Source organism: Anomaloglossus baeobatrachus, chromosome 1 (assembly GCF_048569485.1).
Source record: "Anomaloglossus baeobatrachus isolate aAnoBae1 chromosome 1, aAnoBae1.hap1, whole genome shotgun sequence".
NCBI classification, from domain to species: domain Eukaryota; kingdom Metazoa; phylum Chordata; class Amphibia; order Anura; family Aromobatidae; genus Anomaloglossus; species Anomaloglossus baeobatrachus.
The window spans coordinates 124,343,101-124,415,189 of NC_134353.1; the positions used below are offsets into that span (position 1 = coordinate 124,343,101).

Here is a 72,089-nt window from a genome sequence, read left to right on the forward strand (position 1 = left end):
TGTCCTCATTATCATTGTGCTGCTTTTTGATGTGCACACTGGGGTTCGTCCCACGCTGACACACGTTGTCACTTCCCTAAGCGGCCTTGCGTTTTGGCATGGAATGCATCGGTTTCCTTTTTAGGCAATATTATTTCAGCCACGTATACATGGTTATGGGCTCATACTGTCTAGGTTGCCAGGGTTTCCCTTCATCTCCTTCAGTGATTCCTCATCTTATATTATATTATACTAGCTGTAGTACCCGGCATAAAAACTAAATGTCTGTCTCTGCAACTCTGTGTATCCATTTCTGTCTGCCTGTCTCTGTCTGCCTCTCTCCTTGTCTGCCTGTCTGTCACTGTCTCTTTGTCGGTCTCTCTATTTCTGTGTTGTCTCTCTGTCAATCATTCTGTGTCTGTCTCTCTGTATCCGTCTCTCCACAGAAATCTTATTACCTCACACAGAAGCTTCTTATACTAAAAATGTCCTTCGTTGCCTATAGCAACCAATCACATCTCCTATTAATGACCTGTCGCTCCTAGCTCCATTGACTTTAATGTAAGCAGGTTATTTGGCGAATAACTAAAATGCAGGGTTACATTTTCCCCTCACAACATAGTCTATGACGTTCCCTGAGTCAAATGCTTCATCTGTGCAAAATTTTTATGATTGTAATTGCGATGGTGCAGATTCCTTTAGCGGACATACACACCCCCATGCGTACATACACTCAGCTTTATATATTACTAGCTGTAGTACACGGACGTTGCCCGGGATAGTAACTGTCTCTCTCCCAGTCTCTGTCTGTGTGTCGCTGTCTGTCTGTCTCGCTGTGTCTCTTTCCTTGTCTGTCTGTTTCTATCTCTCTGTCTGTATTTGCATCAATCTGTCTCAATCTCTGTATCTCTCTGTCTCTTTGCCCGTCTGTCTCTTTACCCGTCTGTCTCTTTGCCTGGCTTTCTCTTTCCCGGTTTGTCCCTTTCCCGGGCTGTCCCTTTCCAGGGCTGTCTCTTTGCCGGGCTCTCTCTTTCCCAGTCTGTCTCTTTGCCCGTCTGTCTCTGTCTCTCTCTATCCATCTCACCACCGACATCTTTTTACCTCACACATAAGCTTCTTATACTAACAGTTTATTTTGTTCCTATAGCAACCACTGACAGTTGCTATTTAAAGCCTGCAGCTCCCAGCTCCATTCAGTTTAATGGCTGCAGGATTTTTGTAGAGTAACTGGAAAGCACAGGGTTAAATTTTCCCACCCAAACATAGTCTATGACGTTCCCTGAGTCACATGGAGTGTCTGCGCAAAATTTCGTGATTGTACATGCGACGGTGCGGATTCCTTTAGCGGACATACACACACACACACACACACTGAGCTTTATATATTAGATATATACTCCCTGCGCCATCTCTTGTTGAGCACTAGGTCATGCGTTCCAGGCTGACACCTATGACCACTTCCGCGACTCATTCTTTCAAGCTCAGACTGCATCATGCATCATTTCTGGTCACGTCATTTCAGGTTTATACATTTTTGCCTATATTGTATGCTATACATTTACCTTACACGGAGTGTTATTTATTTTTTGCACATCATGTTTTGCCTGAATTCTAGCAACCCATTTATTTGATGTCTTATTCAGCCATACATTATCCGGCTATGTGCGAGATTGTTTGTGCCTCTATATTTATGTTTTAGAGACTCTCATTCCGCAAAAAATATTTCCCTTACAATTTGTTTTTTTAAAGGGAACCTATCACATGGAAAAAGGCAATTAACCTGCAGATATTGGGTTAATCTGCATGTTAATAGCATTTTGAATCTGTCCGGTGCCTGCATATTAAACCCGACTGCCGGGAGTAAATTAACTTTAATCCTTCCTGGTGCATTCCAGTTTCAGTCATGGAGGCGCCGCCGATTCAGTCACCTCTCTTTGTATTGAGATCAGCCAATATAACCAAACCCCTAGCGCTGACAGATCACCTCCTCTAATGATGAGCTGCTGTCAGTCAGTGGGGGGTGCACAATTACAGCGGACACGTTCAATACGCAAAGTTATGACTGAATCCGCGCCGCCGCCCCCATGACTGAAAACCGAACATTACCAGGAGGATTAAAGTTAATTTCCTCCCAACAGCGGGGTTTGATGTGCAGTCGCCGATTAGGTTCAGAATACTATTCACCTGCAGATTAACAACGCCATACCTACAGGTTAATAGTTTTCCACGTCGGAGATTCCATTTATATGTTTTAATGCTCCCTGTGTGTGCGCGCATCTAGATTAATAATTTCTTTTCTACTTTATTATTTTAATGCCTGCCATATTACTGCCGATAGGGTTACTGGTGCCATTCATACACCTCGCCTTTCTTCTTTTCCAAAAATCCTGGATAACCCTATTGATCACAAACTCACAAAACATGAAATAAAATATCTTAAGTGTTTTCACTGGAGCCTATAATAAATGGTATGCCCATTTTTTAGAATTATTTTTTTTTTTTTAAGAAAAGAAAAAAAAAGGAATTCCCCTTTAACTAGGAAGGTACAGCATATGCGGGGATTGAGTGGAGAGGAGGGTGTTGGACCAGGTTTTTTGGTTGATACTTCTGTTTCCTAGCAATTCAGCTAGCTATTCTCAAACAGCTGAGATCAGTCAGTTGGTGTATTGGGCGTTGAAATTACACTATTCAGATGTTTGTGTGACAGTTACCATTTGACTGAGCAATAGAAATGAAGTCAACAGTAAAAAGAAAAATAAAGCAATAGATTTGAGAATATAAAACAAATACATCAAGATAGCAAAACAGACAGGTCGCATTATAGGTACGATGATGTAACTGTAGATGGTACTTCCAATGGATATTAAGAGAATGGCACTGGTAAGCCTTTTGTACAGGTGCAAAATTCTACCATTATACTAAGTGCCATGACTGCAATGTTTTAGAACCCGTACCCAGATATTTTAAAACCAAACCATTCATCCCAAACAATATGCTAGTGTCACGCAGTGGCTATTAGGGATCTGCCAGGTACACTGGAACCCCCGGCAAGCCCCGCAACTCACAGGGTACGCCGGGAACACAATACAACGGTGGGTCCTGGTATTAGGGAAAGGGTAGCAGGGTCACCTCCTAAACTCACCTGAGGCTGATCCCTGTTCTCCTTAATGTTTCCATATGGGTTCTTTCACCCCATTGCCAATCATGTACTTATCCTCATCTTTCCCAGAACTCAGCCATGACTAGTGAGCAGGACAGTAGGAACGTAGGTCCCGCTCTAGGTTAAAGACACAGAGAGGATTACAACGACAGGGGTAAAATAAACAGCAATCATACAAAGCACTCTAAACGATAGGAAGAAGAAATGCGGAATGGACCAGTGAAGTAAAACCAAAAAGGAACAGGGAAGGGAAACTCAACTCAGCTTTCAATCAGCAAATTCCAGGAATGGATCTCTGAATGACTTCCTGGTCTACTCCCTTTGATGCTTCACAGAACTTTTTAAAATGTGGATGTGAAAATGAAACTTGCTTCTTTTTTTTTCATTAAAATGTTGTCTTAGGCCCAAATTTGTAATTTGCTATATGGATAATAGGAGAAAACGGACACCAAAATTTGTTACGCAATTTATCCTGGCTAATACTCCATATATGGTCAAAAACTGCTGTTTGGACACACGTCAGGGCTCAGAAATGAAGTCACTATTTGATTTTTGGAGCACAGATTTTGCTAGAATAGTTTGTGGTCCACATTTGCAGCGCCCCTAAAGGTGCCAGAACAGCAGAAAACCTCCTAAAATGAGCACTTGTAGAATTTGCCCCTCCTAATGAATTCGTCTATGGCAGCAGTGACTATTTTGTAATATCCACGCCATGATTTTTTTTTTTTGGACAATTACGAGTACAATCATGCCAGCCTAATACCCATTCATTGTGACCAGCTTGTACTTCTGTACCTGTAAATTGTTAAGTGCACTCTTCCCATTACAATAATGCCACACATGTGGCTGCTTACTGTGGTTTAGGCAAAGGTTGGCTCAGAAGGATGAGGGTATTTGGGAGCACAGGCATTTATTTGGGGGGGTGGAAGCTCTCTCTCTTCAAGAGTCTTTATAACAGAAAGTGAACGGGAAACGGGTTGTAAATCCGCGCCAAGGACCCAGAAGATTCAAAGAAGATTTATGCTTCTTTTATTGGCATCCACATGTCTACGCGTTTCAGGAGTCACATCTCCCTTCATCAGGACAGCAGGCAAGGAACATCAAATCCTAGGATTTGATGTTCCTTGCCTGCTGTCCTGACGAAGGGAGCTGTGACTCCTGAAACGCGTAGGATTTGATGTTCCTTGCCTTCTGTCCTGACGAAGGGAGCTGTGACTCCTGAACGCGTAGGATTTGATGTTCCTTGCCTGCTGTCCTGACGAAGGGAGCTGTGACTCCTGAACACGTAGGATTTGATGTTCCTTGCCTGCTGTCCTGACGAAGGGAGCTGTGACTCCTGAAACGCGTAGGATTTGATGTTCCTTGCCTGCTGTCCTGACGAAGGGAACTGTGACTCCTGAAACGCGTAGACATGTGCATGCCAATAAAAGAAGCATAAATCTCCTTTGAATCTTCTGAGTCCTTGGCGCGGATTTACAACCCGTTTCCCGTTCACTTTCTGTCATCAGCCAAATTTGGGACTGCTGCCGGACTTGGATTCCTATATGCGTGCATAGTGGTTGTGACTGGCACAACCACTATAGGTGAGTGTAATACTTGATTTCACCCTTTCCATCACCTGGGTAAGACCCTATTGCGCTTTCTTTTCCACAGCTTTTTATCTTTTCCAGAATCTTTGTTCTAGTAAGGTGGGAACTCCTGATATTTCCAGTGACAGATGACTGACAGACTGCTTTTCTGGTGGCCTGTTAGGGCTTTTATTGGTAACATTTTTGGGAAACATAACATTTTTTGATCGCTTTAACTATCAGGCTGGGATCACGTTCTTGTGTTCTACGTTGAGCACTTACATTGCGGTTTTCGTATAAATCACAAAATAAAAGCAATTCTGGTGAAACCTCATAGAACCATTCACTCTATTGGAAGAAGATGGAGACACTTTGGACTCCATTTGGCGTCTCTTCCTATGGTAGCCATATTTTCAGGCATGCATAGAACTGTGGCCATCCACATTTGTACGCTAAAAAGACACCTAAAATGAAGGGACATTGCCAGAATCGAGTTCAATAGTTCTGTTGAGGTTTTAGCTGAATTGCAGGTTTTGGGATTACACAGAATTCCCGATGTAAGTACTCAACGAAAAGCACAGGATAAAGTGAACCGAGCCTTTTTCCAATTTTTGGGTGGCAGAATGAAGAAAGCAGTACAGGAATAGTTTTTTTTTATTTTTGCGCTGTTCAAAATGCAGTATTAGTGATAGGACAGATTAATTCTGTGGGTCGATGTGATTACAGTGATACCAGATTTGTATTGCTTTTATGTTCTTCTATCACACAGTAAAAATGCTTTTTATAATGAATAGTTTTTTTTCATCGCCACGTTAAGTTTTATTTTTTGGCAAACAGGACTGTATGGGGACTTATTTTTTTCAGCGACTAGTTGGAGATTTTTTTGGTACCATTTTGCAGTATAAACATTTTCTGATCACTTTGTGTTCAGATTTTTGAGATGAGGAATAAACAAACAACAGCAGTTGATTTATTTTTTTGGGCGGTTCATAGTGCGGTAAAAGTGATAAGACAGATTTATTCTTTGGATCAGTACAGTTACAGCCATACAAGACTTCTATCGCTTTTTTATGTTTTGCTACTTTTACACATTAAAAATCTATATTTTACTAACATGAATTTGTTTATTTTGCATATTCTGAGAACTGTAACTTTTTTTTTTTTTTTTTTTTTCAAATGAGCCGTATTAGGGCTTGTCTTTTTCTACAAAGGTTTGGAGTTTGTCAAACCATTTTTTTTATTTTTTTTTAATTAATTTTTGTTTTAACATGTTTTTAGTGGTGAAAATAGGTTTCCCTGATTTTTGTGCACTTCTTGTGGGTATTTTTTACATTTTGTTTAGCTTTTTCTTACTTTTTCACATAGCCTGGGGCCACACGAGCGTATAGCATCCAATGCGAGTGCATATGTGACTCTCTGCTCCCGCTGTGCTGCGAGTGTATGCAGAGTGTCATGCCACAGTGATCTGATCCAGCAATCGCATCACAGCTGTGGAGGAGAAGGCAAGCGTTGCAGAGGAGAGGGATTAATCTCCCCATCTCCTCAATTGCCAGCTGATGAGATTATTGCACTGCACTCCGGTGTCATCCGAGTGCAATGCGATGTATCTCTCGCACACATAAGGCTGCAAGTGAAACTGGATCTGATTCCATCCGCAGCATGCTGCGACTGTTTTCTCAATCCGATTAGGGCTGAGAAAATAATTGCAGATGGGAATGGCCCCATAGAGTAACATGGGTCCGGAAGAATGTGATTTTTTTCATTGCATTCCACTTGGACCATTTTACTTGCAGTGTGTCCTAGCCCACTGCGAGACATGAATATTTTTTACATTGATCACTGGTCTCATGCACTTCTGTACTCCTGGCGAGCAGCACAGTTCTTCTCTTGCTGACTGTGCCTGTAAGACCCTAACCTCTTCGATACCGATGTCGCAATTATCAAAAGGTATATCAGGGGTTAATTGACCCCGATTGGTTCCAAAACTGGTCGTGGCCAATGCCCGCGGGTCTCAGCTGTCACCCACGGGATTCTCATTCATGGGGTGATGCTATTCTTTTATTCCTTACTGCCATTTTAAAACGTAATGGCAGTCAATAAGTTAATAAATATCTATTTTCAATACTTTCGAAGTTCAAAAAAACAAAAAAAAAAAACATTTAAAAATAATTTCTCCCTAGTGGTTTTGTCTTACAAGAACGGATAGAAAGGGCTCTTTGTGTTTTAGGGGTGTTGTTATCCTTGAAGTGTCTTGTGAATGTTTAGCTTTGGGGGGGAGAAGAAATCACAGCCAGAGACATGGTTTGACAGTGCTAATGACTAATATCCCAGTGAATATTTTTCTGAATTTGATAGGCATTTTACACACAATGACATTTGAGTTAATTTAGCATTTATTGAACATATGCTATACACTTAGCCATTTAATCATTCAATTTAATAGTTCTGACACATTTATAATTGGAACGCTATTAGACGAAACACAAAGACTGAACTCAATTTTCCATTGTAGTAACCCTGGTGGCATTTTACATTTTGTCTGTAACAGCTGCAGGTAACAGCCATCCATTTTCTGCATTTAGTAACCTGCAACATTAGAATATTCTGCTTGGATAAAAAAAAAAAGTCAGGTCGTAGAATCGTGATCTCTGTCAGAAGAAAGGTGAAAATTGGAGATCACCCTCTACCCATCTATTTAGAGCAGGGGTCTCAAACTTGGCTGTGTATATGGGCCACACATACTAAAAAAATGTAATTTGGGGGGCCACATTCATTACAGGACAAAGTAACATTTATTTATTTTTTTTTTAGTGAGGCCATATTTTTTTTTTCTAAACACATTTGGATCATTTTCCACTCGTTTATATTATTTTGTAAAATGGCATTCATCATATGGGTTATGATAAAGTTTTATAGCTCGGGTTGTTACTGATGTGGCGTAACAAAAAAAAAAACAAAAAACAAAAACAATATTTTTAATAATAAAAAAAAAATGTTTTGCATTTTATTTTTACATTTTAGCCCTTTCATATAAGGAATATTGTCTTACAACTAGAACCATATGGTTATTTTGGCCAACATCCTGTAGTATTGTGCCCATCCTTGTCCCCACCTTGTAGTAATGTGCCCCATCCTAGTGCCCATCTTGTAGTAATGTGCCCCATCCTAGTGCCCATCTTGTAGTAATGTGTCCCATCCTTGTGGTAATGTGCTCCACCACCCTGTGGTAATGTGCCATCCTAGTTCCCATCCTGTAGTAATGTGCACGTCACGGTCCCCATCCTGTAGTAATGTGCACGTCACTGTCCCCATCCTGTAGTAATGTGCCCATTCTTGTCCAAATAATGTAGTAATGTGCCCATTCTTGAAGTAATGTGCCTATCGTTATCCTCTTCTTGCAATGTGTCCATCCTTGTCTCCATTCTGTAGTAATTGTAGTAATCTGCCCATGCCGGTCTTCTTCTTATAGCAATGTCCCATCCTGTAGTAATGTCCAATATTGTGCCATTCTTCATAAATACACACAACACAAAAAAAATTCTTCTCACTTGTCCTCCATTCCCGCAGTGTCTTTTTCTGCTTCTTGTGGCCCGCAGGCATGCAGACCTCTTGACAATCATAGTTCGATGCAGGAAATGGCAATGTATAACCCCAGCACTCAAATAAAATTAAGTGGTCAAAAATGTTTGATGCAAGTGAATTTATTAATATTAGACTGCAAAGTGAACCTCAACAAGAACAACACCAGCGGTGTATGATGTCAGAGGCAAGCAGCTGACATCATACACTGACGTCAGTCCAGGGATACCTGGACTGCTAAAATGATGCCCTAAAATGAGAGGTTTCTTCCTGAGACAAAAACACTGGCTAGAAGTTGAAGTGTATAGAAGAGCTTCAAGGCCACCAAATCAAAAGTGCTTTGCTAATAGGTCAGAGTCACCTAAGATGAGATCAGAGACCTGTTCTTCACCCTCATCCTAGGTGCGTCTGAATTTAGCTAGACAGACGCACCTAGGATGAGGCTAAACTAACCCCTGGTTCGTGTATGCAAACGAATTACAAAAGTGGTGTTCACTAAACAGCGACTGGTCCAGGTGCCAAATTGCCTGCATGACCAGCCATACAAAGGTCTCTATTGTGGTGATAAAACCAGTTGTAGAGACAGTCCACTCACAACTGTTTTTTTCGGCTCCAAACAGGAGTCTTTGTCAGGTGATTACCTTGTCTGTGGTGATGACCTGCTGAGAAGAAAATAAATAAATAAATGGTCAGCACAATGCCTATGCAACATGCCAAACTGACTGTGTTAGCCTGACTGACTACTCTCAGAAGAGGCACCTGCCCTGGGAAGTGATTGGAGTCCCTCAGGACTGGTTACATGCTGCCTTCAACAGAATTTGATGGTCTGACTCATCAGGGGAGATCAGACTACTGACTGGTCCGCTATTGCGATACACCCTGCAAGGGATCTCGCTTAGGCTGCTTTCACGCTACGTTTATTTAACATACGTCCTGAACGTTTTTTTGCTGCAAAAGCGGATCCTGCTTTTACAGCAAAAAACGCATGTCTTACTTTGCAGGATCCTGTCACTGGATGTTTAGGGGCGGGCATTGGAGTCACGTGATCGGGAGTGATGGGAACTGAACATGACAGACTGGGAGCCGGCTTCTGACAGCTGCAGACGCTCGTAACCAAGGTAAACATCGGGCTTGGATACCCGATATTTATCTTGGTTACGAGTGTCTGCAGCTGCTAGGAGCAGGGCTGTCTGCACACGTAACCAACGTAAACATCGGGTAACTAAGAGAAGTGGTTACCCGATATTTACCTTGGTTACGAGTGTCCGCAGCTCTCAGGTGGGGGAGAGGGAGAAGAGGAAGGGGGAAAGACAGAGATAGAGAGGGTGAGGGAGGGAGGAGGAGAGAGAGACAGATCACGCGAGACTGGTTCTGGGCATGCTCAGTACTTTCTGGACATGCTCAGTACAAAAGCAGGATCCTGTTACAACGCAACTCAACGCATTCTGCTAGGCAAGATCCAGCGCTCATTGAAATGCATTGCAGCTCGCGGCGCAATGTGAAGGATCCTGTGAGATGCGTTATTTTGACAAAGGTAAAAAACGCTACAAGTAGCATTTTTGAAACATGTTAAAATAACGCAAAAGTACGGATCCTGTGTCTAACGCACGCAAACGCATGCGAACGCAGGTGGACGCGAGTCCATTGCAAATGCATTGAAGTGAAAACGCATTTGCACTGGATCCGTTTTTCCGCTAAAAAAACGTTATGGACGGATGTTAAATAAACATAGTGTGAAACCAGCCTTAGTTGAACCTGTTAAGCTAAGGTTATGAATGCACGCTACGTATTTTACCGCGGATTTGCTGCAGAACATGTGTCTAACATTGCTGTAGTCCTTCCCCAGCAAAACCTATGGGTAAAAAAAAAAAAGTTGTGCACACACTGCATTTTTTTTTTTTTTATACCTGCGGAACTTCTGCTGCGGAATTAATGTGCATGTCACTTCTTTTCTGCAGGTGTGTCGCCCCAGGGTCTTCTTCTGTATGGCAAACAGGTATGTTAGATTTTTGTATATGTGTCGTGACGCCACTCACGGCTTGCGGTCAGAAATATGGATGACCGCCACTGCAGATTTTATGAGCGTCTGGGGCTGATTGGGTCTGCAGTCAGATGGTGTGGCCTCCCGTGAGTGAGGCAGGCGCCAAGGGCTCAGGTGTGTAGAATAGCGGGTCAGGAATAACTCAGGCAGAGTCCAAAAGTCTTTCAACTGCTTTTTACTCACTTCAGTTGTTGTTGTGGTGAGCTGACCCGGGAAGATGCTGAGATAAACCAGGTTGAACCAAGGCTCCTTCGGACCAGTCTGAGGGTAAGTAGTTGGCTCACCTTCCTAGCACTTCTATGTTCGGATAACCCCTGACTTGAAGTACCGTGGGGTCTATCCAGGGAGTCGCAACTGCCTTTTCTCCCCTGTGCTTGGCCCGTTTGCTGGAAGTGTGGACCAGGTGAGACGGCTTCAAGCTCTGTCCCCTTATGGGTCCCTCCCTGCGTTGCTGCTGAGGCACTTGTAGTTCCCTTCACCGGCAGGTTTAGCAGGTAGTTAAAACTGAAATCTGCTCTAGGGACCTGCTCCCCGTAGGTGTCTAGTCACCGGCAACCTTGTACTGACTGTCTCACTGACTACGTGACCGTTCTCCCCCGCCAACTGTCACTACACTGCGCAGGGTCTGACTAGTGTGAGCGCGCGTATCCCTTAGCAACCGCCACTCACCACTACCAGGCTGGCTCGCTCCACTCCTTTCCTGACAGCCCCTCCACTCCACTCCACCACTTGAAAAGATTTGAAAGCTAGTCCTCTCCAGAGACTACCCAAGGGTCCCCTCTAAAGGTGTGGGAGACCTGGTTGCTATGTGTCTGCGCGTAAACGCCTCATTCTGGCCCTTAGGATTACCTGGAAGCATTGTCCCAGCATGGGTGCAGTACTCAGTGGTGCCTGACGGTGTCAGGGGCGGCACACAGGTACCGGTGTTTTTTGCCATAGATAATGGTATAAAAAAAAAAAAAAACACAGGGACCAAGCCACGGCAAAAACACGGGTGCAGTTTTTGCAGAGGGTGCGGATTTTTCTTAAGAAAAGTCAATTTTCTAGTGCGCTCATAGCCTAAGTGGAAAGAGCACCGCCTGGCAGGGCTGTAGAGCCAGAGTCGTGGAGTCGGTGTCCATTTCGGTGGAGTCAGTATAAAATGGACCGACTCTTAAATATACAGTAGTAAATTGGGTAGAGTAGTTCAATGCAGTAGGTGAACTTTTTTTCATACAAATTTGGGAAAGTTATGGAATGTCCTATAAATTATTATTAATTGTAAGGATATAGAGTTTAATATGAAACTATTTTTTAGACTCTCTTTACAATTAAATAATTTATTCTGTACCATAATTTTTATGCATTTTAAAGAAATGTTAGTGTCAATTTGTTATGGATATTATTGTATATTTATGCAGTTAGTTTTAATCTAATATCCACAATTTATTGAATGGTTTTACAGTTTATAAATTATACTAGGTAATGAATGTTTTTACTGGTATTAATGAACTATTGAATTGAGTATACGAAAGGCAGACTAAGCACTGCCTGTTCAGCACCTGATGATGGAGACGAACCGTTCCTGAAACGTGTCGTGCGATTAAAGGGATAAACCTCCAACTTCGGTGTGGCTTTGAATACTGCCCTTCTTGCTTTGAATCCTTGATTGGTTTCAATGCTGAGAACAGTGGTCACCTGGCCATGAATGTTCGATAAGGATTGAGAGAGGTCACCCCCCTCTTGTCGGACTCTAGCATGGAGTATGCATATCGCATACTCGTGGCCACATGACCCCTGATCCTGGCTCTGACAAAAGAAAATCCTCGAAGAGTGAAAGCAGACATGTCATTTTAGACATCAAAACCCCCTTAAAATATCGTCTTCGCATTATTTGGGTATGGCAAAGTATTAAGGGTTTACCAGACCCAAAATATGTAATTTGCATTAAACAGATTCTACTATGTTTAAGATTTATTGAATATATTATTGTCATTATTAAACACCATGTATAGCTTCAATAATATATGTAGAAGCTCTTTTTCTTCCCCTGCAGGTATATTTGTGATACAACCTAATAAAGTCAAAAAAGAAGCTGTCAAATACTACATAACCCCCGATTTATAGCCCCAGGATGCAACATGAGGAAATAAAATAAAAATAAAAAATAACCCCCCCCCCCCCCCCCAGTATGCCTACCTGCAACACCAGCACCATTTCATAATCTCCGTGCTAAGTCCCGTCAGTCACATCCCATGTCCTGTGACCGCTGCAGTCAATCATATCATGCCAATTGGCTACAGTGGGCAACCCCTTTGCCATTAGCCAAAGGGTTTTTGGTACAATTTAGCCAAAGGGTTTTTTGATTTGTTTTTTTTCTTGGGGGGGGGGGGGGGGTGTGTGTGTTTCATTATTTATTTATTTAATTTTTTTAACCTTTAAAGTAAAAAGCATCGATTCGTTGTGGGAAATATACTTTAAATAATTTTACCGACATGTTTATACCATGGAATACATATAAAATAAGAAGATGTACATACAAAAACAAACAAATGTCAATTTTTTTTAAGAATAAAAGAAAATAATGCAAGAAGGCTGTGTACACTTCTGCAATACTACAGATGCCAGCAAAAAAAACAGAGCAAAGCTGACTTGAAAGGTGGGACCAAAGTTCTGTCTTAAAGTGTATGGGGCCTCTAATGTCTTTCCAAAAGATGTCCGGGGGGGCGGAAAGAAAAAAAAAAAGAAAAGGAAAAAAGCTGCTTGATATCAACAGTCTGCTCCTTTTGTTGTTAGAGAAAATGAGTTTCTGCAGACCTGAGCTGAATGTGCATGTATTGTGGTGAGGGTCTGGGCTGGGAGGAAAAGAAGTCAGCAGAATGAGCGTTGTATGTGTGCGGTCAGCTTACAGGAGGTCCATCCTTTCTTCTAAAGGGAGAATTCTGGGGCACCGGTGACCGTACAGCATATTCCTACAGACGCAATTAATACAGGCCCTCTAAGGCCAATCTGGTGATGATGTGGATATGTTGTCTCAATGGTTCACCACACTCATCCATAATCAGGAATACAGCAACATTGTGTGGAGAAGGTAAATCTTCCAATTCTTCATCATTTCAGTTGAAGGACGACCTGCCGACATGAAGAAAATGTGAACACATGGAAAGAAACTATACACTGCAAACAAACATATGGTAAAAAAAATAAAATATCTAAGTTGAATCTAGTTAATTGGTCACTAGCAACTAATAATATAGTAATTTGCCACTGTAAAGGGAAATGTAGAAATTAAAATATTTATATGTGTATATATAGATTTTATAGTATATACGTCGCTATGTATTTGCCTGCATGTCCTTGCTCTCAACTTTTCACCCCACCTGGAAGAAGTCAGTTTGGTTCTCACTGGTCCACCAAACCTTAAAGGGAATCTGTCACCAGGATTTTGCAGTATAAGCCTGAGGACAGCATGCTGCGAGGATTAAAAAAGAAAAAAACATCTGTGTTTCTCTTATGTGCTAGCTATTGTTTATGCATACTAAAGAGATTATTGCTTTGTGATTAACATTGGTGTGACTCCTCTGCAGAGCAGACTGGCATGCCCCCTGCTGTTATTGACACCTCACAGTCAATCCACAATCTCTATAGAGAGCCTGGTGTGGGCAGGACAGCTCCAGGCTCTGCTACACTCAATTCTGAGATAAAGTCAGAACTGCTGCACTCAGTGATCTAAGATGAACATGGTAAGTTTCAGAACCTCTTTGACTACAGCATGCTGCTCTCAGATGAAGTAGCAAAAACCTGGTGACAGATTCACTTTAAGGAATTTCAGTCACAATCCCACACTTGCCTCAGGAAGATTGGTCAGGTAATACTGGTATGCTACATCTAGTAAGGAATTTTTACATACCAGGACCATGGTAAAACTGTCAGGCAGTTGTGATGGAATATACAGGGAGATGTTTGTCATCATTCACAAAACCAGATATTTTATGTATCATAAATGTTAGAATACAATGATGGAATATTACAATTTTAATCATTTAGAAATATGCAATTGCATTCCATCAAAACTAGGTGACGAGACCAATCCGGACAGGACATAGTCCTACACTGAAATGTAGATAAAAAAAAACAAATAGGCAGTAGATTAGGACAAAAACAGAGCTGAAGAAGAGACCCAAGAGAAAAAGGAAGGCAGAAGAGACCCAAGAGAAAAAGGAAGGCAGAAGAGACCCAAGAGAAAAAGGAAGGCAGAAGAGGCCCAAGAGAAAAAGGAAGGCAGAAGAGGCCCAAGAGAAAAAGGAAGGCAGAAGAGGCCCAAGAGAAAAAGGAAGGCAGAAGAGGCCCAAGAGAAAAAGGAAGGCAGAAGAGGCCCAAGAGAAAAAGGAAGGCAGAAGAGGCCCAAGAGAAAAAGGAAGGCAGAAGAGGCCCAAGAGAAAAAGGAAGGCAGAAGAGGCCCAAGAGAAAAAGGAAGGCAGAAGAGGCCCAAGAGAAAAAGGAAGGCAGAAGAGGCCCAAGAGAAAAAGGAAGGCAGAAGAGGCCCAAGAGAAAAAGGAAGGCAGAAGAGGCCCAAGAGAAAAAGGAAGGCAGAAGAGACCCAAGAGAAAAAGGAAGGAAGAAGAGACCCAAGAGAAAGGAAGAGACCCAAGAGAAAGGAAGAGACCCAAGAGAAAGGAAGAGACCCAAGAGAAAGGAAGAGACCCAAGAGAAAGGAAGAGACCCAAGAGAAAGGAAGAGACCCAAGAGAAAGGAAGAGACCCAAGAGAAAGGAAGAGACCCAAGAGAAAGGAAGAGACCCAAGAGAAAGGAAGAGACCCAAGAGAAAGGAAGAGACCCAAGAGAAAGGAAGAGACCTAACAGAAGGGAAGATAATCCCACCTGAACCACAAGCAGAACCAGAGCCACGTATCAAATACTCTTCCTCTACTTATACCCAAACACTTTTTTTATATTCCTAAACCGTGTGTGTTATATCCCTTAGTCCCCTTAGGAGCAGGGACAGTTAGTATTGTCATGTGTGTGTGGGGGGGGTGGGGGGTGGAAAAGGCTCCTTACGTTTAATAATGTGTGTCTGTATAAGTGGGTGGGTGAAGGTACTGATGTTTTCATGTACTGTTATGGTGTATAATTTAGTATATGGATTTCATATTAACTTGTATATGTATTAACGTGAGCTAGTATTATATTGGAATTTAGGCATAGTTTTGTTACCAGATAAACTTGTTACATTTTATTATAACAAAGTGTCGAAACTTTGTGTATGCAGATGACATAGCAGAAAGTGGAAAGTAACAGATTTTAATACAGGGAAACTAATTAACCCTCCCTCAAGGACTCAAATTATATTATAATAAACTCTTGGTGTTATGTTTCCTTTTACAGTCACTTGCACAATATACTGTGGATACAGACAGAGCTCACTGGGCACCACTGATTAGAGAAGAGCCACAGAATGTAAGAGGCCACCTGAGTGCATGAATATGCTGGACTACCTGCAGCACGCCAAGTAATCCTGTAATGATAATCTCCTGCTCATTAAACAGTGATTTTATTAGAACTACACTAAGCAGCCCAGTAAGTGACACATTGCTGGAATCAGGATCTCTGCCCCTACGTTATGCTGCTCTCAGATCAGATTAGATTAGGTGGCAAAATCCTGGTGGCGGAGTCAGTTTATTAAATATTCTACAGTAGCTATTTTCCATAGATCCATAAATCACTACAAAACTATCAGTTACAGAGCAGATTTTTTTATTTACTTATATTCACCATTGTGGCCAATATCGGATGTATGCGATTGAATGGCTGAACAGTAGTTGACGTATGTTGAGGGAAAATGCCCAACATATACCAATAATGAGGTGTGGACATAGTTATTACATGAGCTAAACTAGAACGAAGAATTTGATGTTGCGGGGCCGACAAAGGAAGAAGTGCCCAAGGTGACAGCAGGTAGATGGAAGTTCTCAAGGCACTGAGCCGGCTACCATGGATCTCGAAAGTGGTTGCTGGACCATGGTCCTGCTAATCATTTTGCTCAACTCTACGGTAGTAGGAACACACAAGGTAACAAAGACGTGGGGCCACAATGCTACTGAATCACTACATGACCAAGTATACTGATCCAGTTTTCTAATGATCACTCTAAATCAGTGGTTCCCAAACTCAAGTCCTCACAACCCCCAACAGGTCATGTTTTGAGGATTTCCTTAAAATAGCACAGGTGATTGATAATGATTCCCTCACCTGTTCAATAGTAAGGAAATCCTGAAAACATGACTTGTTGGGAGCCACGAGGACTGGAGTTTGGGCAACCCTGCTCTAAATGAATGGCTGCAATGGTATTTGGTCACGTCGTGACCAACTGTGTTCCTACCCCAAGATATGTCAATACTGGACCAGTTGGCCAAAGCACACAAATTACACTAAGGAAAAAAATCCATAAAATATGAAAATTATAAAAATGTTTGATTTATATTGCCCAAGTTAATGAAAGCCGGAGAACTTCCCATCCATCCTACTTTAAAATTATAATGAAGTTCTGTATGTGGAGAACTCAAAACAGAAAAATGTCTAATACCATGGAAAAGTAATTTCCTAATGGATTAAATATGTAGCCCCTATAAATCATGCAGGCGAGCCGTGCCGGCCCTCACAGGTAAGATTGTGCTGTACTCTGCTGTATAAGATGGGAAGATGCTCCATTTATCACGTCTAATTTCCAGCATTACATTTGTAGAAGGTAGCACTTTCAGGAAATCCAGTCCAAATAAATCACGTAGATGACATCTCAATGCATTCAGCAGAATCTAGAGACAGCAGATATTCTGGAGGAAGGAAGGTGATCTGGGATAATGGGGCAGATAAAAGGCCAGCACGTACCTTGTTAGCCGCCTCTAGAGAGTTGATAAGATTCTGCAACTCTTCTTTATTCATCTCAATGGAGACCGGTGAAATTGCTCCGTTCTCTACAATATCCAGGTCGAGATTCACAAGTGGCATTTGCAATGTAGAAAGCTTATCACTGGACATAGCGAGCTAGAGGGCAAAACCAGAAAAACAAACATTCAGACACAAGCACAGTGCGTGCGACGCATTAAAGTGGAACATGACAGATTGCTCCGGCTCGAAACAAAGCAACCTTGTAATACCCAACTGTTAGCCACGCTCTGGGCAGGTTCACATGTGGCTTTTCTTACTGCAGATTTTACGCACAGTATTTATGTTAAATAAGCAGCGTTTTCACAGCATAAATCAATAAGATTTCCGAAATCTCATGCGTGCACTGGGTGAGTGTCTGCGTCTCTGGAATTTCAGCTCATATTTTAAGACCTGCTGTAGTTTTTTTTTCCAAGACGCAGCATGTCTATTCGTTGAGGGGCTTTTCACCTATTCAAATAAATGGGTGAAAAATACACGTAAAAATGCTGAAAAAAGAAAAAAAAAAAAAAAAAGCAGCATGATAACAAACCCTTACTTACAGAGGGGTTCTCAGGAAACTCAAAACCGATTACCGTATATGCCGGCGTATAAGACGACTGGGCGTATAAGACGACCCCCAACTTCTGCCCTAAAAATATAGAATTTGGGATATACTCACTGTATAAATAACCCTCTTCTTTTCTTCACTGATGCACTGCATAGCAGCCAATCAGATTGCAGCTTGTTAGTTTTCTACTGCAGGTTAGAAAATAGAAGCTGGATCCTTATTGGCTATTACTAAGAAGCGCTCCACGCCTGTATTTAATGTACCGTATATGACTGTGTGCGTAGACGTCCATGCATCCCCGGGCTCGTTATCAGCAGCCGCGTATCTCCGTTCCCTGTGCCCTGTCTCCGTCCGTGCCCCCAGTGACAGCTCGTCGCCCCCTCCCAGCAGCGGCTCTGCCCTGTATCTCCCCCTCGCCTCCAGCAGGAGGAGGGGGAGGGGAGCTCCTCTGTCATCCTGTGAGGAGGGAGAGACTTCTAGTACACAGTGCGAGCCGGAGAGAGACACAGGCGTATATCCGGCTGTATATCCGGCGTATAAGACGACCCCCCACTGTAGCCATTATTTTAAGGGGGTAAAAAGTCGTCTTATACGCCAGTATATACGGTACTCCCAGCATGTTAAAGGGAACCTGTCAGGTGTAATATGCATAGAACCACGAGCAGTTCTAGGTGCATATTGCTAATCCCTGCCTAACTGTCCCTGTATCTAGTAGCATAGATGAAGGGATCTTTAGGAAAACCATTTCTAAAGATCCTTTATGATATGCTAATGAGGCCAGGGACGAGTCGTAAGGGCGTTAATTAATGCGCTCATTCCCCCTCTTAGCATGGTAGTACGCCCACAGGGATGTGCTAACATGCTATTCAATGCAGCATCACCAGCAGTGTCGCGCGTACCTGTGTCTACTGTCACCGCTGATCCAAGGTCCTGGAACTTCTGGTCATGTACAGTAGAGCTCTCTAAAACCGGGACACGTACACCCGGCTTCATACTGCGAATGACTAGAAGAAGTGCTGGGCATTCAGATCAGCAGTCACAGGTACTCCTGTGCTAGTGATGCTGAATTGAATAGCATGTTAGCACACCCCATTGGATATGCTAACATGCTAAGACGAAGAAATGAGCGCAGGAACTAAATGTCCTTGTGATTAGTCCCTGCTCTCATTAGCATATCATAAAGGATCTTTAGAAATACTTTTTCTAAAGATCTCTTTATCTATGCTGCTATACACAGGGACAGTTAGGTCCAATATGCACACAGAACCACGAGCAGTTCTGGGTACATATTGCTAATCCCTGCCTGACAGGTTCCCTTTAACACGATGTCAATGATGTGAGTGAGGGGATCTCAGGAAACTTAAAACCTCTCAGTAAGTAAGGGTTTGTTAGCATGGTACGATTGGACCTGATAGTGATGTTTTAAAGTGAGCCTAAGTGAAGAGTAATCCCATTCTAAAACACCAATAAGCCCCGCAGACCCAGACCTGACTGCTTAAATATATGTCGGGGGGGAAAAATTAATATTAAAAAAATTGTTCAGGAAGGTGACAAAAGTGATGGATTGATGGATCTGACCTCCAGATTTCCTAGATCTCAATTCAATTGAGCATCAGTGCTAGAAAAACTAAAGTCCCATCCATCCACCTCCCAATTATAGGACTTAAATGTGCATAGGTGTAATTAGTCTTTTTTATCTTGTATTATTGCTCATTTGTTTCTTACAGTATATCATAAGATTACACACCTCTTTTCTGTAAATATTTTATTCATATTTTTCATAGGACACCACCGAGGATCTGACACTGATATATATATATATATATATATATATATATATATATATATATATATATATATATATATATATATATATACACATATATACATACATATATATATACACATATACATACATACATACATACATACATACCACACACACTATACACACACTATACACAGACATATATTAGTGTGGGGCCCCCCAAAATGAGGATCCGTGACGTGGATTGTGCGCTTCCATACTGTGGCCATAATACCAACCAATACCTCATATTTATATATTCTTTTGCACAGAAAATTTTATACAGGATGCAGCCAGGCCTCTTTTGTTGGGCCTTGCATACTATAGTCGCTGTCCCTCCATGGTGCACATATATAGTATTGGCGCAGCCCGCTGGCATCTAATAGGATGGGTGTAACTAATAGGCTGCTTACCAGATAATGTGCATGTGTGAACAGTGCCCTATGCAAGCCACAAGTGTGCAATTTTACCATCACGCAATCGCTCCCTTCCATCATTGGAAATGGTAGAGCGATTTGCTCCTCTTGCACCTGTGATGCCTCCATTTATTGGCGGTCTTGCTGCATCCTGGTAGTTCCTTATTTATTTTTTTTTTTGGCCTTGGCAGTTAACATAGACTGCCATCTTTCTTTGAGCAATTACAATGTAAAGTAGTCAGTGTGCAGCTTTATAACAGTGTAAATTTGGTGTCCTTTATGTAACTCAACACACAGCCATTAATATATAAACTGCTGGCAACAAAAGTGAGTACACCAAGTGAAAATGGACAAGTTGTATCCAAATAGCCATTCTCCCTCCCTGGTGTCATGTGACTCATTACTGTTACAAGGTCTCAGGCGTGAATGTGGAGCAGGTATGTTACATTCGGTGTTATCGGTCACACACTCTCTCATACAGGTCACTGAAAGTGCAACATGGCAAAGAATTCTCTGATGATCTGGAGGGGGAGAAAAGGGGGCGGGGGGGACAAAAAAAAAAAAAAAAACAAACATTCTACATAAAGATTGTCTAGGCTATAAGAAGATTGCCAGCACCTGAAACTGAGGACAGCACAGTGGCCAAAACCATATAGCGGTTTAACAAGACAGGTTTACTTAGAAAAGGCCTCACCATGGTCGACCAAAGAGGTGGAGTGCACGTGCTCAGTGTCAGATCCAGAGGTTGTCTTTTCAAAGGAGATTTATAAATACTGACAGCATTGCTGCACAGGTCAAAGGGTTGTGCGGTTGGCCCGTAAGTGCTCAGACCATACGCTGCACACTGCATCAAATGGGTCTGCATGGCTGTCGTCCCAAAAGGAAGCCTCTTCTAAAAAGGTGATGCACAATAAAGCCCACAAACAGTTTGCTGAAGACAGATGGTGTCAAGCGTGTGTGATGGTAACCAGGTGAGGTATACAAAGACAAAAAGTAATGTCACGCTGTACTCTAAGATGTACAATAGCAGTACAGCGCAGTAATGTGGGACTGAGAGGATTCCTGAAACTATCTGAGAAGGTAGTTAGCTGGTAAACCACTAGGGGGCGTAAAAGTGGAGGAAACGTATGAGCAGGGAATTCCCTAGCAGAGGTAACACTAGTCAAGCCCACCAGATGGCAGTAGAATCGTCAGAAAGCCGTGTCACAACATGAGGTCTTGTAAGTACACAAGGGTAAAGTCTAAACGTAGTCAGAGGGAAGCAAATAGTCAGTAGCCGGGAAATCAGAGCCTAGAAGCGAGGGGGAGTGGGAAGACAAGACAGAATTAAGGTAAACAGATAAGGAACGAACAGGGAGACAGCGGGAGAGACACTGATGGAAACAGACAACAGAGGAGGTTAACAGGTCAGGTGAACACGGAGGTCAGGAGGGGGCAGGGCAGACAACAGGTCACTCAAGAGCAGAACACAGCAGAGCCAGAAGTATCACTGGCGAAGTCCAAGAGAAACAGTGCCCTAATAAAGCAGCCTGACCTCCAGAACGAGGCAGAAAGGATTAACCCCTAACGTGACCTGCATCAGAAGTGAAACTAAAAAGGCTCAGCTCCAGCTGAGCCAGGAGTCAATCATGACAAGTGTCTTGCCTACAGTCAAGCATAGCGGTGGGAGTGTCATGGTTTGGGGCTGCCGGCTGTGAAGGGCTACAGTTCATTGAGGGACCCATGAATGCCAAAATGTGCTGTCTCATACTGAAGCAGAGCATGATCCCCCTTCCCTTAGGAAACTAGGCCGCAAAATAATAACGATCCCAAATACACCTCCATGATGACCACTGCCTTGCTAAAAGAAATTAAAGGGTAAAAGTGCTGGACTGGCTAAACAGGTCTCCAGATCTAAAACCTATTGAGCATCTGTGCGGCATCATCAAAAATGGAAAGTGGAGGAGCGCAATGCCTAACATCCACCACCTCTGTGATGTCATGGAGGATGGAAGAGGAGTCCAGTGGCTCCTGTGAAGCTCTAGTGAAGTCCATGCCCAAATGAGATAAGGCAATGCTGAAAAATAATGGTGGCCACACAAAACTGACACTTTGGGCACAATTTGTCCATTTTCACTTAGGGGTGTACTCACCTTTGTTGCCAGCGGTTTAGACATTGTCTGCGTGTTTAGTTATTTAGAGGACATACATTTACGCTCTTACGGCTCGTGCTGGCAGTACAGCAGAGCCGAGTCTCATGCTTGTGTCCTTGCAACTGAGGTCCGTTCGTGCGAGCAGACCTCAGCTGCGGGGGGCGGGCCGGCACTCAGGAGGGGAGGGAGGGATTTCTCTCCCTCTCGCCTGTGTAGCCGGCTATAGACATTCTCGCATTGCACTAGCAGTACACCGGTGTACCGCGAGTGCAGTGCGATTTTTCTCTCGCCCCATTCACTTGAATGGGTGCGAGAGAAAGAGTCTCGGATTACAATCGCAGCATGCTGCGATTGTTTTCTCGGTCCGATTAGGGCTGAGAAAATAATCGCTCATGTGTGCTGTCACACAGGCTAGAATTGGTCCGAGGGGAATGCGATGTTTTATCGCACTCCACTCGCACCGATTTTCTCGCCGTGTGGCTTAGGCCTTATACAAAAGCTGGACACTAACAACTGTACATTGTATCAAAGTGTCATATCTTCAGTGTTGTCCCATGAAAAGAAAATATTTACAAACATGTGAGGGGAGTACTCACGTTTTGTGACACTATAAATGCAAAGTTGAGTGCTGCAAAAATTCTTAGAAATTAGTCAGAGCTCGTGGTAGAGGGTTCATTGGTTTTGCAACTCTTCTTTGAAGAACCATGCAGACATTCATGCCAATCACTCTGAGCACGGACTGGCTGCTGCTCTCCCGAACAGAGCATGATAGCATCATGTATTTCTATGAAGCAGTGGCGCTCGGGAGAGCAGCACCTAGTCTGTGCATTGTGGTCCAAGACAACAGCATGAGAGGTAAAGTGAAGAGCTGGGAGGGAGAGGCACTGGAACACAACTCTGTAAGGACGGTTTCAGACGTCCGTGTTTAATCAGGTACCAGTCACACACGTGGTTATGGTCATACATGTGTCACACGTGTGACATCAGTGTTTGCATACGTGTGACAGGTACCGGAGAAAATACAGATGTGTGAAATAAAAAGATTTTTCATATTTACCTGCTGCCTCCCGCTCATTATATTCATCGAATATTCAACACACTCAGGACTTGGAAGCCGGAGCAGCGCGAGCACAGCGCTGGGTACAGAACAGCCGAGGACATCACCGCAGGGACAGGTGAGTATTCTGCAAACACAGTGACATCCAGGAGGTCATCGGAGTTACCAATGAACTCTGATGACACCTGCGATACAGCTTCACGGGTTCATCAGAGTTCATTGGAAACTGTGATGAGTCCCCGATGCTGTCCCCCGCAATGTTGCGGCTTCCAGGTCCTCACCACACACACACACACACACACACACACACACACACACACACACACACACACACACACACTGCTGTATACTCACCCAGCGATGCGGTCCCCGGCACTGAAGTCCCCAGCGCTGTCCCCGCTTCCGTCTCCACAGGGCACTGAATAGTCAGGGAGTATAATGAGCGGGGGTCAGGAGCGGGAGGCAGCAGAGCCGGAGACAGCACCGCTGGAGAGAGGTAAATCTAGAAAATATTTTTATTTAAAAGACCTGTGTTTTCTCTGGTATGTGTCACACTGGTGTCACACGGATCACATCAGTGTGCGATCCATGTGACACCCGTGCTACCGGCGAAGAAACAGGCATGACTGCGTGTGTGCGTGAGAGGCTGGGGAATGGGGGGGTAAAGGGGAGAAACAGGTGGATTAGTCGGAAAGCAAAATTTAGGATAGATTGGTAGTGAAATAAGTGTTACAAGGGAGGCCACAGAGAAGTAGGTTGCAGTAGTCCAAGCGGGAGATTATATACCATAGAATGTAGCAATTTTCAAAAAAGACCAGAAATCACACTGTAGGTTAATTAAATTATGCCATGATCATTATACAACTGCTGTATAGACATCAGGGCTACAATCGTCGCTACACATATGGACCAATATTAGAATCATCTGCTACTGACATTTCTCTTTGTGCAGAATGAAATGTGTATATTTCACTTCTGTAATTCAGTTGAAATGTGGCAAAATCCATATAATTACTGTAGGAGAGGATGATGTAAGGCTCTATTCAGTCCAGGGCTACGTGTCACTGACAATCAATGAATAAATGTATGAAATCAGCAAGACTCTTAAACACCGCTCCCTAATGAGAGGAATGTTCTCCGTTTCTCACATTCTCAGTTTTACATTCAGACCACCACTACAATTCAATCAAGGAGATGAATCGATATCAAGCGGCAGATGGGCTCAGAACAACATGATGCTGGCTGTTATTTCTGTGTGAGCTATTCCAGGTCAGAAATTCACTTTAAATTCATCATCCTTCAAGGCTCCATTTGTTCAAAAACCAATTCTCAGAAAAATAAAATGGGGATAAAGAACCTCTACTTGGCCAAACGTGAAAAATGCAAGTAGCGCAAGCCTAAAAACCCAGAGAGGCAACTATTACATTTGCAATTCACTCTTCGAAATGTGCAACAAATAAAAGATGATGAAGAGACGGTATATTCTACTGGGACCCGAAGCCTCGTTACCAGGAGGTCAGAAGACCAAAGAGAACCACTGCAACCAGCCGTGCACAATGAGGGAAGGTGGTCTGCAAATTAAAACACTCCACGCTTCGGGTTCATAGTACGGCTCATGTACAAACCAATAACCATCGCAAAACGCTCAAAACCGGAGGATAGTTTTGATACTAAAAATTGTCAATTGGAAGTTTCCTTTATTGTTCACTTGTTTTTTTAAAATTGCAAGTGTCTGGGCGCTAATGAAAATACAGCATTGTGAGATTGAATGTTAGCTTGGAGAAAATAGGGTCACTGGGGTCAGAAGGGGCATGGGGGCCATCCAGCTCCATTTCCATTTCTTCCTTTCAGACGGGGAGGACTCAGCTCCTAGTAGCCGATGCCAGTGGTGAAATTATAGAGCTTATTACAGAAGAAAACTGATTGATTTACTCTGGGCTTTTACAATTATTTTGGGGAGAATTTGTGTCTTTTGCTTTTACTATACAGTTTACCATTGATGTCCATTTGCATTTTTTTTTTTTTCTTTTTTTTTTCAATTAATGCTTTATCCATCTAGTCCAGTGATTTCCTTAACCCCCTTCACGAACGGCCGATTTTGCGCTTTCCTGTTTTTTTCTCCATTCTTCCGAAAGACGTAACTTTATTTTTTCGGCAATCTTGCCATATGGGGGCTTGTTTTTTGCGGAACGAGCTGTACTTTTTAAATTAAACCATGATTTTTACCATATAGCTTTTACTGGAAAACGGCAAAAATATTCCAAATGCGGAAAAATTGCGATTGCACTATTGTTTTTGGGATATTTTATTCAGTCTTCACTATATGATATAAAACCGAGTGTTGTTCTGATGCCTGAGGTCGGTGCGAATTTGGAGACACCAAACATGTATAGGTTTACTGTTATCTAAAAAATCTGAAGTTTGTCCAAAAAAAGTGGCATATGTTTTGCGCCATTTTCCGCAACCCATAGCGTTCTTATTTTTTTGGGATCTATGGCTCAGTGATGGCTTATTTTTTTGCATCTCGGGCTGATTTTTAACGGTACCATTAGTACGCAGATGCTACGTTTTGATCGCCTGTTATTTCATTTTGCACAAAATATGCGGCGATCAGAAAACATAATTTTGGTGTTTGGAATTTTTTTGCCGGTACGCCGTTTACCGATCAGATTAATTTTATATATCGATAGATCAGGCATTTTTGAAGGCAGCGATACAAAATGTGTATATTTTTTAACTCTTTAATTTTCAATGGGGAGAAAGGGGGGAGATTTGAACTTTTAGTTTTTTCTTTTTTAAATTTTTCAAAACTTTTTTTTTTTATTATTATTTTACTAGTCCCCCTAGGGAACTATAAGGATCAGTAGTCTGATTGCTCTTCCATTTCTGCTGATCACAGCTCCACAGCTGTGAACATTGATATGCTTATCTCCTATCTCACACAGCTCTCGGCCGTGTGAGACAGTAAGTGAGTCATGTGAGCTACAGGAGTCATCACATAACCCTGTGCTACCATGACCATAATCGGATCCACGTCATCACGTCACATGACTTCCGGTATCTGCCTATGAGTACCGATCTACCACTATCGCCGTTAATATGGGGCTGTCACATCTTGACAGCGCCATTTAAGAGGTTAACAGGTACAGGTGGATAGCGATTCAACTCGTACCTTCTAGGCACACATGCAGCAACACGTCGGGATTAACACTGACTGCCAGGACGTAACTTTACTGCCCGTGGTCGTTAATGGGGTTAAAGCACCACTACAAGAGCTAGAGTGGCGCTTTAAATGCAAGCCCCCTACCCCCAGTGTTATACTTACCTTCAAACGTCTTTACCTTTTACATACAGAGCACCGCTCCCGCAGCGCCATCTTGTGACAGTAACTTCTGATTAGCTGGAAGTCAAAAGTTATGTCACAAGCTCCGAATGCATTTCTGCGAAAGGCAGAACGAGGCTCACAGAGATGCATAAATCTGACCTCCGTCCGCTCGAGGAAACACTAGAGCACTCCGACAGGCCACAAATCAGAGACCGACCGGAGCAGCCATGATAGAAGATGAAGCTGCTGGAAGGTGAGCATATGACAGGGGTCAGGGGACCTAAATTTAAAAAGCACCACTCCAGCGGCGCAACACAAAAACCACCAAAAAAAAAAAAAAAAAAAAACAAAAACAAGCTGGAATGGTGCTATAGCACATACACAATATTTGACACACTTATGTCAAGGTCAGGAAGAGGTTCCTGCAAAATACAGTAAATGATATTGCAATCACACGGACACGTGTCTTAACGATCAAAGCTTGGAATAAGTTATGGTCGCATTCCGGCTGTCACAGCTAGGGATGGTCCCTGCACCGCCTCTGGTCATTTAACCTCCTAAATGTTGCGATCTATAGTGACTGTAGCACTTAGGACGCTGGGAGAGGGAGTGCGCTCTCTCTTCCACCTAATTAGGACTCCTGTGAAATGATCACAGGACCCCAATCGTTGCTATGGCAATCCGAAGTAGTAACTAACCTCCAGGTCAGCCATCTACTGGAAGCCTGTTAAACCACGCCAGGAGAATGGTGTAAGAGGCTTCTGTCAGTGCAGCACTGGCAGGTACCGTATTTTTCGGACCATAAGATGCACTTTTTTCCCCCCAAATGTTGGGGAAAATTGGGGGGTGCGTCTTATGGTCTGACTATAGGGCTGCGGGGAATGAGCGGGTCATCAGGGGCATGAGCAGGTTGTAGCAGCACCTGCCGTGACCACGTGGGCCCGCTCATTACATATGCACGCCCCCATCATCTCTCAGCGCTGAAGCCGGCGCTGACAGGTGGGCAGGATTATGGGCAGGGGGGTGCGCACATATTAAACAGCCGCCTGTGATCACCCCTGGCAACTACAGCCTGGAGTGATCATGTGCGGTTGTATTTACTGCCCCCCGTGCATCATCAGTGTGGAGTGCAGTGATCAGTATACTGTACTCACCGTTCCCCTGCAGCGTCGCGATGTACTCCCGTCTGCCGGTCAGCTGATCTGTGTAGAGAGCGGTGAGCACCGCGATGACGTCATCACTGTGCGCGCCGCTAGTCACGCAGGTCAGCTGACCGGCAGACGGGAGGACATCGCGATGCTGCAGGGAGGTGACCGTGACGGCTCCACACTCCAGCGGCGCTGCTGCCGTCACAGACAGGGGGAGAAGAAATGCTGCATGGAGCGAGGAAAGGAGAGTATAAACGTTTTGGGGTTTTTTTTGTGTGTGATACAGAATACATGCCATATACCAGGATGGGGTTATTTATCAGGATGGGAGTATATAGCAGGATGGATGGGGTATATAACAGGATGGATGGATGGATGGCGGTATATAGCAGGATGGCAGTATATAGCAGGATGGCAGTTGTAACGTTGCGCCCTGCAACGTGGGGGTTCCACTCGCTTGCAGCGGTGTGAGGTAGCTTCAGCAACACACGTACACAGTCTCTTCATAGAAATTCCGGCAGTTTATTTAAAAACACTCAGCAGAAACTGCCCTCAAACATAAATAATAAGTCCATAATGGAAGTTTTAGCAACTTCCCCACTCTCTGGCTCCTGCCAGCGTACAACTCTAGCCAAGGTTCCTTCCAGCACCCAGGGGCCTCTGCAGACCCCTGTCTGTCTCTCCTCCTGGAGAGATTCGGCCCTACAGCCCTGGCCTGGCTTGGCTGCACTCACCTCAGACTCCATATCAGAGCCTTGTGTTCAGCCTCCACACAGGCTGATACACCCAGAGCTCCCGGCTCTGCTCTCACTTGTTTCCAGTCCACACACTGGACGTCTGGAGCTAGTCTCTATCTAGACTGCCCTAGACACACTCCACCTAGGTTCAGAGACAGGATTGATTTAACCCCTGGAGCCACACCCACAGGTGGTAAGGAGTGTGTAATCAGCATCACACACCCTTCCATGGCTCTGCATGTAATGCAATCCTGTGGAACCACAGGTCCCAGCCAACTTCACATTGCAGAGCACCCATGCTTCTGCAAAACATACTGGCCCTTTGTAATACAGCCGGTTGATACGTCACACAGTATATAGCCGGATGGCAGTATATAGCCGGATGGCAGTATATAGCCAGATGGCAGTATATAGCCAGATGGCAGTATATAGCCAGATGGCAGTATATAGCCAGATGGCAGTATATAGCCAGATGGCAGTATATAGCCAGATGGCAGTATATAGCCAGATGGCAGTATATAGCCAGATGGCAGTATATAGCCAGATGGCAGTATATAGCCAGATGGCAGTATATAGCCAGATGGCAGTATATAGCCAGATGGCAGTATATAGCCAGATGGCAGTATATAGCCAGATGGCAGTATATAGCCAGATGGCAGTATATAGCCAGATGGCAGTATATAGCCAGATGGCAGTATATAGCCAGATGGCAGTATATAGCCAGATGGCAGTATATAGCCAGATGGCAGTATATAGCCAGATGGCAGTATATAGCCAGATGGCAGTATATAGCCAGATGGCAGTATATAGCCAGATGGCAGTATATAGCCAGATGGCAGTATATAGCCAGATGGCAGTATATAGCCAGATGGCAGTATATAGCCAGATGGCAGTATATAGCCAGATGGCAGTATATAGCCAGATGGCAGTATATAGCCAGATGGCAGTATATAGCCAGATGGCAGTATATAGCAGGATAAGGGCATATACCAGGATGGGGTACATATACAAGGCAGGAGGATCATTACCAGGATAGGGTACCTTAGCAGAGAATTAGGGGACATTACCCCATAACAGTGTCAGCAGCAGATCCTCGCCCCATAACAGTGTGTCATGACCACATTTTTTGCTTAAAATTTTATTCTCCTATTTTCCTCCTCTAAAACCAGGGTGCGTCTTATAGTCCGAAAAATACGGTGTATCGTATTGCCTTGCTTGTGTATGGCAATACATGCCAGCGATCAGAGTAATGAACGTTAAAAAGGTTCCACATAATGACTAATTGCAAAAATGTACGCATACTTATGGGAAAGAAAAAAAAAAAAAAAAACATTTGGTATCGCCGCATCCGAAACAACCCAATCTATAAAGCAGTTACACTAATAAGCCTTTACACTGTAAAGAAAGAAAAAAAAATATATATATTATCTCTGGTATCGATTTAGTCCATGTTTGATGTTATAGTGAGGAGAGATTGCTTAATTTAAAAGGAGGAGCGAAAGAAGCCCAAGCTGGGCACAATGTACCTCTCAGTTCCGGCATCAATGATAGTAAGTTGCCATCACGTACCTCGGTGCCGAGAGGTGAGCATGGCATGGGGAACTGTGAATATTAATTTCCCATTAATGGGGGAAGTTAAATCTCCCTTGCTCCTGCAGTGGCGACCCTGCTTCTTCTTGCTGTGACCCCGCTCCACCACATTGAGCCTTGTCCATTTGGCCTATAAGACGCAGGCCCATTTTCCTCCCAAATTTCGAAAACCACTTCATATATCAAAACGAAAGGCGATATGAATGCTAGATCAAACAGTAAATGAAGGGTTAAAATCCTTTCTGCCGATGGAGAGGTGAAGAGGATAAACCAGGCGAGTACATTCCAAGTAGTTTATTGCGTCTAGAAGCTTATACTGTACTTAGAAGTGTGTACATTTTAACTACTTGAAATATACTTACCAGGCTTTTCCTCTTCACATTTTTTGCGGCTTGTCCATCAGCAGCGCAGATTTTAACCCTTCATCTCCTGTTTTCTAGCTCTGCAATCCAAGGGGCAGCAGCAGTCGCATCTTTGAGCGAATTCCTCTGGTTGTGGAAACACAAGCCCCACCAGGTGAGCACTCAGCATTACCGATTTTATCCTAGATAAGACCCCATGGCGCTTGTCTTTCCATTAGCGTACGCTCACACGAGCATATGATTCGGACAAGTGCAATGCGAGAAAATCTCTCACTGCTCTCGGACCATCGTTATTCAATGAGGGAGGGCAGATGGTCAGCTTCTTTCTCATCCAGATTCTGGATGAGAGAAAAGTCGCCACATTCAGGGATTGTCAGTGACAGCCATGTCACTTACACCCATAAAAGTCTATGGGTGCTAGTGAAACATCGGATTGCACTCGGATGATATCTGAGTGCAGTGTGATAATCGCATCAGCTGACAATGAAGGAGATGGAAATAATAATCCCTCCCTCTCCTCCGCAGCTGTGCTCCGATCTCAGTTACATGATACTCTGCGCACGCTGGCAGCATAGCGGGAGCTGAAGGTCATTAGCATATCACATCCCATGTACTCGCATCGGATGCCATACCATCGTGTGAATCCAGCCTTAGTGTCATACACACACAGACACATACAGTCAGTCACGGGGCCTGCTTTTAGCCACCACTCTTGGTGCTGTGACTAATTGCTTCAGGAACTCCTGCACATCTAAAAGCCGGTTGCGCCCGGGAGAAATAAAGTTCATTTTCTACACTTTCACAAGATTTAACAGTATTGTGGCGCCCCTGACGCTTCAGTCGCCACAGGGTACGACACCTAATTTTAGGTGCTGTGCTCACCCCGGATTCCTGGGTGATCAGTGCCGGTATCACACACCACCACATCCCATTATTAGCTCACACATTAGATCAGGACTGGGGCAGGTCCCATTACTGCATTGTGGCCAGTAACCTGGTTATGGTACTTAATCCCCGTGCACTGTATCTAGAACCATCTAGTGGGTAGAGCTTGGTGGGCGGAGCTAAGTTGGTGCGTGACAGTTGACAGTCAATCAAGAGTTGACGCAGAGTGAGGAAGGGACTTCGGTCTAGGGAGGAGCTCACTTAGTGATTTTGGTGGAAAAAGGAGTACGGTTGCTGGGGGAAGTTTGGTGTCAGTACTCCTAGGGGCGAGCACAGTCGGGGTATAGAGCCCTAGATTAGGGGACGCTTTAGGCTTGCCTAATAAATCTACCGGAAGAGAAGATTTTTAGTTTCTCAGCCTACCAAAGTGTCCGGGGCACAGTAGCATACCTAGAAACTGTGAATTGGGACAGAGGTCCAACCCATTGAGAGGTTGGCGCTGCCTGCGAACGGACCGGGACTTTGTACACAAAAGACCAAGAGGGGACCCAAAGTAGCTTCAACCACAGGGACCCGAAAACAACAAAGTGCTTTGAGAAAGGGCCCACCAGTCACAATACCAGCACCGGGATCCGAGGAGTTCGGGATTGCCTGGAGCCCATCTTGGTAGAGATCGGCACCCTGTGGGCAATCAGACAAAATGTGAGTAAAGACATCTTGAACCGCAGCCCTTGCGTCGCCTACTTCTTCCCTGTCAGTCCTGAAGAATTACCACTAGAAGTACTACAACTGCTAGACAACCCGCTCCTGCTGTTGAAGTTTACTTGCTCCCTACCATTGACTCTCTTAACAGTTGCCCCGGGGTTACCCGCTCCACCTGTGGGGAGAAGAAATACCTCAGCTGCCATAACACCATCCCCAGAGGTCCCGTCCAGCAGCCGCGGCTCCAAAGCCGCAATCTACAAGTGGCATCACGAATTTTATCCAAATGTAAATAGACATTATCCCCTTTTTTTTATTAAAAGGACTCCACCAGGGTCACAGAGCCGATCACCGCCACCGCTGACATCCCCAGACTAGTCCGGCCCGGTTCAGAGTACCCCGGACCCTGGGGCGGGCGTGTCATATTAACCGGCAGATTAACCTTTTATGAGCAGGTTAATAGGGTTATCGAAACGGACAGGTTCCCTTTAAACAACAGAGACCATTTATTCTGTGGGTTGACAAGAGATAGAAATGATAAACCAGTGCAAGTTCTCACAATCCTCAATAGATTCTGATGTTAAATAAAATAAAAGGCTTGAGAAGCAGCACACTGATGTATCTGACTGTGCTAGCCACTGAAAGCCACTAAAAATAAAGCCATGCTTCCCACTCTAAATAGGTCCTTATCAGGCATTGCTTTCCAAGAATCGTGAGGTGCCGCGGATCATCTCTGTATGATTCAATGCGCTGTACATGCTGTTTTCAATTTAACTTAATGACTATCCTTTTTGTAGGAACACATTTGCTATAATTGCATTTCACAGGTGTAAAGGCCTCGAAGCCTACACAAGACCCCGGCCATCTGTGTAATTACAAGGGGCTATTACCGAGAGGCGGGTGGAAGCAAGCCATATGCCTGTACGTCTGTACGTCAGCGAGACACGCTCACAATTACATCTGCACACAACTTTTGCTAATACTTATATTACGCTTAAAAGGGCTGTCGCAATGCAAACTCCACACTCTTAACTCCTTAAAGGGGTTGTCCACTACTTAAACATCTTCTCAACCCCAATGTTTCCCTCATGTTAAGTAAAAAAAAAAAAAAAAAAGTTGACACTTATACTTGCTTTGGTGCTGACCCTTGCTCTCCCAAAAAATGGTATGATATGATTGTCACACAAAACCTGAGGTCAGTCAGCTCTGGCTTCACTATTCCCTTGTTCAGACAAATCAGACGTCCAGAGGAAATGAGAGCAGCCGCCCAATATTCTCCGAAGGAATGTGAAGCCAAGTGCCATGCCTGGACCGAGAGGACACCTGGCGAGTGGAGCAACACAATGGGGAAAACTGGGGAAGAAATACAACGGAAGACCTTGGTGCTAGGTGAGGGGTGGGGAGTCACCTCCTAAAACTCACCTGAGGGTGATCCCTGCACTGCCCAGTGTCCCTAGACGGGTCCTTCAACTCGTGCGCCGATCACGTGCCTAGGCCATTGCTGGTCCTAAAAGACACCCTGTCTTGTAAAGGCCAGCGAGACGAGAAAGGGCAAGATAAACATGTGGGGAAAGGCAACAAAAACACACCCCGGTTTCTCCAGCAGGAATTGCTCAGCTGCAACAAAAGTGACACCTCAGCTTCTCCAGAGCCAGCCCCCCCAATCACATCAGTCCAGCTCTGTTTAATTAAACTGATAGGACTTAATTTGGAAAGGCACACACCTGTCTATATAAGACCTCACAGCTCACAGTGCATGTCACACCATATGAGAATCATGAGGTCAAAAGGAAGTGCCCAAGGAGCTCACAGACAGAACTGTTGCAAGGCACAGATCTGGCCAAGGTTACAAAAGAATTTATGCAGTACTCAAGGTTCCTAAGAACACAGTGGCCTAGTCAATACTCCTTAAAATGGAAGAAGTGTGAGACCACCAGAACTCTTTCTAGACCTGGCCTTCCAGCCAAACTGAACAATTGTGGGAGAAGAGCCTTGGTGAGAGAGGTAAAGAAGAACCCCAAGATCACTGTGGCTGAGCTCCAGAGATGCAGTAGGGAGAGGGGAGAAAGCTCCACTGCAGCCCTCCACCAGTCGGGTCTTTATGGCACGGAAGCCTCTCCTCAGTGCAAGACATATCAAAGCCCACATAGAGTTGGCAAAAAAAAAAACACAACACAAAGATTCTCTGGTCCGATGAGACGAAGATAGAACTTTTGGTGATAATTCTAAGCAGTATGTGTGGAGAAAACCAGGCACTGCTCATCACCTGCCCAATACAATCCCAACAGTGGAACATGGTGGTGGCAGCATCATGCTATGGGGGTGTTTTTCAGCTGCAGGGACAGGACGACTGGTTGTAATTGAAGGAAAGATGGATGCGGCCAAGTACAGCGATATCCTGGAAAAAACCTTTTCCAGAGAGCTCTGGACCTCAGCCTTGGCCGAAGGTTCACCTTCCAACAAGACAATGACCCTAAGCACACAGCTAAAATAACAAAGGAGTGGCTTCAGAACAACTCTGTGACCATTCTTGACTGGCCCAGCCAGAGCCCTGACCTAAACCCAATTGAGCATCTCTGGAGCGACCTGAAAATGGCTGTCCACCAACGTTCACCATCCAACCTGATGGCACTGGAGAGGATCTGCAAGGAAGAATGGCAGAGGATCCCCAAATCCAGGGGTGAAAACTTGTTGCATCATTCCCAAGAAGACTCATGGCTGTACTAGCTCAAAAGGGGGCTTCTACTCAATACTGAGCAAAGGGTCTGAATACTTAGGACCATGGGATATTTCAGTTTTTCTCGTTTAATAAATGTGCAAAAATTTCTATATTTGTTTTTTTTTTCTCTCAAGATTGGGTGCAGAGTGTACATTAATGACAAAGGAAAAAAAAAGGAATTATTTGAATTTACTAAATGGCTGCAATGAAACAAAGTGAAAAATTTAAAGGGGTCTGAATACTTTCTGTAACCACTATGTATATTTTATAATTATACATGAAAAAATAAAGTTGTTTAATTAGTCACTGGAAAGGAAAAAAAAAAAAAAAAAAAAAAGATTCGGAGCTGTAATTAATTATTGTTTTTACTGTGTTCATTGTGCAGTTAGCTGGCAACATTATTCTCAGGCGCAGTACAATTATGATGATACCACAATAAAGGTTAAAAAAAGAAAAAAAATAAATAAATAAATTATTACTTTGCGACAACATTTCCTGAGACCCATAACTTAATTTTTGACTCAACTGAGCTGTTTAAGAGCTTGGTGTTTTTTTTATTGAATCTCTTGGGGGACATCTCAGTGACAAAAAACAAAACAAAAACTAAGTGTTTTTCAATCATTTTGACAAACTTCATAAATAAAATATTAATTTATTAAGTATTAGTTCAGGCAATTATGCACCTGGCAATATCAAATATATATGTTTTGTTTATTTGTTTTTTTGCATTTAGCTATATTTGTGAAATTTAGGGGAGACTTTAAATGTTTACCTTTTTTGGGCAGGAGTGGTGGCGTTAACATTTTTTATTTTGTTTTCCCATTTTTAAATTAGTTTACTAAGGGGTCTTAAATCTGCAATTGTTCCATCATCTATGTAAGGCCTCCGTCACATGTCAGTGATTCTGGTACGTATGTTTCAGTTTTTGCAAGTACCAGAATCATGGACGTACACCGACCCATTAAAATCAATGGGTCTGCGCACACATCAGGGATATCTTACTGACTTGTTTCTGTGCTGCGTACACGCGTCTGTACCGCACGGAGACATGTCAGTTTTTCTCCGGCATCACTGATTTCCTACGGACTACATAGTGGTGTGATCTGTGTAACACTTACCAGAAAAACACGTACATTTAAAATAAAAAGCTTTTTAAACTCACCCGTCTCCAGCAACGCTGTCTTCAGCCGCTGCTGTCTCCTGCTTAGAGGCCGGCTCATTATGCTCATGCATACGCAATGCACAGCTGACCCGGAAGAAGCAGCAGCAGCAGCAATGAGACAGCAGTGGCCGGACACAGCATCGTGGGAGATTTCAGGACCACGGACAGCAGCAGTGTGGACAGGTGAGTATAAGTGCCTGATCTCCATGTATAATCACAGATAGGACACGTAGAACACACGTATGCCAAAATCACGGCACATGGAGGGACATACTGTGCACACCTTTATCACGTCAGTGAAAAACGTGTGTTTTTCATTGACGTGTGAAGGGAGTCCAATACAGCAGTATAGTGACTACCATCTAATATATAAAGCTGAGTGTATGTATGTATGTATGTATGTATGTATGTATGTATGTATGTATGTATGTATGTATGTAGGAATCCGCACTGTCGCATTTACAATCAGGAAATTTTGCACAGACGCTCCGTGTGACTCAGGGAACGTCGTAGACTATGTTTTGACGGGAAAATTTAACCCTGGGCTTTACAGTTACTCTCTAAAATCCTGCCTCAATTAAACTGAATGGAGCTGAGAGCTGCAAGTGAATAGCAATTGTCAGTGGTTGCTATAGGAACAAAATAAACTGTTAGTATAAGAAGCTTATGTGTGAGGTAATATGATGTCGGTGGTGAGACGGATAGAGAGAGACAGAAAAAGACAGACAGACAGCCCTGGAAAAGAGACAGCCCTGGAACAGAGAGACAAAGACCGATGCGGAAAGAGAGAGAAAGACAGACACACACACACAGATGGAGACAGACTGATACAAATACAGAGAGATACAGTTAGGTCCAGAAATATTTGGACAGTGACACAATTTTCGCGAGTTGGGCTCTGCATGCCACCACATTGGATTTGAAATGAAACCTCTACAACAGAATTCAAGTGCAGATTGTAACATTTAATTTGAAGGTTTGAACAAAAATATCTGATAGAAATTGTAGGAATTGTACACATTTCTTTACAAACACTCCACATTTTAGGAGGTCAAAAGTAATTGGACAAATAAACCAAACCCAAACAAAATATTTTTATTTTCAATATTTTGTTGCGAATCCTTTGGAGGCAATCACTGCCTTAAGTCTGGAACCCATGGACATCACCAAACGCTGGGTTTCCTCCTTCTTAATGCTTTGCCAGGCCTTTACAGCCGCAGCCTTCAGGTCTTGCTTGTTTGTGGGTCTTTCCGTCTTAAGTCTGGATTTGAGCAAGTGAAATGCATGCTCAATTGGGTTAAGATCTGGTGATTGACTTGGCCATTGCAGAATGTTCCACTTTTTAGCACTCATGAGCTCCTGGGTAGCTTTGGCTGTATGCTTGGGGTCATTGTCCATCTGTACTATGAAGCGCCGTCCGATCAACTTTGCGGCATTTGGCTGAATCTGGGCTGAAAGTAGATCCCGGTACACTTCAGAATTCATCCAGCTACTCTTGTCTGCTGTTATGTCATCAATAAACACAAGTGACCCAGTGCCATTGAAAGCCATGCATGCCCATGCCATCACGTTGCCTCCACCATGTTTTACAGAGGATGTGGTGTGCCTTGGATCATGTGCGTTCCCCTTTCTTCTCCAAACTTTTTTCTTCCCATCATTCTGGTACAGGTTGATCTTGGTCTCATCTGTCCATAGAATACTTTTCCAGAACTGAGCTGGCTTCATGAGGTGTTTTTCAGCAAATTTAACTCTGGCCTGTCTATTTTTGGAATTGATGAATGGTTTGCATCTAGATGTGAACCCTTTGTATTTACTTTCATGGAGTCTTCTCTTTACTGTTGACTTAGAGACAGATACACCTACTTCACTGAGAGTGTTCTGGACTTCAGTTGATGTTGTGAACGGGTTCTTCTTCACCAAAGAAAGTATGCGGCGATCATCCACCACTGTTGTCATCCGTGGACGCCCAGGCCTTTTTGAGTTCCCAAGCTCACCAGTCAATTCCTTTTTTCTCAGAATGTACCCGACTGTTGATTTTGCTACTTCAAGCATGTCTGCTATCTCTCTGATGGATTTTTTCTTTTTTTTTTTTTCAGCCTCAGGATGTTCTGCTTCACCTCAATTGAGTTCCTTAGACCGCATGTTGTCTGGTCACAGCAACAGCTTCCAAATGCAAAACCACACACCTGTAATCAACCCCAGACCTTTTAACTACTTCATTGATTACAGGTTAACGAGGGAGACGCCTTCAGAGTTAATTGCAGCCCTTAGAGTCCCTTGTCCAATTACTTTTGGTCCCTTTAAAAAGAGGAGGCTATGCATTACAGAGCTATGATTCCTAAACCCTTTCTCCGATTTGGATGTGAAAACTCTCATATTGCAGCTGGGAGTGTGCACTTTCAGCCCATATTATATATATAATTGTATTTCAGAACATGTTTTTGTAAACAGCTAAAATAACAAAACTTGTGTCACTGTCCAAATATTTCTGGACCTAACTGTACAAATACAGACAGAGAGATAGAAACAGACAGAGACACAGACAGATAGCGACACAGAGACTGGGAGAAAGACAGAGAGATAGTTACTATCCCGGGCAACGCCCGGGTACAACAGCTAGTACATTTATATAGTACACAGACTTTATCCATCCTTCAACATGTTTGCATAGTAGAAGAAAAGAAGAAAGAAGAAAAAAAAAAAAAAGAAAAAGAGAAACACAACACCACGCCAAACAAGCATGGCTGCGTCTTTCCAACAACAGCACCCCAGCCATCCTACGTTGTGTGTGACATTGCGGCATAGCTCTATGAGCTGTAATACTACACCCAACCATGAACAGGTGTGGCACTGTTTATTTCTGGATAAACCAATGAACAAAGCAGCAAAACTGAAATTATGCATTTTTTTTGTTAAAAAAAAAAAAAATAAACCACACACACACCACTTGTTGCTTCCTCTCCGCTGGGAGATTAGACAGCGCCAATTTTTACCAGCATTTGGGGTGTGTTTTTTTTTGTTTTTTTTTTTAAAAAGACCCTTTATAGAAGCCTATTAAAAAATATAAATAATAATAACAACAGAACCTATAAATGACAATAAAAAGTAATAAAGCAGCCAGTCTGAGGCCGAAAGCACGTACCTTTAGTTGCCAGTCAAAATCTTGGAGGCACGCGGATGACATGGCACACACCTTCTCCACTAAAGCATCTTTTATTTCGGGTTTCCTACTTTTTATGCATTTTGTTATCATTTCTTGATATTCTGGATTTAATCCTCCTAATTCATTAGAAGACTTTAAATACAAGAAAAAAATAAATAAAAATCTTTATACGAACACAACCAGCGTGATGGCATATATCTTAAATATTTAGGGTATTCATACTTGTTAGGAGGAGTGAGGAAATTCTATATTACCGGCCAAATAAAAGCTAATACGGCTGACAAGAAGAACCGTATGAGGCAAAAGCCTAAACTCACAGTTACTGCATGTTACTGGTCAATATTATTATTATTATTATAATAATAATAATAATAATAATAATAATAATAATAATAATAATAATAATAATAAAATGTATTCTTTTCTATAGCAGTGTTCATTCTACAGCGCATTACATACATTGGCATTTCATAAGTTCACATCAAGCTGATGTAATATGGAGGCAAAAAGTAGAATGCAATATTGTCTGTATAAGGCTGTGTGCACACAGTGCATTTTTATGAAGTTTTTTTTTCAGTGCAGATTTTTCACAAATCTGCAAGGAAATCCTTAAGACAGCAAAGTCAGAGAATCCTGAAGGTCAGGATTTTTTTTCCTTGCAAATTTGATGGTAGACAAAAAAAAAAAAAAAAAAAATCTGCATCATGTCAATTCTTTCTGCATTTTTGGCTGCATTTTCACCATTAAAGGAATTAAAAATGCACGCAAAAAATGTTTATTTCTAAATTTTGTGCAGTTATATTGGTTTACCTGGTGTAAACAAACAAGTGAGATGGGAATATATTTGGTTTTTATTTAGTTGCCTAATAATTCTGCCCAGTGATAGTTACCTGCACAAACAGATGTCCTCCTTAGATAGCCAAATCTAAAAAAAAAAAAAAAAAAAAAAAAAAAACCCACTACAACTGACAAGCTTTGATATATTTATGAGTCTTTTGGGTTGATTGAGAACAGTTGTTGATCAATAAAAAAAAATAAAAAAAAATATCCTCTAAAATACAACCTGCCTAATAATTCTGCACACAGTGTAGTGCTATTTATGCTTTATACTTAAAGAAAATTTTGAAAACAATTGTGTGATTTATAAGTCAAACAACAACAAAAAAAAAAAATTATATTGCAATAAAAGTAATATCGGTGGAGGGTAATTAAAGCCTTTATTATTAATCTATTGCTACCTACTACTATAATTGTACACATTGGAAGGTCCTAGTGTCTTATTAGACTCTTTGCCTATTTTTAATGTAATGATTTATTTAAACAAACAAACAAAAAAAAAAAAAAAAGAAAAAAGGGGTTTTTACACCTATCTGGACTTCTAGCACCTTTTTTCCTTTGTGAAAGTTGTTAATGATATTTTCTTAACAGGCTAATAATGCATAGTTTGTTTTTCCTCACTGAAAACAAACCTGTTTTGTGAAAGAATGATCGCAGTTAGGCCCAAGCCACACGGCATGAAAATCGGAACGAGTGGAATGTGATAAAACACCACATTCCACTCGGACCTATATTAGCTTGTGTCCCAGCACACATGAGCTATTATTTTCTCGGCCCCAATCGGACCGAGTAAACAATCGCAGCATACTGCGATTGTAATGCGAGACTCTCTCTCGCACCCATTCAAGTTTATGGGACCAGAAAGATCATGCAGCACTCACGGTGCACCGGTGTAATACGAATGCAGAGCGAGAATGGCAATAGCCGGCTACGAAGGAGAGAGGGAGATAAATCCCTCCCCTCCTCAGTGTCTGCCCGCCCCCCGCAGCTGAGATCTGCTCACATGATCAGACCTCAGTCGCAAGGATACTAGCATGAAACTCGGCTCCTGCTGTGCTGCCAGCAAGAGCCGAGTGTCATGTGAGGATCGCATTAGTCCCCGTGTGGCCCCGGCCTTAGCGTTCATTATTCTGCGCAGTCTCAGCGCTCACTTATATTATTAAAAATCTACAGGGCAAAGTTCAGAGGAAAAATTACATCAGGAAATTACAATAATTCGCTGTATTTCCCTTTAAAAGTCAGATTCACCTATTATTCCTCACTTCCTAAAACTGTGACTACCTCATCTGAGAATACATTTTTGCCAACAGCAGTTTCAATAAAGGCCGTGGTGTTCTCCAAGACTTCCAGCCATTCCCTCAAGTTCCAGATGTTGCCATAGTCCTGAAATCGAGGCTGCGCCCGGCCACAGATGCCATCGATCACCTTGTGAAGGAACTGAAAGAGGAATGAAAGGACATTGTTAGGATTTATCTTTGACATTCTCAGATTTACACTTGATTGTTAGGCTGCTTTCACACTATGTTTTTTTAACATGCGTCATGAACATTTTTTTTAACACAAAAACGGATCCAGTGCAAATGCGTTTTCATTTCAATGCATTTGCAATGGACTCGCGTCAACATGCATTCACCTGCGTTTGCGTGCGTTATAGTGAGGATCCAGCGACTTGCAGTTTTTTAACTTTTTTCAAAAACGCTACTTGTAGCGTTTTTGAGCTGCGTCCAAATACTGCAAATTGCTGGTTCCTGACTATACTGCACGCAAACGCATGTGAACGCTGGCATGCTGATAGACAGGATCCTGCTTGCTCTACTGAGCATGCCCAGAAACCAGCCTGGCGTGATCAGTCCCTCTCTCCCCCCCTCCCTCTTCCCCTCCCCTCCCTCTCCACCACCTGAGAGCTGCGGAGGCTCGTAGCCAAGGTAAACATCGGGTAACTTGCTTGGATACCCAATGTTTACCTTGGTTACGTATGCAGGGAGCCCGGCTCCTAGCAGCTGCAGACGCTTGTAACCAAGGTAAATATCGGGTATCCAAGAAAGTTACCCGATGTTTACCTTGGTTACAAGCCTCCGCAGCTGTCAGATGCCGGCTCCCAGTCTGTCATGTTCAGTTCCCCTCATTCCCGATCACATGACTCCAATGCACACCCATAAACTTCAAATGACAGGATCCAGGAAAACAACACTTGCATTTGCATGCGTTTTTCTTTGTAAAAACAAGATCCGCTTTTATAGCAAAAAAACGTTCATAACGCATGTTTAAAAAACGTAGTGTGAAAGCAGCCTTACTTGCCATCCTACCACCATGTAAATAGCAGATGTAACACAAGCTGAATTCTGCAGGTGGTGCATTCATCTACAGATAAGTCATTCGTATCACATTTAGAGAGAACCAGTCACCAGATTTGTCCCCTATAAAGCTGCGGCCACCACCACTAAGCCCTTATATATGGTATTCTAGACTACTGTATATAAGGGCTCAGGCCATACTGTATAACAAACACTTTTACTATACTCACCTGATGGGCGGTCCGGTCTGATGGGTGTCGCTGCTCTCCAATCCGGTGCCTCCGCTCTGCTGTGATCTCCATCCTCCTTTTACCTAGTCCAATGGATAACGTCTCCTACATCATTTACACAGGCCAGCATTGCAGTCCTGTGCAGGTGAACTTTGATCTGACCTGCTGAGGGCAGATCAAAGTAATGTAATGCGCAGGCGCGAGGAAAGGTTAAAGATCACGCGGACATGCGCACTACAATACTTTAATCTACCCTCAGCAGGTCAGATCAAAATGCGTCTGCACAGGACCTCAATGCTGGCCTGTGTGGATGATGTAGGACACGTCATGCATACGGGCCTCAGAAGGAGGCGCCGGACCGGAGAGCAGCGATGCCCATCTGATCGGACCACCCCCCTAGGTGAGTATAATAAGAGTGATTTTTACGTTATACAGAGCGGCCTGCGCTCTTATATACAGTATATTAGAATGCTGTATACAAGAGCCCACTGGTGGTGGCCACAGCTTATAGTCGCCAAATCTGATGACAGGTTCCCTTTAACAACAAAACCCAAAAAGGAATGTACAATTACTGATCATTTTCCTCCCCTCTACCATCTATGGCGATTCATAAAGAAGCCAATGGCTCCCCAGGACATTGTGTGGCTTTCTACAGCCCGATAGTCACTTTCACATGTAGCCATTTTTCATTCATTTGTTAAACCCAGGAGTGTGACTTACACAAAATAATAATAATAATAATAATAATAATAATAATAATAATAAATCATCAATCAAGGTAGCTTGTTCCCTGCATTTAGAGCCTCCTGCTGCAGAATACAGACTACAGTAATAGGAATTCTTTTTCATGCCAGAATTACAGATGCTACACAAGAATCTGCAATATATCATTATTTCTGAACTCAAAAAGGAAGCAGTTACCTACAAAACCGCTCTTAACCTGCACATATGGGGTAATCTGCAGGTAAATTGAGTTTATTCATGGTCAGCATTTTTCCTGGAAGAGCGGCTACAGGGAGAAAATGATTGTTTCCAGTCCTCAAGGCAGTGGAGGAGGATATTACAGTCACCTCTCACCGGCAGAGCGATAGATGAACACTCATTATGTGGTAGCGGTAACTAAACACTCCCTGCTCCACAACCATGATAATTTCAGTAGAGGCTGCAGGGAGAATACAACTTTATTTTCTCCCTGTAGTCGCATTTCCAGTTACACTGGCAAACATGATTAAAACACTATTACAGATTACCACAACATCTGCAGGTAAATAGTGTTTTTATAGGTGTCTGTTATGTTCCGGAACCATGGAAGACCACCATAAATCATTGGTAAAAGGTAACAAGGTGATAAGAGCATTGGCAACTAATCTGGCCACCATCCCCTTACTAACCATCAACACTAGAAGTAGCCGAGGGGTGAACTAACATCCTGTGCACCGCAAACCCAGCCAGAGAACTAGCTATCCTAAAGGAAGGAAAGATGAATAATTCTCTGCCTCAGAAAATAGATAAAGACTAGCAAGCCCCCCACATTCAAAGACTGCGGTGATATAGGAAAACACAATACACAGATAGATGATAGGATTAGCCAAAGGTGAGGCCCTACTGACTAAATAGGACAGGACAGGAAAGGGACTGATGGTGGCCAGAGAAAAATCCTGCAAAAATCCAGATACCTGATAGTACAAAAAAGCACTCAGATCACTAGATCTTAACTCCGTCCTATACCAGGCGCTCTTGTCATACCAATGAACAGAAAGCAGGAGCCATTACAAATTCAAGAAGAAACAAACACATGGACTTATAGGAGCAATACTCCAAACATAGCTGCAGGGAGCTTCCCAGCTAAGCAACTGAGAGGGAAGATCCCTGCATGCAAATAAACTGAAAACAACCACAGCAAATGACAAACTCAGATAAGAGCAAAAAGAACCAAGCAACAAATAAAGAGCCAAGCACTTATCTGGGGTAGATGTGGTCTGGAGCAGGATGGTGAACAAAGAACAACTGACATCCGGCATAGCCTGCCAGCAGACCAGGGTTTGAATAGGCAATGGAAACGCCCATTGCTCAACACACCTGGTCTCTGTCCAAACCATTCCTGGCCACAAGAGGGAGCCTCACAGCAGCAAAAGTATAACTGACATTCAGAACAGGTGACAGCTTTCCTTTAAAGCAGCAGAGTCATCTATGGAGATCTGACTCCAGTTCAGATGCCAATAAGAAGCCCAGGCAATGCGTCAATAATACAGGATGACATCTACAGCCAAATGACAAAAACGTTGCTGATAATTACCTTCATCTTACTGGACACTGACGTAATTCTGACACCTTTCTTCACTTATTTTAAAAAGTGCAGTAACACAATGAAAAGAACATTTTGGATGAAGTTACTTTCAGGACCCAGTCCATCCCCAGTGTCTAATCTGTGGCCGCTGGACAGGAGCTCGGAGAACCGCCTCCTATGCAGCTGCTGCAGCTCTTCTTTTGATTAGCTGGTCTGGCGCAGCATCATTTATGGGTCACACTGCAACAATGACATCACACTAGGCCGGCAAACCAAAAGACAAGCCGTGAATACAGTAAAAGGTGGTTCTTAGGGAGCCCATGCAGTGGCCACAGGTTATCAATGTGGTCAATTGGTCAGAGCCTGCAGATCAACTTGCTATGTCTAACCAGGTTCCCCAAAAGGCTGGATCCACTCATATCAGCCGTGTCCAGGCAAATCTTTAGGACTTGTATGACATTGCTGTGCACCCATCAGATCCGAAAAGATGCCCCATGCAGAAGTAATAACTGAAGCATCAGATAGTGTTCCTATAGGCAGGGATCAAAACAAGAGGGAACCATCCAGAGCTCCTCTACAGGGGGATGTGAAGACAATGGCCTGCCATTGTGCTGAGTAATACATCACGCATAGGACCGCGAACACCTCAACCTTATAGAGAGATATACGTATAACCAGGCCCGGCAGAGGTGCGCATTATATATTACATAAGTGAATACACCATTCACATTTTTTTGTAAATATTTATTATATCTTTTCATGGGAAAACACTGAAGATCTAACACTTTATACAATGTACAGTAGTCAGTGTACACAGTGTATAAGTGTAAATTTAGTGTTCTCTAAATAACACACAGCCATTACTGTCTAAACCGCTGGTAACAAAAATGAGTACACCCCTAAGTGACAATAGCCAAACTGTGCCCACACGGTTAATATTTTGTGTGGCCACCATTATTTTCATGCACTGCCCTAAGGCTATGTGCCCACAGGGAAAGTGTCCTGCGGTTATATCCGCAGGAGCTCCCAGAAAACCGCAGCACAACGTTGTCTGTTTCCATGCTGCGGTTGTATTGCGGAATGTCCTGCAGATATGTGGCGGTGTCCTGCATTAAGGATACAGTACCAAGGCTTGGGCACTGCATCCTCAATGCAGAACAAGTGCTGAGTGATCGGGGAGTTCATACTTACCTCCATCACGCAGCACTTCACTTTCCGGCTGTGTCTGTCTGCACATTGCCGGAGAAGGTGGGCGGACCCGAACTAGCTTCGGCTGTCAGGTCATGACCGGAGCTCGTGCAGGCCCCGCCCACCTCCTGCTCCTGGCTCCACATGCTCTGCTTCTGTCACAGTACATGTTGGCATTCATGGTTCCCTCAATGAACTGTAGCTCTCCACAGCCGGCAGTACTCCTGCAGCCTCAAACCATCACACTCCCACCACAATACTTATCTGAAGGCAAGACACAGTTGTCTTTGTACGCTTCACCTAGTTGCCGCCACACACCCTTGGCACCATCTGAACCAAATACTTTTATCTTGGTCTCATAAGACCACAGGACATTATTCCAGTAATCCATGTCCTTAGTCTTCATTCAGCAAACTGTTTGTGGCCCTTGTTGTTCATCATCTTTAAAAGAGGCTTCCTTCTGGGACAGCCATGCAGACCAATTTGATGAAGTGTGCGTTGTATGATGAGAGCACTGACAGGCTGACCCCCCTAACCCCTGTAACCTCTGCAGCAATGCTGGCAGCACTCATACGTCTATTTTGACGAGACAACCTATGGATATGACACTGAGCATGTGTACTCCGCTTCTTTGGTCGACCATGGCAAGGCCTGTTCTGAGTGGAACCTGTCTTGTTAAACCGCTGTATGGTCCTGGCCACTGTGCCAGGGTTTTGAGTTTCAGGGTGTTGGCAATCTTCTTATAGCTTAGGCTATCTTTATGTAGAGCAGCAATTCTTTTTTTTTTCCCCTCAGAGAATTCTTTGCCATGAGGAGCCATGCTGAGCTTTCAGTGACCAGTAAGAGTGAGCGATAACTCCAAATGTAACACTGAGACCTAATGAGTCACATGACACCAGGGAAGGAAAATGGTTAATTAGGCACAATTTGTTCAGGTTCACTTAGGGGTGTACTCACTTTTGTTGTCAGCAGTTTAGACATTAATGGCTGTGTGTTGAGCTATTTAGAGGGCACCAAATTTACTGTTAGGCAACGAGCACACACTGCGTTTTTTATGCTTTTATTTGTGCTGTTTTGTCACCAATCTTCATACCAGCAAAGTCAATGTGAATTCTGAAATGCTGTGCGCACGTTGCTTATTTTTTCCTTGCAGATTTGGTGCAGAAAATAATCTGCAGAGTGTAAATTTTTAGTGTATTTTTTTTATTGCACTTTTCAGCCCTTAGGCTATGTGCGCACTAGAAAAGTGATTTTTCTCAAGAAAATTTCTTGAGAAACTACTGGGAGTTGAAGATTACCGCACCAAATCCGCGGGAAAAACGCATGCGTTTTTGCCGCGGTTTTTCCGCAGGTTGGTCCCTGCGTTTTTTTTATGCAGAACAGAAATAAATAATATAGATAATAGATTGATAATCGATAGATAGACAGATAATGGATAGAGGGAAAGATGGATAGATGAATAGATAGATGAGAAAGACCTATATAATGTCCCAACCTCCTGCATATTCTAAGCTGGCACCCTTTAGTGCAGGGGTGGGGAACCTCCGGCCCGCGGGCCGTATGCGGCCCGCAACGACTTTTCCTGCGGCCCCCGAGCTGATTCCCGGGGACTGCAGTGCTGGAGCGGCAGCCGCATCTTGCTGGCTGCTGGCCCTTTAAAACCCCACACAGCGCGTTCAATGCTGAACGCTGCATTTTCTATACCTGAAAGACTACGTCCCCACGCTGGCACTGCCTACGTGGGAACGTACTTTGTAGGTGGGGTCGGCGTGAGGAGCGCTAAAATCAAACAGGAGAGGATTGACTGTCAATCATCCCCAAGGTCTGTTCCCAGCGGCGGCGGCGGCTCCCTGTACCCGGCGACGGCGGCAGCTCCCTGTACCCGGCGGTTGTGGTGGCGGCTCCCTGTACCCGGCGGTGGTGGTGGCGGCTCCCTGTACCCGGCGGCTCTTTGTACCCGGCGGCGGCGGCTCCGGCTCCCTGTACCCGGCGGCGGCTCCCTGTACCCGGCGGCGGCTCCCTGTACCCGGCGGTGGTGGTGGCGGCTCCCTTTACCCGGCGGTGGTGGTGGCGGCTCCCTGTACCCGGCGGTGGTGGCTCCCTGTACCCGGCGGTGGTGGTGGCGGCTCCCTGTACCCGGCGGCGGCTCCCTGTACCCGGCGGTGGTGGTGGCGTCTTCCTGTACCCGGCGGCTCTTTGTACCCGGCGGCGGCTCCGGCTCCCTGTACCCGGCGGCGGCTCCCTGTACCCGGCGGCTCCCTGTACCCGGCGGTGGTGGTGGCGTCTCCCTGTACCCGGCGGTGGTGGTGGCGTCTTCCTGTACCCGGCGGCTCTTTGTACCCGGCGGCGCTGGCTCCGGCTCCCTGAACCCGGCGGCGGCGGCTCCCTGTACCCGGCGGCTCCCTGTACCCGGCGGCTCCCTGTACCCGGCGGCTCCCTGTACCCGGCGGCTCCCTGTACCCGGCGGCGGCGGCTCCTTGTGCCCGGCAGAAGCTGCTCCTCTCTGTGCGCGCCAGCAGCGCTCTCCATGCCTGCAGCCACCTCCAGCACTCAGTGATCCAGGCCTCCCCCAGTTCTCTAACTGCCTCCAAGCTCCCCCGGGTCTGCCTGTGCCCCCAGCGCTCTGTGCCCCTCCTTTCTCCCCAGTGAGCTGTGCCGTCTCCCCAGTGATCTTTGTGCCCCTTCAGTCTCCCCAGTGATCTTTGTGCCCCTTCAGTCTCCCCAGTGATCTTTGTGCCCCTTCAGTCTCCCCAGTGATCTTTGTGCCCCTTCAGTCTCCCCAGTGATCTTTGTGCCGTCTCCCCAGTGCTCTGTGCCGTCTCCCCAGTGCTCTGTGCCGTCTCCCCAGTGATCTGTGCCGTCTCCCCAGTGATCTGTGCCGTCTCCCCAGTGATCTGTGCCGTCTCCCCAGTGATCTGTGCCGTCTCCCCAGTGATCTGTGCCGTCTCCCCAGTGATCTGTGCCGTCTCCCCAGTGATCTGTGCCGTCTCCCCAGTGATCTGTGCCGTCTCCCCAGTGATCTCTGTGCCCCCCCCCAGTCTCCCCAGTGATCTCTGTGCCCCCCCAGTCTCCCCAGTGATCTCTGTGCCCCGAGCCTCTCCCAGGTCTGTCTGTGCCTTCATCTTCTCCCATCCTTCTCTGTGCCATCTGTGCCCCCAGCGTCCCCCAGGTTTGTCTGTGCCTCCAGCCTCTTCCAGCATTCTCTGTGCCCCCAGGGCTGTCTGTGTCCCTCCGGCATCCCCCAGGGCTGTCTGCCCCTGGCTATGTATATAACCCCAGCAATGTTTATGCCCCCCAGTCTTGTCTGTGCAACCCAGTGATGTGTATATACCCCCAGTGATGTATGTACCCCCAGTGACGTCTATGCCCTGCTGCTTCCCTAGTGATGTATATTCCTCCCAGCCCTCCCCAGCAATGTTTATGCCCCACCAGCTATGTCTGTGCTCCCCATCAATGATGTATGTACCCCCCAGTGATGTCTATGCCCTCAGCCTCTCCAGTGTTCTATATTCCTCCCAACCCTCCCCTGTGGTGTATATGCCCCCATACCCTCCTGTGATGTATATACAGCAGTCCCAAACAACTCAAACCTGGAAAAGCAACAAGATCAACATCGCCTAATATTACAGCTGCACCAAAGAGTAGAAGCTCCAGCCGCCACAGTGAGATAATTGTTTGACCAAATATATTAGGGTAATTTTCAAGTTGATAATTTTGTGCGGCCCCCGTAGGTTGGTAGAAATTTCCAAATGGCCCCCGGAAGAAAAAAGGTTCCCCACCCCTGCTTTAGTGACTTTCATGTGGCACTAAAGGGTGCTTAGCCTTGTATTTAGCCAAAAAATAAATAAATAATTTAAAAAAATGACGTGGGGTTCCCCCTATTTTTGTAGCCAGCTAGGGTAAAGCAGACAGCTGCAGCCTGCAAACCACAGCTGGCAGCTTCACCTTGGCTGGTAATCCAAAACAGAGGGCACCCTACGCAGTTATTTCACATTAAATAAATAATTTAAAACAAAAAACGTGGGGTCCCCCCCAAATTGGATCACCAGCCAAGGTAAAGCGGACAGCTGGGGTCTGATATTCTCAGACTAGGGAGGTCCACTGTTATTGGACACTCCCCAGCCTAAAAATAGCATACTGCAGCCGCCCCAGAAGTGGCGCATCCATTAGACGTGCCAATCCTGGCGCTTCGCCCCAACTCATCCTGTTGCCCTGGTGCGGTGGCAAACGAGGTAATATATGGGGTTGATACCAGATGTGTAACGTCACCTGGCATCAAGCCCTGGGGTTAGTGATGTCACGCGTCTATCAGATACCTGATATCACAAACCCAGTCAGTAAGAAATATAAAATAGACAACAAAAAAACTTTTATTTGAAAAAAAAAACACTCCCCACATTCCCTCTTTCACCAATTTAATGATAAGAACAATCAATTCCACGTCCGGCGTAATCCAATAAGGGGGGGGGGGGGCGTCCCTCGGCGATCCATACCATAGTCACTGTCCCAGTCCATGAAGAACAGAATGTTCCCCATTGGCTGGGAGAGCAGTGCAGTGACCTGAGCTAACATCAATAGCCCAGGTCACTGCAGGGGATGACGAGTGCTGCTGTCAGGAGGATAGATCAGATCATTACCTGCTGTGATGATCTCCTGCAGTCCTGCCATCAGCCCTGTCACTGCCTTCTATGCCCGCCGCATTGTCAGCAGTATCGTGAGAGCCCGTGACGTCACCGCTAGTGACAGTCTCGGGACGCTCGCGAGACAGGCATAGTCGGCAGTGACAGCGCTGACGTCAGGAGGCAGGAGATCGTCACAGCAGGTAATGATCTCATCTCACCTCCTGACAGCAGCGCCCGTCATCCCCGCAGCTGCACGCACTGCTGTGTGTCAGTGTCTGCCTGCGCTGCAGCGTGACAAGCTGCTGACACTGCGGGCAGACACTGACACACAGCAGTGCAGGCAGCGGCGGGGCTGCAGCGGGACACAGACTGCACGGGCACCTGGAGGTCACACGGAAGTGCTTCTGTGCGGCGTCCAGGGAGTGTGACGTCTGTGTTTACTCTGCTTCGCTTCCTTTTCTGTCATAATGACATCACTTCCTGCAAAACCGCAGGCAGCGATGAGCATTACCACAGGTAAATCGCGGCTATACCGGGGGTATACCGCACATCATTTGCTACCTGCGTTATACCCGCGGTATTTCACGATTACATTACAGTGAATGGAGTGAAGTACCGGGGGTATACCGCAGGTACCTGCGGAAAATAATGGACATGCACATTTTCTCAAGAAAGTTTCTTGAGAAAAATCCGCAGTGTGCGCACAGCTATTTTTTGTTCCCATAGGTTTTGCTGGGAAATGTCTGCAGAAAGATTTCAAACCTTTCTCAAGAAATTTCTGCAGCAAATCCGCGGGTAAAACAGCCTAGTGCGCACATAGCCTTACACCCATTGATTTCATTCTATAAAACACATCGGATATAACACAAAAAAAACAAACGCACTGTGGTTTTGATACATTTTTCTGCCAGAAGATGCAGAAACCTTCTGCACCAAATGCTCAGCGTGCACACATCGCCTTGTAAAGTATTCAGTGAATATTTTAGCAGAGTGTCATATCTTCGGTGTTGTCCCATAAAAAAAAATAAATATATATATTATATATATATATATATATATATATAAAATTTACAAAACTGTGAGGGGTGTATTCACTTTTGTGAAGTGTAAGAATCAGGCAGCAACAATATCCACAAACCAACTATAAAGCAATTCCATGTGATGGGTAAAATCTGCGCTGCTCAATTGAAGAGAGGTCCAGAGGGTAGTTTGTTGAGGAGTTTCTGAACCAACCAGACTCATTAGGACAACCATAAAGAATCACAGATAGCATTCATGGGGTTAAATACAAACAGAATTTAAAAAAAGAGCGCCAAACAAACGTCACGGGATGGGATCACATAGTGCAATTCATAACTATTTTAACACTCACCGCTACAGATGGTAAAGCGGCGAGGAGGAGTGCACCCATTGGACCACAGGGGGACCCCGGGCTTTCCCTTTAGTGGGAAGGGCTTGATGAAGCACTCACCGCGAGGCAGACACCAGGTGCCACTTCCAGGGCAGTGACCGGGACTGTGGCAGCTGACCCCCCCAGGGCAGGGACAGACACAGGGACAAACAGGCAGAGTCTCTAGTGTAGACAGGGACCACCAGGACAGCTGAGGCAGATGGCTTGGCCAGGGTGGACAGACACAGTCACAAGTAAAGCTGGGACCACCATGGTAGCTGAGGCAGATGGCACGGCCAGGAAGGACGGGTACCAACTAACGGGGAAGCAAGTGGACAAGAGGACCTGACAACTAGCTGGCTAGGGAACAAACCACTAACTAATCACGTTGATCAGGCACCTTCCCTAGTGAGAGAGCGCCTTAAATACCCAGTGCCTCTGAGCAGCCGCCCATCCAAGCTCTTACCACCTCCAACTCAAAAATATTTCCAGAATCCGTCCTTTCATCAACCCTGAATCTACTAAAATGTTGCTGCAAGTCCTCATCATCTCCCCCCTTGACTAATGCAATATCCTCCTCTGTGGCCTTCCTGCTAACACTCTTGCACCTCTCCAGTCCATCCATAAAGGGGTATTCCCATCTTCAAGATCCTATCCCAATATATAGTAGGTGTAATATTAGCAAATAACCTCCAATTAGAAATGTAGTAGTTCCCATGATTACCTGTATCACTTCCCTCTTGTTCAGGACCTTAGGTATCCATGACTACGGCCAAGAAAACCTACGATATACCGAGTTTTTCCAAAAATAAGACAGTCATATTTTTTTTTGCCCACAAAAAAAGCGCTAGGGCTTATTTTTGGAGTAGGTCACATTCTTGGAGAAATGTGGTTGGGGGTAAGTTCACCCCCCAAAATGCAGACCCTCCCCCCTTCCCAGGAAACTCCTACTTACCAGGCCCTGGACATCTGCGTAGCTCCCTGGTCCTCCCTGTGATCTCCACGGGCCCTCTCAGCAGCTATGCTGCACACTGTCCTCTCCTGCTTCTGGCCGACACTCACATGCATGAGATTGCGCACACAATCACCGATCAGATCGTGCTCACACACACTGACTAGTCACTCGCCACATCCGGCAGTACAGAATGCCTCCGACCACAGGGAAAGATGGGAGGAAGCTACGCATTGCAGGTCCTGTAAGCATTCCATCCGCAACCGCAGGTCCTGTAAGCATTCCATCCGCAACCGCAGGTCCTGTAAGCATTCCATCCGCAACCGCAGGTCCTGTAAGCATTCCACCCGCAACCGCAGGTCCTGTAAGCATTCCACCCGCAACCGCAGGTCCTGTAAGCATTCCACCCGCAACCGCAGGTCCTGTAAGCATTCCACCCGCAACCGCAGGTCCTGTAAGCATTCCACCCGCAACCGCAGGTCCTGTAAGCATTCCACCCGCAACCGCAGGTCCTGTAAGCATTCCACCCGCAACCGCAGGTCCTGTAAGCATTCCACCCGCAACCGCAGGTCCTGTAAGCATTCCACCCGCAACCGCAGGTCCTGTAAGCATTCCACCCGCAACCGCAGGTCCTGTAAGCATTCCACCCGCAACCGCAGGTCCTGTAAGCATTCCACCCGCAACCGCAGGTCCTGTAAGCATTCCACCCGCAACCGCAGGTCCTGTAAGCATTCCACCCGCAACCGCAGGTCCTGTAAGCATTCCACCCGCAACCGCAGGTCCTGTAAGCATTCCACCCGCAACCGCAGGTCCTGTAAGCATTCCACCCGCAACCGCAGGTCCTGTAAGCATTCCACCCGCAACCGCAGGTCCTGTAAGCATTCCACCCGCAACCGCAGGTCCTGTAAGCATTCCACCCGCAACCGCAGGTCCTGTAAGCATTCCACAGCACTGCATCTCAGGATTCTGCCATTAATCTCCTAGTATCTCTCCACACGTAATCAGTGGTCCTCCTAAGACCTGCTTCTCCCCTCCACACTTACGTTCCTCACGCACTTGTCTCCAAGACTTCTCCTGAGCATCCCTCATCCTATGGATTCAGACCATTAACACCTCCGATTGTCTCCCACAATAAAAACCTCCAGATGTAGCCTGAAAACTCAACTCTACAGGAAAGTCTACAACCTGCAATGACCCCACTGTCACCTTACAACCACCACAGCTGCTCCAGCCCCCGACATGCTGACTCCCTCCACATATCCTGTTGACCGGCGTAACGATCATGGCTGCAGAGGTCAAGACGGCAACCGGGCCCGGGAGTACAGGGTCCAGCCGACCCCAGCACCTACTTCAGCTGGATGTGCGACCAAGGACATACATCCAGCAGAAATGCATCGTAGCACAGAGGCCCACTGGGACAATATATACCAGGAGGGGAGTCCATGTATGTCAGGATCAGGGGGGGACCATATATACCATGTATATACCAGGATGGGGGGGGGCAGACTTGTATACCAGGAGGGGGGGTCCATATATACCAGGATGAGGGGGTGACCATATAGACCATGGCTCCCCAATTGCAGTCCCCAAGGGTCGCCAACAGTGCATGTTTTCAGGATTTCCTTAGTATTGCACAGGTGATAATTTAATCACCTGCACAGGTGATGATTCCAACACCCATGCAATGCTAAGGAAGTCCTGAAAACATGCACTGTTGGCAGGCTTGTAAATCAGGAGGGGGTCCATTGCTACATAATGAAGGGGAGGGGCAATTTTTATGTCTTTCAAGAAGTTAGAACGCTATAAGGGCCCATATATCTGACTACCTACTGGGGGAGGGGCCAGGTCTCCCACCAGGGTCCATCGCACTCTGGAGGTGACAGGGCAAGTAGACCCGGGCGGTCCCTCACACATGGAGCCTCTACAGACGCCCCCGGGTACACTGCAGCACGGCTGCTCCTCAGTGCGCTCACAGCCCGCGCGGCGCTGCACTCACCTGCGGACACTGCGGTACCGGCAGCTTCTCTATCAGCCCCATAGCGCCGTCCATGTCCGGAGCGCAGGTCTAATCACGTGACAAGCCGCGTCCTTTCCTGGCCCAGCAGCAAATCACAAACAAGCGGCTGCTAGTGTCATGTGACCTGAAGTGTGTGACGCGATCAGCTGACTGTCTGGAGGGCAGTGTTCGGCGGCGGTGTATGATGAGTCCATGGTGCAGGGCGCTCCTGATAACTGGCGCCCCTCAGCACCCCCGATACACGGCCCAGAGAGCTGTACAGCGCCCCCACAGGCCAGGCCGGATCACATCACATGTGGCCGTCAGTGTCGGCTGCGCTGAGACCCGGGAGCTGAAGCGCCAGAATTTTTTTCAGGACTGCACAATATACGATAATTACCTCATGTGTACTATGTGTACTGGTCACAGAGTGGCTCATGGCCCATATACTACACAGGGCCCATATACTACACAGGGCCCATATACTACACAGGGCCCATATACCCCATATACTACACAGGACCCATATACTGCACCTGCACAGGGCCCATATACTGCACCTGCACAGGGCCCATATACTGCACCTGCACAGGGCCCATATACTGCACCTGCACAGGGCCCATATACTGTACCTGCACAGGGCCCATATACTGTACCTGCACAGGGCCCATATACTGCACCTGCACAGGGCCCATATACTGCACCTGCACAGGGCCCATATACTGTACCTGCACAGGGCCCATATACTGTACCTGCACAGGGCCCATATACTGTACCTGCACAGGGCCCATATACTGCACAGGGCCCATATACCCCATATACTACACAGGGCCCATATACCCCATATACTACACAGGGCCCATATACCCCATATACTACACAGGGCCCATATACCCCATATACTACACAGGGCCCATATACCCCATATACTACACAGGGCCCATATACCCCATATACTACACAGGGCCCATATACCCCATATACTACACAGGGCCCATATACCCCATATACTACACAGGGCCCATATACCCCATATACTACACAGGGCCCATATACCCCAAATACTACACAGGGCCCATATACCCCATATACTACACAGGGCCCATATACCCCATATACTACACAGGGCCCATATACCCCATATACTACACAGGGCCCATATACCCCATATACTACACAGGGCCCATATACCCCATATACTACACAGGGCCCATATACCCCATATACTACACAGGGCCCATATACCCCATATACTACACAGGGCCCATATACCCCAAATACTACACAGGGCCCATATACCCCATATACTACACAGGGCCCATATACCCCAAATACTACACAGGGCCCATATACCCCAAATACTACACAGGGCCCATATACCCCAAATACTACACAGGGCCCATATACCCCAAATACTACACAGGGCCCATATACCCCATATACTACACAGGGCCCATATACCCCATATACTACACAGGGCCCATATACCCCATATACTACACAGGGCCCATATACCCCAAATACTACACAGGGCCCATATACCCCAAATACTACACAGGGCCCATATACCCCATATACTACACAGGGCCCATATACCCCATATACTACACAGGGCCCATATACCCCATATACTACACAGGGCCCATATACCCCATATACTACACAGGGCCCATATACCCCATATACTACACAGGGCCCATATACCCCAAATACTACACAGGGCCCATATACCCCATATACTACACAGGGCCCATATACCCCATATACTACACAGGGCCCATATACCCCATATACTACACAGGGCCCATATACTGCACCTTCACAGGGCCCATATACTTCACAGGGCCCATATACTGCACAGAGCCCACATACTGCACCTGCACAGGGCCATATACTGCACCTGCACAGGGCCTATATACTGCACCTGCACAGGACCCATACACTGCACCTGCACAGGGCCATATACTGCACCTGCACAGGGCCTATATACTGCACCTGCACAGGACCCATATACTGCACCTGCACAGGGCCCATATACTGCACCTGCACAGGCCCATATACTGCACCTGCACAGGCCCATATACTGCACAGGGCCCATATACTGCACAGGGCCCATATACTGCACAGAGCCCACATACTGCACCTGCACAGGGCCCATATACTGTACCTGCACAGGGCCCATATACTGCACCTGCACAGGGCCCATATACTGCACCTGCACAGGGCCATATACTGCACCTGCACAGGACCCATATACTGCACCTGCACAGGGCCCATATACTTCACAGGGCCCATATACTGCACAGAGCCCACATACTGCACCTGCACAGGGCCCATATACTGTACCTGCACAGGGCCCATATACTGCACCTGCACAGGGCCCATATACGGCACCTGCACAGGGCCATATACTGCACCTGCACAGGGTCCATACACTGCACCTGCACAGGGCCATATACTGCACCTGCACAGGGCCTATATACTGCACCTGCACAGGGCCCATATACTGCACCTGCACAGGCCCATATACTGCACCTGCACAGGGCTCATATACTGCACCTTCACAGGGCCATATACTGCACCTGCACAGGACCCATATACTGCACCTGCACAGGGCCCATATACTGTACCTGCACAGGGCCCATATACTGCACCTGCACAGGGCCCATATACTGCACCTGCACAGGGCCATATACTGCATCTGCACAGGGTCCATACACTGCACCTGCACAGGACCTATATACTGCATCTGCACAGGGCCATATACTGCATCTGCACAGGGCCATATACTGCATCTGCACAGGGCCATATACTGCATCTGCACAGGGCCATATACTGCATCTGCACAGGGTCCATACACTGCACCTGCACAGGGCCTATATACTGCACCTGCACAGGGCCATATACTGCATCTGCACAGGGCCATATACTGCATCTGCACAGGGTCCATACACTGCACCTGCACAGGGCCTATATACTGCACCTGCACAGGACCCATATACTGCACCTGCACAGGACCCATATACTGCACCTGCACAGGGCCATATACCGCACCTGCACAGGACCCCTCTGGAATGTAATCAAGAGACGATAGATAGTCACAAGCCATCAAACAAAGAAGAATTGCTTACATTTTTGCACCAGGAGTGGCATAAGGTCTCCACTGGTGGAAAGCATGCCAAGACGCATTAAAGCTGGGATTAAAAATCATGGTTATTCCACAAAATATTGATTTCTGAACTCTTCCTGAGTTAAAACATTAGTATTATTGTTTCTAAATGATTATGAACTTGTTTTCTTTGCATTATTTGAGGTCTGAAAGCAATATATATAGTGTATCCACCCAAATCCTGTCCCCCGCCATAACTTGAGAATGGCGGCAGCTATAGACATAGAAGTGGTGTCTAGGTATAGTAAAGTAGCCATGCGCTACGCAATGAAACCAGTTATTGCGCCACCTGCTGGAAAACAACGGAGTTAACATTTTTATTTCGTAAACAAAACGAGATAGAGAAAAACAGTGAATTACAAAGTTGTAAGGCATCATCAATTCAGTACAAATCGACACCTTGCATACAGAAATGCTATGATTAGAACGTGTAAAACTCACAAGGCTGCGGACGTGAAGTGATACCTCATGGAGACCTTCCTACAAGTCATTGGATATGGTGGCTGCATGGAGTGGCCTCCACGCTCTCCTGACCTGACCCCATTGGACTTATTTCTGTGAGGTCACATCAAACAGCAGGTGTATGCGACCCCTCCACCAACATTGCTGGACCGATGACAACGCATCACTGATGCTTGTGCAAACGTATCACCTACCATATTGCACAACGTGCAGCAAGATACAGCATGCTGTCCAGAGTCCAGATGTGCATTGCAGCTGACGGTGGCCACTTTAAGCATCAAAGATACAAAAGCGCCATATGCGTGACCAAAATTCAATGTTTTTGGGGGGTCATGGGTTTCATATCATAGCATTTCTGTATGCAAGGTGTCGATTCGTATTGAATTGATGATGCCCTACAGTTTTTTAATTCACTTTTTTCTATATCTCATTCTGTTTTCGAGATAAAAATGCTAACTCCGTTGTTTTCCACCAGGTGGCGCTATAGGTGGTTTCATTGTGTAGCGCATGGCTACTTTACTATACCTAGACACCACTTCTATTCCTTGAAGAAAAACAAAAAGCCAGCACTAGATGTGCACTTCAGCACTAAAAATTCCAAACTGTACTTATTATAAAAATGTTTTGAGATTTTTGGCAAAAAATTGCAATTTCTTGAGCTGCCTCGCCATGGGACGGCAAATCTCATTTGAGGCAGTCCTACACTAAAATATTTTTATAAAATGTGCCATATGGCCTCACATATGAATAGTAGAACTGCTCTTAGCAGCACTTACCTGGTCTATTTCAATCCCGTACCCATGACTGAGTCATGGCTGTGGGCGGGACAGGTCCAAGCAAATGCTGCATGAAGTAAATAGCCTGTGGACAAGGCCTGATGACAATGTGAACAGTCACCAACCGCCAAAATCTAGACAGATGGAATACATCCCAAATTGGGGTGCATAGCATAGACACCACTTCTATTCCTATAGCTGCCACCGTTCTCAAGTTAATGGTGGTTGGCAGGATATGGGTTGACACACTGTATATATACCATATTTTTTCGCTTTGTAAGATGCACTTCAAAACTGGGGGTAAAATGGGGGTGCATCTTACAAAATGAAAATAGCTTACCGGGGCGGTGGTGGTCAAGCGGGGTCATAGGAGACAGGCTCACAAGTCGTGCTCAGAGTTGTCGCAGTGGGTGGCATTGATCTGCAGGTGGGCGGGCTGCGAGGGTCTCTCGATGGGGGTTGGCATGGATCTTTTGCGGGCGGGTTTCAAGGGTCTCTGACTGCCGGCTCAATTGAATCGCCCACTCTTGATGCAATGAACTTCAAGAAAATGGCTGCGGAAGCAGCTTGCACAGATTGGCGCTATGGACTTCAAGAAAATGGCCGCAAAGTCCTATCTGTGCACGCACTGTCTCCGCGGCAATTTTCTTGAAGTCCATCTGATCAATCGCAGGCGACCCAATGAGCTGGCAGTCAGCTCAATGCACCTGCTGCCGAGATACCTCCGCAGACCACCCACCCGCAGGTCTCTTCCATACCTGCAGCATCACCTACCCGACCTCCTGTGACCTTCCTGAGCCACGCCACCAACTCCGCTCCCCCCGGTAAGCATTAGGATTAAGACACACTAAGATTATAAGACGGACCCTCTTTAACGTTAAAAATTATTTTCTTTGTCGCTCCATTGGGAGACCCAGACAATTGGGTGTATAGCTTCTGCCTCCGGAGGCCACACAAAGTATTACACTTTAAAAGTGTAACCCCTCCCCTCTGCCTATACACCCTCCCGTGCATCACGGGCTCCTCAGTTTTATGCTTTGTGTGGAAGGAGGCACACATCCACTCATGCATTCTCAGATTAGTTATATCGGTTCTCAATCAGGATATCTCCTTACCTTCATTTTGCCCTAATCCAATTCACCAATGCGAAAAGGATTTGCACTCATTAGATCTAGTGAGGGCACTCCGGTTCTACGTGTCTCGCACGGCGCCCCTGCGCCGTTCAGATGCGCTCTTTGTCCTTGTCGCTGGCCAGCGTAAGGGTTCGCAGGCTTCCAAGTCAACCTTGGCTCGGTGGATCAAGGAACCGATTCTTGAAGCCTACCGTTCTTCTGGGCCTCCGCTTCCTTCAGGGCTGAAAGCCCATTCTACCAGAGCCGTGGGTGCGTCCTGGGCATTGCGGCACCGGGCTACGGCTCAGCAGGTGTGTCAGGCAGCGACGTGGTCTAGTCTGCACACTTTCACGAAACACTATCAAGTGCATACCTATGCTTCGGCAGACGCCAGTCTAGGTAGGCGAGTCCTTCAGGCGGCGGTTGCCCACCTGTAAGAGGGGGCCGTTTCGGCTCTTTTTATCGAGGTATTCTTTTACCCACCCAGGGACTGCTTTTGGACGTCCCAATTGTCTGGGTCTCCCAATGGAGTGAGAAAGAAGAAGGGAATTTTGTTTACTTACCGTAAATTCCTTTTCTTCTAGCTCCTATTGGGAGACCCAGCACCCGCCCCTGTGCCCTTCGGGCTGTTGTTCTTTTGTGTACACATGTTGTTCATGTTGAATTGTTCTTTTGGTTCATGGTTTTCAGTTCTCCGAACATCCTTCGGATTGAATTTACCTTAGACCAATTTATAAGTTTTCCTCCTTCCTGCTTTTGCACCAAAACTGAGGAGCCCGTGATGCACGGGAGGGTGTATAGGCAGAGGGGAGGGGTTACACTTTTAAAGTGTAATACTTTGTGTGGCCTCCGGAGGCAGAAGCTATACACCCAATTGTCTGGGTCTCCCAATAGGAGCTAGAAGAAAAGGAATTTACGGTAAGTAAACAAAATTCCCTTCTTTTCCTATTTTCATCCTCTAACTTTGGAGTGTGTCTTATAATCCGGTGGGACTTATAAAACAAAAAATAAAGGGTGTGTGTGTAGATAGATAGATGGATAAATGGATAGATAATAGATAGAGGGGTAGATAGATAGATAGATAGATACAGTCATATGAAAAAGTTTGGGCACCCCTATTAATGTTAACCTTTTTTCTTTATAACAATTTTGGTTTTTGCAACAGCTATTTCAGTTTCATCTATCTAATAACTGATGGACTGAGTAATATTTCTGGATTGAAATGAGGTTTATTGTACTAACAGAAAATGTGCAATCTGCATTTAAACAAAATTTGACCGGTGCAAAAGTATGGGCACTCTTATTGATTTGAACACTCCTAATTACTTTTTACTGACTTACTAAAGCACTAAATTGGTTTTGTAACCTCATTGAGCATTGAACTTCATAGGCAGGTGTATCCAATCATGAGAAAAGGTATTTAAGGTGGCCACTTGCAAGTTGTTCTCCTATTTGAATCTCCTATGAAGAGTGGCATCATGGGCTCCTCAAAAAAACTCTCAAATGATCTGAAAACAAAGATTATTCAACATAGTTGTTCAGGGGAAGGTACAAAAAGTTGTCTCAGAGATTTAAACTGTCAGTTTCCACTGTGAGGAACATAGTAAGAAAATGGAAGAACACAGGTACAGTTCTTGTTAAGCCCAGAAGTGGCAGGCCAAGAAAAATATCAGAAAGGCAAAGAAGAAGAATGGTGAGAACAGTCGAGGACAATCCACAGACCATCTCCAAATACCTGCAGCATCATCTTGCTGCAGATGGTGTCAATGTGCATCAGTCAACAATACAGCGCACATTGCACAAGGAGATGCTGTATGGGAGAGTGATGCGAAAGAAGCCGTTTCTGCAAGCACGCCACAAACAGAGTCGCCTGAGGTATGCAAAAGCACATTTGGACAAGCCAGTTACATTTTGAAAGAAGGTCCTGTGGACTGATGAAACAAAGATTGAGTTGTTTGGTCATACAAAAAGGTGTTATGTCTGGAGGCAAAAAAACACGGCATTCCAAGAAAAGCACTTGCTACCCACAGTAAAATTTGGTGGAGGTTCCATCATGCTTTGGGGCTGTGTGGCCAATGCCGGCACCGGGAATCTTGTTAAAGTTGAGGGTCGCATGGATTCAACTCAGTATCAGCAGATTCTTGACAATAATGTGCAAGAATCAGTGACAAAGTTAAAGTTACGCAGGGGATGGATATTTCAGCAAGACAATGATCCAAAACACCGCACCACATCTACTCAGGTATTCATGCAGAGGAACAATTACAATGTTCTGGGTTGGCCATCCCAGTCCCCAGACCTGAATATCATTGAACATCTGTGGGATGATTTGAAGCGTGCGGTCCATGCTCGGCGACCATCAAACTTAACTGAACTGGAAGTGTTTTGTAAACAGGAATGGTCAAATATACCTTCATCCAGGATCCAGGAACTCATTAAAAGCTACAGGAAGCGACTATAGGCTGTTATTTTTGCAAAAGGAGGATCTACAAAATATTAATGTCACTTTTATGCTGAGGTGCCCATACTTTTGCACCGGTCAAATTTTGTTTAAATGCGGATTGCACATTTTCTGTTAGTACAATAAACCTCATTTCAATCCAGAAATATTACGGAGTCCATCAGTTATTAGATATATGAAACTGAAATAGCTGCTGCAAAAACCCAAATTGTTATAAAGAAAAAAGGTTAACATTAATAGGGGTGCCCAAACTTATTCATATGACTGTAGATAATTAATAGATAGATAATAGATAGATAGATAGATGAATAGATAGATGGATAGATAGATAGATAGATAATAGATAGATGATTAGATAGATAGATAGATAGATAGTTAGATAGATGATAGATAAAACACATTATGTACACATTTATGCCTGTGTTTTCAGGGGCAGGAATCTGACCACCTCCTCACACCATCATTTATGTGCATTACATCTGTGTTTTTTACCTGCAGATTTTCTGCATCTAATGCAAGTCTATGTAAAAAATCCGTACGAGAGATTGATATGTCATGGATTGAATCCCGCACCACAACTCAGTGTACACAGCATAAAGAAGAAGCCCAGTGGCAGGAGATTTCCAATTTGCTGGAACTTTACAACAGTGTTTTTTGCTTAGTGAAAATAATCACCAAAACCTCACCAAAAACTGATCATAGGAACTTAACCTTACACTTGGCGGCGGTGTCCTCTGATCAAATTGTTCCATAAGTTTACTGTTATGTATGATTAGGATATGGAGGATTACATTTTTCTTACCAGACCATCACTTTATTCTAGGATAAAAATATACAGTATATTTTTTATTTAAAATATAAAAGTAGGTATAAAAAAAGGGTAAACAAAAGCCCCTTAACCAAAAAAAGTGATATATTCTGCACATTTTTTAAAAATATACACATTATTAGACCCATATCAGTAGCATCTTACAGACCCAATTGTTCTGTAAAAAAAATTGAGTTTGCTACTAAGTAAAAAAAAAATTACATGTAAAAAGTGTGATTTGTAACACAGTGTGATTTTGTTGTGATAAAGGTAATATTCACCAATATCATTCTGATTATAAAAAGGTGAAGAATTAAATTAATTAAATTGTTCACATTAAATGAGTTTTAATACTTTTTATTTATTGAAGTGCTCAGTGTAACTAGTCTACACTCCATATAGGGTTTTTTTGTTTTTAAATACCGTATGAATAAACCTTGAAAATGACCACAGGGTGGCGATAGAGTACATAATAAGCTCTGGACTAACTAGTAGAATAAAAAGTTCTGTTCTTGCCATGTCTGCTGTGTTGTCTTGGGTCCACTGTTGATACAGTCAAAAATGATAGTGCCCAATATTTACTGGTCTGAAGGCCACATTGAGCCACTCCCAAAGGTTGAAATAAAAAATAGATATTTTCCTATGAGGCATATCAACAGTATATGCTATAAATGTTTGATGTCCCAGAAAATGAGCCCACAGCTGTCTCCATAATGGGATTCTGCCGTTCCCTACTCCACAAAAGAGCAGTTTGTTATTGTACAACCCCCATAAATTACTGTATAGAAAGCAGAACTCGTGCATAGCTGCCTCTTCACATTGTCGTCTTTGCTCCGGAGTGCTGAACATATCAGACATTTGTGATACATCCTTGTCATACTGTATATTATCGATGCCTACAATGCAAATACCCTATGAAAGCAGCACTGTGAGTAGACATAATGAGGAACTTATGAGTAAACTTCTTGATATCGGATTTGCATGTTGCTATTTTTTCTGACAAGTCTGTCGCAAGATGTTTGATAAATTTGGCGCGTCTTTATGGAAGGCTATGTTCATGTTACCATCTGTAGGTCAATTTTTTGATCCGTTTGAAAAACAGAAATAAAGCATTCAGTTAAAGCAGTGGTCCCCAACCTTTTTTGCACCAGGGACCGGCTTTGGTCATATAGGGGTTTAGTTATGGAGAATATATAGCTAGCAGGAGGGGAAAAAAGGCTGGACACAAGACACATGTCCCTCTTCCTGTCTGATCAAATTCTGCAAGTAGAGTTGCAGCACTGTGGCGCCTTTCTACTTGCGTACCACCACTTCCCATGAGACAGCATCGGAAGCAATATGCTAATGACCCTGTGCTTCTGGTGTCAACCAAGAGTCATGCGACTGTGATGCGATCTTGCGATCGCATCGTAGGAGCGGCGAAGATGAAGGGAGCACTTTCTCCCAGCTCCTCCGCTGTCTGTCTCTGCATGCACCGCACTGCAGTCGCATAACATGCGAGTGCAGTGCGATTTTACACACGCGTGAGCAAAGACTCGGTGCAAAACGCAGCATGCTGCGATTGCACCGAGAGCACGATTCGTGCCGTAGAACATTAAGCAAGAGGACACTGCCTCATAGATTAACTCTGGTGGGAGTGCAATCCGATTTTTTTATCAGATCAAACTCGCACATGAAAATCACAAATGGACAAGAGCCCTTAGGCCGGGGCCAAACGGGGCACTAGTGTGATGCTCGCGTGACACTCGGCTAGCGCTGGCAGTACAGCAGGAACCGAGTGTCATGCTAGTTTCCCTGCGACTGAGGTCCAACTGTGCTTGCGGACATCAGCTGCGGGGGGCGGGTCGGCGCTGCGGAGGGGCGGGCCAACGCTGCGGAGGGGCGGGCCGGCATGGAGGAGGGTAGGGAGGGATTTATTTCCCTCTCTCCTCCGTTGCCGGCTATTGCGATTCTCGCTCTGCACGTGTGTACACCAGTGTACCGCGAGTGCAGTGTGATTTTTCTCTCACCACATTCACTTGAATGGGTGCAAGAGAAAAGAGTCTCGCATTACAATCGCAGCATGCTGGAATTGTTTTCTCGGTCCAATTAGGGCTGAGAAAATAATCGGTCATGTGCGCTGACACACAGGCTAGAATTGGTCCGAGTGGAATGCGATGTTTTATCGCACTCCACTTGCACCGATTTTCTCGCCATGTGGCTTAGGCCTTACATTGAGCCTCAGTGTACAGCACTGCTACTTAGCAGCGCTATGCACCAAACAGTGCTGTAGACTGGGAGGTGCTGGCGGGACCTCGGTGTACAGCACTTGTTGACCAAGTCCACGCCAAGAGCTATGCAGGGAGCCACGACACTGACCCGCCCCACATAATGTGCTGTGTTGGGAGCCGCATCTACTGAGGCCAGCCGCCCGCCCCGGCATGCCCGGCATAATGTTCTCTGCTGGGAGTTGTGGCATTTTAAATGTCACGGCTCCTAGCAGAGAAAATTATGCGGGACGTGACGGGGTGGGGAAATGGGCAACATCCACCACACAAAGTGTGCTCTGAGCCGCTGCAGAGCACACTGCTAGTGTTTAGTGCTGGACTACAGTGGTGCTGCGGATCGGCAACAAAACCCCAACGGCCCATTCCTGCTCCGCGGACCGGTGGTTGGGGACCCCTGAGTTAAAGGATCCCTTCACTTCAATATATTTTTTTCCCAAAATGTCATCATTTTACATTTGTTCCATCTGTTATCCGTTTTTTTGTACATACAAAAAATATCAGGTGTATTCAACTTTTTTTTGTGCCCAAAATAGCAGACAGAACAGATACTTGATTTTTTTTTATTTTTATTAAAGTCTATAGGGCATGGATCATAACCGATGGTGATCCATTTTGCTTTACATAATATCCTGAATATACACCCTGTTGGATCATACCCTGAAGAAGCCATAGCACAAAAAAGTGCTGTCAGGCTGGAATCACACTTGCGATTGGATAATCGGACAGACTCTCATGCTAGAAAGTAGCATGAGCTCTGTCCGAGTGTTGATCCGTGTGTGATCCATATGGGATCCGTTTTTATTCTCAGCTGCTATGTCATCTGCCATTCAGCACTGCTACATGGCCGCTGACAGCAGACACATACAGAGCCGCGGGATCAGAATGAACTCGGATAAACTTCACCCGACTTCATTGTCATCCCGCCGCTATGTCTGTGTGTCGTGGCCTGATTTTTGGTCACCGGTGAAGGTCTCACTGCTGACCGCAAATCACTTGAGTGACTGAAGTGATCTGTGTGATCAGCGGTGCCATCACTGAGGTTACCCGCGGTCACAGCTGAAGTTTTTCACCTGAGATCTATGGCCGCGGGTAACCTGATTGACGTCATCACTGATAGCACGACTCACTTCAGTTGCTCTGTGGAGCTCACAGAGAGCGGTCGTGGTCTGTGGCCACTGTCTGTCAGCTTCCGATCTAGCATAGCTGAAAGCGTCGTGGGACCTCTGTGGATTACGTCGAACCTGGCGGGGTATTTGGGGACTTTAATAAAGTGGTGAAAGAGGATGGGGGTTTTTTGTCATTTATTCCAAATAAAGGATTTTTGGGTGTATGTGTTTATTTTCTTTAACTTACAGGTTAATCATGGAAGGTATAACGCCTGCCATGATTAACCTAGGACTTAGTGGCAGCTATAGGCTGCTGCCATTAATTCCTTATTACCTCGATTGCCACCACACCAGGGCAATTCGGGATGAGCCGGGTAGAGTCCCGGGACTGTCGCATCTAATGGATGCCGCAATTCCGGGCGGCTGCTGGCTGATATTTTTAGGGTGGGGGGCTCCCCATAACGTGGGGCTCCCCATCCTGACAATACCAGCCTCCAGTCGTGTGGCTTTACATTGGCTGGTATCAAAATTGGGGGGGGGGGTTTTGCACGACGTTTTTTTTTAATTATTATTATTGCACGATATAGACCCGCTCACCGGCAGCTGTGATTGGTTGCGGTGAGAAAGCTGTCACTCAACGTGGGGGTGTGTCTGGCTGCAACCAATCATAGACGCCGGTGGGCGGGGAAAGCAGTGAATACGTGATGGAATAATGAGCGGACGGCTTTTTCAAAAGAGGAAAAGCCGCCGGAGCTTTGTGACCACTGTGCAGTGCCGCGCCCGTGATCAGTGAGCATGAGAGAGGGGGAAAGACCAACAGAGAGAGAGAGATTGACCGACATCTACAGACCTCATTCATTTACAGTGTTCTCTGCAACATGCGATAAATGTATTTAGAAAAACGCATGTCACTAGGATGGTCTGTTTGCTGTCCGTGTGACATCCATTTTTTTTCTCGCACCAATAGAGTTGCATTGGAGTGACTCGCACGAGAAACTCTAAAAATCGCAGCATGCTGCGATTTTTTTCTCAGTCCAATTTGAGCTGAGAAAAAAATAGCAGATCAGAGCTGCCTCATTGCTTAACATTGGTTCGAGTGCAATGCGAGATTTTCTCGCATTGCACTCGTACGAGTTAATCACAAGTGTGACGCCGGCCTTACTCCTTCATTCTCAGTATTAGTGGCGTCCTATAGTTGTTCCCCCATTGATCCAAAAGTGAGGACATAGCAAAGCGGAATACCATTACTTTCTTTGATCGGAAAAAGCCCAAAAAAGGGTATATTCTCGCAAAATTAAAAAAAATAAACAGCCAAAGTAGAAGATCACATTTAAAATATAGTTTATAAAAGGAACACATTAAAAGAAGCATTACGCACTAATTAAAATCAGGAAAAAACACCAAAAACTAGACCAAAAATATGCAAATGCAATAATAAATCAGGCCCGCAAAATTTAATAAGTGTGCCTAATTTTGTAAAAGGAACCTGTAAGCTGATTCATGCTTCTTAAATGATCATGGGCAGCATGATTCACAGTCTGAGTGATCGACTGCAGCCAAGTACATTTTTCCCTGAAACATTCTGGTGTGTCAGAGAAAATCTAGTTGGAAGATCTGGTGTCACAAGGAGATTTTTGCTGGCATTGCCAACTATCATGCCAGCATCATGATCTGTGGAAACTACAGATTCTGGCACTCTGTTTGCTAACATCTCTGAGGTCTGTGATCTGTGCAGGGAGACGCGGGCATCAACCCACAGGCCTAGGCTGTTTTCACACTTGCGTCGTTTTGTATCAGTTGCAGTCCGTTGCCTTGAGGAAATGCCTTTTTTCCCCATAGACTTGTATGGACGATGGATTGTGACTGGTGGCCTTGCGTTGCATCTGCCGTGCGACGGATCAGTCATGGAATGACTGACCGTCGGGTGGCAGCAACGCAGCATGTAGCGTTTTTTGGCTCATCGAAAAAACGCAATGTGCAGGATTCCGTCTGCATCCTTCATTTTTATAATGGAAGCCTATAGAAGCGCAATCCGTTGGAATGTGTCACTGGACGTATTCCTGTGACGGATCCGGCATTTACCAACTGAGCATGCGCAGATGAGTAAATTCTGGAAAAAAAAAAAGCTGCAACAAATCAGTTTTTTTGCAGCATCAGTCGCATTAGTTGTGGCACTACCTGAAACGCATTTGTTGCATCAGTCACACAACGGATTGCAACTGATGCAAAACGACGCAAGTGTGAAAGCAACCTTAGGCAAGCTAACAAGAGTTAATCTCTGCTGGGCTGCTTGTTAGTCTCTTTGATCACATGCCGTGGGGGTGCCAATCACTTTTACTTCCCTCCTATATATGCTGGCTGGTCGATTTAATTAATGCCGGCTATAGTTTAACTATACTGCTTTAGTAAGGTGTTGTGATCCAGACTTCCTATTGTTTCAGAGTAAATATACCTTTACAATTGCGCAGCCAGGATCAGATTCATACTGACTGAAGTTTGGGCAGTGTGACAAAGCTAACATGTTCCCTTAAGGCTATGTGCGCACAGTGCGTTTTTTTGCGGCGTTTTTCGGGTGCGTTTTTGGCCTCAAAACTGCATGACTTTGCTTCCCCATGAAAGTCTATGAGTTTTCATTTTTGCTGTGCGCACACAACTTTTTTTTTAAGCTGCGTTTTTGAGCTTAAAAAAAATGGACATGTCAATTCTTTCCTGCGTTTTTCTGCGTTCCCCCCCCATGCAATGCATTAGAAAAACACACAAAAATGCAGCCAAAAACGCACCAAAATGCTGTAAAAACACATGCGTTTTGTTGCGCGTCTTTGCCGCAGGTGCGTTTTTATGCGTTTTGTGCGTTTTTAGTGGCCAAAAACGCAGCGTGCGCACATAGCCTTAAGTGGCATGGTGCATCACTACCTGCCCATTTACCAGTAAGTGAAACCACCTCCTGCACTTATTTGTGCTATGATTTACAGCAAATTCTTTTGAGAAGAGCTGGTGAGAGTGATGTAAAGTATGAAGAATTGGTAAGAGTAGTGTAAAAAGGCACACATTTTAAATATGGTGACCGCCATGATAACTTACTTTTTCCAAACTAGAAAACTTACATATAGCTATTAATAAATATCCACATTCTTTGTAGTGCATTTCATATTTTTTTTATTGAGATCTTACTACCTTCATTTTTGCAACTCTACCCCCCAAAAACAAAAAAAAAAAAAACAAAACAAAAAAAAAAACAAACAGAAAATGGGACATTTTTATGATACCACCATAATTGCAAAATCTGCCTATCCCAATAATGTAATGGGTTCTTAAACACTGATCAGCAATCCTCCCTACCATTTCCAGAAAATTGGCCAGCAATTTCTCACTACTATTTACCTACAAAGAGTTTAAGAGCAATGATGTATAGTAATGGCCAAAAGTGTTGGCACCGTTGAAATTGGTACGGAAAATGATTGCAATTCCATACTGTATATATTGTCATACATACATTTATTTAGCTGGAGAGTTCCGAAGTGTCACTTGTGGAGAGATCTTAAAATTGCTTCTGGGAGAAGACGCCTTCATATATAAGACTACTTTCACACTTGCGTTGGACGGCTTCCGTAGCATTGCGTTGTATGACGGATGCAACGGATGTGTTGCATATAGTGGCACAACGGATGCTACGGATCGTACAAAACAACGGAAAGCTTTTTTTTTTATTTTTTTTTTTTCCTCTTTACAGTTTTACCGGCAGCAGACTATTGTGAACAATTAGCTGATCGCTCTCAATAGCCGGCTGCCGGTCGCTCAGCTTAGCGCTCTCACATGCCGGCGGCCGGGCACTCAGCTGAGCGCTCTCACATGCCGGCGGCCGGGCACTCAGCTGTGCGCTCTCACATGCCGGCGGCCGGGCGCTCAGCTGTGCGCTCTCACATGCCGGCGGCCGGTCGATCAGCTGTGCGCTCTCACATGCCGGCGGCCGGTCGATCAGCTGAGCGCCCGGCCGCCGGCATGTGAGGGCGCTCAGCTGATCACTCTCAATAGCCGGCTGCCGGGCGCTCCGCTGAGCGTTCTCACATGCCGGTGGCTGGGCACTCAGCTGAGCGCTCTCACATGCCGGCAGCCGGGCACTCAGCTGTGCGCTCTCACATGCCGGCGGCCGGGCGCTCAGCTGTGCGCTCTCACATGCCGGCGGCCGGTCGATCAGCTGTGCGCTCTCACATGCCGGCGGCCGGTCGATCAGCTGAGCGCTCTCACATGCCGGCGGCCGGGCGCTCAGCTGATCATTCGGCCGCCGAGAATATGTGCGGGGGTCGGAGTGTGGAGTGGGTGGAGCCGAGCGGGCCATGGGGCTGAGGACAGGTAAGTGTGCGTGTGTGTATGTATATATGTGTGTGTGTGTGTGTGTGTACATACATGTGGAGTGGAGTGTGGGAGGGGGCGGAGCCAAGCGGGGAAGTGTCGGGCTTCCTTCACACGTAGCGAGGGTAAATATCGGCAAAGCACTTTGCTTGGTTACCCAATATTTACCTTGGTTACGGGTGCAGGGAGCCAGAGAGAGCATGCGCAGTGAAATCCCATGGATTTCGCTGCTCAAAAAAACATTACATGTTGCGTTCCTCCCGCCCAGCGCAGCGTCAAAATAACGACGCTGCATCGTCCAGCGGATGCAACTCTGACACTTTCGTTACAGTGTGTCGTCCGTACAAGTCTATGGAGAATAGTGCAGTGCGTTAACAGACTGCACTATTCTCAATAGTGACGGACTGCGCTGAACGCAAGTGTGAAAGTACCCTAAGAGATCTGGAGCAATTTGCAAAAGAAGAGACAAAATTCCAGTGGAGCGGTATAAGAAGCTTGTTGTTGATTATAGGAAGCGATCGATTGCAGTTATTGATTCCAAAAGGGAGTGCAACCAAATATTAAGAGGAAGGTGCAAACAATATTGTCCAGACCATTTTTGGAGTGTTGTGTGAAATTATGGCTAATTTGCCTTTTTTCTGTCTGTTTTTTTTTGTTGTTTTTTTTTTGCAGTTTCCAATATACGCCCAAAGGAAATAAACATGCTGTGATACTTTTTTTACTTCACGTGATGAGGGTCACTCACTTGGCTGCATCTTAGCGGTATCACACAAGAATGC

The 72,089-nt window shown here is 45.1% G+C and overlaps 1 protein-coding gene across 1 annotated transcript; it reads right to left on the reverse strand.

Moving 5' to 3' along the window:
• Positions 1 to 7,522: 7,522 nt before the first annotated feature.
• COMMD8 (COMM domain containing 8) lies at positions 7,523 to 54,930 on the reverse strand. The gene is made up of 5 exons (XM_075347012.1): positions 54,800 to 54,930; positions 41,122 to 41,277; positions 38,983 to 39,135; positions 17,192 to 17,347; positions 7,523 to 13,438 (listed from the first exon to the last, which is right to left on the reverse strand). Exons 1-5 carry the CDS (start codon positions 54,851 to 54,853, stop codon positions 13,418 to 13,420), a joined length of 540 nt encoding a protein of 179 aa, XP_075203127.1. The 5' UTR covers positions 54,854 to 54,930; the 3' UTR covers positions 7,523 to 13,417.
• Between the last annotated feature and the right edge of the window lie 17,159 nt (positions 54,931 to 72,089).

Coding starts and splice junctions, on each gene's coding strand:
- COMMD8 (XM_075347012.1), bottom strand. CDS start 54,853: ATGGACGGCGCTATGGGGCTGATAGAGAAGCTGCCGGTACCGCAGTGT. Junction 17,348..38,982: donor ATTTTGACTGGCAACTAAAG/GTACGTGCTTTC, acceptor TTTGCCCTCTAG/CTCGCTATGTCCAGTGATAA. Junction 13,439..17,191: donor CTCTAGAGGCGGCTAACAAG/GTACGTGCTGGC, acceptor TCATGTCGGCAG/GTCGTCCTTCAACTGAAATG.